At 44.9% G+C, this 52917-nt stretch overlaps 2 protein-coding genes, 1 long non-coding RNA gene and 1 pseudogene across 16 annotated transcripts; 2 read left to right on the forward strand and 2 right to left on the reverse strand.

Annotated features, from left to right (window-relative positions):
* Positions 1-2336: 2336 nt before the first annotated feature.
* LOC100830037 (putative DNA helicase ino80) lies at positions 2337-5165 on the reverse strand. 2 transcript variants are annotated; one of them, XM_003573893.4, is made up of 4 exons: positions 4848-5165; positions 4672-4763; positions 2795-4360; positions 2337-2721 (listed from the first exon to the last, which is right to left on the reverse strand). In XM_003573893.4, the coding sequence occupies exon 3, from the start codon at positions 4267-4269 to the stop codon at positions 3709-3711; it is 561 nt and encodes a 186-aa protein (XP_003573941.1). In that variant the 5' UTR covers positions 4270-4360; positions 4672-4763; positions 4848-5165; the 3' UTR covers positions 2337-2721; positions 2795-3708. The 2 variants fall into 2 exon arrangements, with proteins under 2 accessions (XP_003573941.1, XP_010234743.1); XM_010236441.3 differs by having other exon boundaries at positions 4672-5165.
* A 4532-nt stretch (positions 5166-9697) lies between these two features.
* LOC104583650 lies at positions 9698-13088 on the reverse strand. 2 transcript variants are annotated; one of them, XR_731524.3, is made up of 3 exons: positions 12748-13088; positions 10096-10179; positions 9698-9922 (listed from the first exon to the last, which is right to left on the reverse strand). It is a non-coding gene; the product is annotated as an uncharacterized LOC104583650 (long non-coding RNA). The 2 variants fall into 2 exon arrangements; XR_002964346.1 differs by lacking the exon at positions 10096-10179 and having other exon boundaries at positions 12748-13087.
* Positions 13089-22356: 9268 nt separating this feature from the next.
* On the forward strand, positions 22357-28926 carry LOC106866454 (annotated as a pseudogene).
* A 2013-nt stretch (positions 28927-30939) lies between these two features.
* On the forward strand, positions 30940-37177 carry LOC100830648 (BTB/POZ and MATH domain-containing protein 2). Of its 12 annotated transcripts, none has more exons than XM_024462202.1 (7): positions 30940-33854; positions 33960-35526; positions 35616-35708; positions 35813-35979; positions 36079-36125; positions 36348-36427; positions 36508-37177. In XM_024462202.1, the coding sequence occupies exon 1, from the start codon at positions 31315-31317 to the stop codon at positions 32389-32391; it is 1077 nt and encodes a 358-aa protein (XP_024317970.1). In that variant the 5' UTR covers positions 30940-31314; the 3' UTR covers positions 32392-33854; positions 33960-35526; positions 35616-35708; positions 35813-35979; positions 36079-36125; positions 36348-36427; positions 36508-37177. The 12 variants fall into 12 exon arrangements, with proteins under 12 accessions (XP_024317970.1, XP_024317972.1, XP_024317968.1 ...); XM_024462204.1 differs by having other exon boundaries at positions 36833-37177; XM_024462200.1 differs by having other exon boundaries at positions 35813-36427; positions 36508-36591; positions 36833-37177.
* The last annotated feature ends 15740 nt before the right edge of the window (positions 37178-52917 follow it).

A 52917-nucleotide genomic window follows, 5' to 3' on the forward strand; every position in this document is an offset into this window, starting at 1 on the left:
TTATGAGTAACTTATTTTGGACATATAGGTTCTTCGATGAGTCCCAATTTCCAAATGCACACAAAAACGCAACATGAACAGTGTAAAACCTTAATAAGTCACTATATGGCTTATCAACATAGTGTGGCAAATTGGTACAGCTGACTAAATGAGTTTCTTTCACTGAAGGACTACTCAAACAATGATGATTGTCCAAGTGTATACACCAAGAAGTTTGGTGATACATAAAATCACCTAAAGACGGAATTCAAAATGAAAGATTTGGGTAAACCAAGTTCTACTTGGATTTACAACTTGAGCACCTTCCCTCGGGAATATTGGTTCACCAAACTACATATATCCAGAAAATCTTGGATAAATTTAACATGGACAAATCCTATCCATGCAAAACTCCTATGGTAGTTCGATCTCTAGATATAGAGAAAAATCCATTCAAACCAAAAGGTGATGGAGAGGAAATTTTGAGACGTGAGTTCCCATATCTTAGTGCTATTGGAGCATCAATGTACCTAGCAAAATTGCACCCGGCCGGATATTGCATTTGCGGTAAATTTACTAGCAAGACACAGCGCAGCTCCAACAAAACGCCATTTGGTGAGAGTCAAGCAAGTATTTCGCTACCTACAAGGCACTAGAGATCTAGGTCTATATTTCCAAAAAGAAAACCAAGACTCTGAATTAATCGGATACACTGATGCTGGCTATTTATCTGGTCCCCACAATGCCAAATCCCAGACCGGTTTCGTGTTCCTACACTGCGGGACAGCCATATCGTGGAAGTCTTCTAATCAGACACTAGTGGCTACATCCACAAATCATTCTGAAATAATAGCTCTATACGAAGCATCTCGTGAAAGTGTATGGCTACGCAGAATGATTAATCACATAAAACAATCATGTGGTATTGATTCAATTGAATCACCAACAATTATTTATGAGGATAATTCTGTTTGTGTTGCACAGATGCAAACAGGTTATATAAAAAGCAATATAACTAAACATATTGCACCTAAACTATTCTATCCTCGTGAATTACAACAAAATGGGAAGATAAATATCTTGCAAACCAAATCATGTGATGACCTCGCAAATTTGTTCATTAAGTTTTTATCCAACTTCACATTTCAAAAATGTGTCTATAGGATTTGTATGCACCGAATTAAAATTTTGTAAGCATCAAGGGAAGTATTCACCTGAAATTAACCTGTTCATAACATCATATTGCACTTTTTTTCCTGTTATGAATTTTACTCGCTAGTTTCTCATAAAAGGTTTTTAATGAGACAATATTAACATAAGATTATATGTCATATTTTCTATTTTCCCCATCGAGGTTTTTATGGATAATATACAAGGCATACTTATTGTTCACATAATTCTATACGAATTATCAAGAAACAATATCCAATAGATGTTGTACCATTTTCTCCTTATTTTTCCCATTGGGTTTTTAGGAAGGAGTTTCCACAACATATCAATATCAGTATTACTTGGAGGAAATTACAAGCTTACAAGATTACAAGATTCCATGAGATGTTTCAAGTATATACATATCAACGGAGCAAATTGATCAAGAAGAGTGTTAAGATTAATTAGTATATGATCGATTAGGATTAATTATTAGTTAATTAATAGTTAATATGGCAGTTAACATGTAACCGCTCGTGTCCCAAAATTCCCAAAACTAGGACGCGAATACCAAATATTTGGGACACCAATGCATGTATTGATGTCTCTTCCCCTTGTATATATATAAATACAATCAATGGAAAACACACATATTAATTCTCATTCATTCACAACAGCAGGGAGCCTACAGATATACTCTGGCAAGGTTGTTTGTCTAAATTGGTTGATGCTAGCAGATTCTTTCAGTACAAAGCAAGATTAAAAAAAGGCTTCGAATGCTGCATTGATTCTTAAATTGGAGCAAATTTACAATTGATTCTGTGAAAGTGTTGATATATCTATAGTTTTAGCCAGTTAAATCCGACATCACACATCCCTTAAATATATATAACATATTTTAATTAGTTTAATGCCACAACTATTTTTTAATAAATTATAGAAACTCTCAATTAATTACAAATCAATTCAACCAATTTAAAATTACAGCCATTTAGACAATTTAGTCAGTTTTATCCTGATGTTACTCATTGAGAAATCTCAGGAGCCAGGAGCCCCGACAGCTTATGTAGTTTAAAAGATGGTGTAAACTGTCCTCTTATGCAGTTTAAATGATGGTGTAAACTGCCCTAAAATCGAGGAACAAAAGGGTAGAGCCCCTGTGATATGAACTGTTATTTTAGAGCAACTGCACTAACCCTTTTCTGACAATACCTTGCTCATTTGACATCCACATTTCAAAATACTGGTTATATACACAACATGGTCTAGGCTACAGGGAATCTTGTGATGGTAGACCAAACATCAACAGCATTACAATAAACAGTGAAATATACCAACTTGATCGGTCAAAAGCACTTTAGCTTAAATATAACAGAAGACGGCGTTCGCGTTCTGATACTAACCATAGTAACATTACCAGATAACATGAGCATGTAACATAGTAGGATCTGCTGATAACACTCTAATATAAACAGAAGCAATTATCCAAGCTCGACACTAATGACTGAACTTGTAACTCTAGCATATCAGTCTTGATTGCTAGATAACGACACGTAACAATATAGCAGGTACCTCGCAGCAGGGTAAAACGATCTGCATAACACAAGTTAAATGCATCAGCAAAGGGAACAATAGGAACAAGCATATGACTAAAAATAACATGTACCTTATTTGGGTATGCATGATCCACAGGTCTCCTGAGTCTGACTTCCTTTCTCAAGATCACTTGGTGCGTGAAGAAAACCAAAACTCTCTAAGTGGTTCATGAAATTGTTGCGGGCACGAACAAGGATGTGATTGACTGAAGGATTGGTGATAAATGCAACTTGCAGAATGACATGAGATGAACCTAAAAGAATGGTGGTGGAGAGACTATGACATGGTAAAGAAAAGATGTGAGACTGAAAGAGTAGAAAGTTAGTACTGGCATAGAAGTGAGAAAGACTTCTTCCATCTTCAACCCAGCTTCTTCCTTTCAAAAAACAGAAGAGCCAGTGAGGAGAGATTCCAGTGCTTCGGAAAGCACCAGCGAAGTCCGGATGATTAGAAGTGGAAGTCAGTTGAATGGAGAATGCAAGGAAAATATGCATGCAAGGATATGCAAGACTGATGACATTTAGGAATCCTACAGAAATTTAAAATCTGGTCAAGGATTGGGATGCACGCTATAGACAACTGACACTGAACCTAATGCATAAGGAAATGAAGCTTCTTCTCTAACAGAGTACCACTGTCTGTTCAGCAAGGGTACGATGGATGCAATACTAAGATAGGAAAATTCCTAACTATACCTAGGATTAGCACAAGGACTACAGGAAATATGTAGGTGAATACAGCTACAAAGGTGTCATCAACTGCCGCCCCACACCAGGATTACCCCATGCCCTTCACGACATCCCATGGCAGTTTCTGCTAGGAGATGCTTCGCCTACAGAACTTCCTAGAGCATGATATTGCCCAAAGGTTATGACTCCAAAGTTATTTTTCCCATGACCCTGTACACTACTATGCATGTGAAAACACTGAAGTCAGTGGAAGAGAACCTATATACACAAGAACTCTGTTCCATCCTCCTACAATTCAATGATCTGTGATATCCAACTGGAGAATCCTCCTCAGATTCTCCGTGGCAATAGCAGTATCCTTATCATTGAAGAAGCCAAACCCTGATCCACCAACCGGTGAGGATGGAGCCGATTTAGCATGTGGTCTCACCTCCACATCATCACACCGCTCAACTGGAGGCAGCTCAAGCGATACACTGCGCTTTTCCCAGAGAGAGAACTTAGGGATCGGCAGTGAGCTTGGGGGAGGCGAGTTGGAAAATGCAGGGCCTGCCCACAGCTCCGGCCGCGAAGGAGGGGACATGGAGGGGCTTATGGAGATGGGCCTGCTGCGCTTGCCACTGTGCCGCACATGCTGCTGCTTCGGTGTCTTTGGCTCTGGGGATGAGTATGTACGGGCAGGTGGTGGAGGTGGTGATGGGAGGAGGCCAGCACAGACAGCGGAGTGGGATGACCTGCAGTTCATGCCACGAAAACCACGGGATGAAGGTGGTGACGAGAAGTTTGGGCCAGTTGATTTCCTTTGGCCACTAGAACGGTGGTTGCGCTGCTCCGACATAACCACAAGAGCCTCCATCGCTGCAGACGGTGGTGATAGTGCTGGGCGTGCAGGTTGTTCACTTTCTGATGCAACTGAGGCAGCTTGGGGCAGCTAATCACACACGGCCCTATTGCAAGACAAACAAAAGACACGGGAAGATCAAAAGGCAGCAGTTTTAATCCCATAACCAGCAGAAACAAGTAAAAATCAACACATCAGCAAAAAAGACTAACAAAGTAGTAAGAGGGCTCCATTTCTACACAACACATCAGAAATCACTCAGCCCCTCCTATGACTCGAGAATCAGTACATCCTAGCAACAACCGCGGGAGAAATTGCATTTTTTATGAGTAAATCGCAGGGAAAAAAGCACTGCGAATACAAAGTTGGCGACTTTAATGAATCTAAAAGTTAGAGAAGGGTTTCCACGATTGATACCTTCCAGATCTATACCACGATAGAAGATCGAAACAACGACAGAGAAAGCCGTTTTCCTCCGCCGCTCTGCAGCAGATCCACGCACGAAAACACTGCAGCGACACGCTCGTCAATCACCAAAACACCCCCACGAAACTCACCAAAACGATCCTACCAATCACCACCCCGCAACCCACCAGTTCGTCGCAGCCGGGTGACAGTTGCGATCCGGCAAATCCCGGGGCTTGCAGGTGGCAGACAGACAAATCTCGAGGAAAATAACCCGCGGGTTCCAAACGGCACGGTGAGCCGATCTAGGAGAAGTACGGGCCTGATCTGAGAAGAGAACCTTCTACCGGGAGATTAACTTGGTGCGAAAATGGGAGAAGATTTTTTTTGGGTTTGGTGAGAGCTAGGGGAGAGGAAGAGGGGCGGATGGGGCAGGGGAAGCGGAGACTGGAGTGTAGAGACGAAGCGACGGACCTCGAACGGGTTCCCCGCAGCGGCAGTTGATAAAAATCTGCGCGTCCGGTTTGTGGGGATTGTGGAGGCGTCCGTGTGTGGGACTGGGGCAGGGATTATTAGGTGGGAAGGGTTGTGCCGTTGGATCCGAGGACCCATAGGAATGGACGGTGATTGTGAGGGAACAGGTGTGCGTTTTGCATTCGCCGAACCTAGGCTGCTACCGGCTAGTCACAGCTCCCTTGTGAGGGAACAGGTGTGCGCTTTGCATTCGCCGAACCTAGGAGGGTACCGGCTAGGAACAGGTGTGCTGCTGGAATAAACTTCTCTCCCACAAGACTCGAACCAGGGTTCTCCTCTTCATTCCTTCGCTCTATAACAACTAGGCCACGCTCACATGTATGATTAGTTCATAGCCCAAGCACATTTTGACTGTTTTTTGTGGCTGCCATGAGATAAAAAGGCCTTCGGCCCAGGTTCTTTCTTTCAGGCCCGCCGGGCTTACTGGGCCGGGCAGGCCCGAGCCGTGCCTGGGCCTACGGGATTCCTTAACTTGCCGGCCCGGCCCCTTTATAGTCGGGCTTGGGGGGGGCCGTGCCCGTTTATTTGGTGCCGGGCCGGGCCGGCCCGATAGGGCAAGACCGCTTCAGGCTAAAAGAATAACTCCGTTCCATGCGCGAATAAAAGAGAGAATTACGTATTTTCTTTGTCTCTCAATTTGTCCTATTCGGATCCTTAAAATTTCATGCTTTTTTGTCTTTTTAGGGTGTCTAGCATTTTTTTTCAGTCCAGCCCAAAGACACAAAAGAACACCGATGGGTTATTTGGCACGCCGGTTTCTTTGTCGGGCAGGGAAAAAACACGTCAGGCAGGGAAAAAAACAAGAACCAAGTAGGACTCGCGTTTCTTTATCCTTGTGTTGCACGCCTCTTCGCGTGTATGCGGCTGCGCCGTCGCCCGCCTCTGCGCCACTACCCGCCTCTGACACCACCGGCCATGTGCGCCTGCCTCCCCGCCATCTTCGCTTACCTCAGGCCGCCCGCGACCTCCATGCGCCCGATTGATTCGGACAGCAAGCATGTTGCGCTCTTTGGTTTCGAGGCAGGTTAGCTTGTTCTTAGCGTGCTCCTTTGGTTGGCTGATTGGATTGTCATTCGCGCGAGGAAATTTAGTAGATTTCGATCTATCCCACCCCCAAATTCCTGCTATTTTTTGTTGATTAAGTTACTGGATGATAAGAACTGCAGGTAGTTGGTGGTGTTGACTTGATCTCGACTTGTTTCTTCAGCCCGTGTAAAGATGGGTGTAAACATTAGCAGATCCAATTCTTTTTTTTAGAGGGGATCCAATCCAATTCTACTTTGCCTTGATGTTGAATTTCATCACAAATTGGTTGTGTTTTTGATGTGGTGTTTGTTTAATCTGAAGTCTATGAACTTGCTTTGTCTGAGCTAGCTTTGTAGCCTTGCCTCGCTGCATGTTTGGATTGCTAGCTAGCCATTTGCTTGGATCGAGACACACATGAGGACCGGAGGAAGAGGAATTGGGGTGGGCTGAGGATTGTTTCCGTTTAAAACAGTCTTGCCGTCGAAGGAGAGCCAATCTGGCTCGCCCTCGCGAGCAAGCTTTTTCTCGCCCGTTCAGGCTAGCTGGCCCGCAAAAGCTAGATTTACTTTTGGGTTCCAAATGACAAGCCTAGCCCAGCAAGGCTAAAACGGTTCTAGTCTAGAATCCAAACGTACCCTCAATGACGATGTTCTTGTTTTTGAACCAAAGCATCCATGTGATGAGCTACCAGAGACTTCCCACGGACTGCTCCACAAATGTTCAATACAAGAAGAAAGAACAAGGTGAGGTGGATGCCACGTGGACCCTTTAAGTACAAACAAGGACACATCATCGATAAAATGTGTCCAATCCGAGAAGATGATGGACAAAAAAAGCAAGGAAATTTTTAAAGGGGCCAAAAGCAAACTCGCGACAGGTTGAATGACAAAAATAATTTTCTCATAGTACAAATGTTACAAAAGATGGATCTAACGATACCAATTTAATGTGACACTACATGGTTGTCATTCGCGGTTTCTACATAGTCAAAACACCATCTCACTGGCTTTTTCACTCCCCATTGAATTTTGTAACTATATTTAAAAAATGTAAATAAAATTAATACGGCTTTCAACTAAGGCAAGATATCGAGTGTACTCGGGTTCTCCATGTATCCATGCATTCGGCCAGTCTCGTCCCTCTGATTCGAAATGCACGCATAGCATCGTGACCGTGGCTACCTTGCACACGCCTGCCCGCCTAGATTCGTAAGTTAATGTTTTTCAACAACCCACCTAGGAACAGTCCCACTTCATCCATGATAGAATATCGATCCTATAAAAGACATTGTTTGCCGAAGACGCTTGAACCAGCTTGGTGCCCCCAAGCAAATTGCAAATGCAATGGCCTTCCCAAACGATCCACGTTTGATGCATCTCCAATTTCGGCCGGTGATGAATTAAATGATGGAGCGGAAGAACAAAGTTGATATAGTGTCCAACAAGTTTACAAATCTATAGGGCCTTCAGCTAACTTATGAACTTTCAACTAAATCCAAACAGATTTCAATTAGATCATTTAAGAACTTTTGACTAAAATAAATGGTTTATACTAAATATCGTACAAATAATGAAGTTTCCTATGATATTTTGGGAGAAGATAGCCTTAGATTTGGCCATGGCCGCTCGCACGAGAGGCTTCTGCCACGGTCTCTGATGCTCGATTAGCAGCCTTTTCACCATAGTAGATCGTTGCAGCGGTTAGACATATGATAGTCTGTTGGTGTCATATGTAGTGTTGGTTAACTTGAATTTGTGTGTAGTCAAAAAATGGGCAGAACATTTGCATTGGAGGAGGCATATTGGATCAGCAAGTACAGGATATACTAGATAAAATATGATCATAATAAGTAACAATGTTATACACGGTTTTGCTATTCTTAAGTTGATGCTAACAAGCATCTAATTCGTTCACATGCAAATACTGGATATGATTGTTGATTGAGAAATCACTGTCTTTAAGTCGAATGAGAAATAAACACACCCTATTATACAGGCCAAAATGCACAAAAAAAAACAATGCCACGTCGACAGCATCCTGAGCCCAACAGGCGGTGGCCGGTGGAATTGATTGCTAGTTGGATACAATCATACAAGCACATCCGTGCTAAGAGCAAGTGCAATATAGTGATATGAGCATGTTGTAATATTGTAATTATACTCTGTAGTATTTATGCTGAGCTGGAGACAAAATAAGAGAAGTGGGCTATTAGTTAACAGCAGGCTGCAGCACGTGCTCCTAAGCCCCCGTGAGAGTGATATGTGGGCCAAGCATTAATAAAGTATGCACCTTTGTAATTTACTGTTGTACATGTTGGTTATTGTACTAGCTATGAGTGACATGACATGATTTAATAACCAACAACAGACTATGTTATTATCCTTGATCAAGAGAAAACATGGATTGAAAAGAGAGTTGAGGTGAGAGAAGGAGCCGCCGCCGGTATCTTGATCCTTTTGGATGGCTTGTTCGAATTTCGATGTTTTCCTCCGAATATTTCTAGTGTCCTCCCCCCGTTGGTCTTGACTGGGCCAAGCTGCCAAGCCCGCGACATCGGCCCCATGCGGACAAGGTCCGACCCTAACACGACCTATGGGCAGCTCCAATGCGGCCTCCCAAACCGGACACAAAAAGTGTTTGTTTGGAACCGTTTGGTTGGCGACTCGGACATCCCAGAGGACCTTGTCCGGCCTGAATCCGTTTGGGTCCACTGCTGCCTGCCACCATCCATTTGGTCCATTTTATTATTTAGTTTGGTCCGTTCAGATTCAAACCTGACCTAGAATTGGGCTGGAAATCGTTCGAGTCGGACAGAAAAACGCATGTCGCCGTGTTGGTGCGTGCATTCATCCGTCCTAAACGGGTGGCCGCCGTGGAGTCGCCCTAACACGATCGTCGACGGGTTCTGGCACTGGTACGCAGGAGCTCGTCGTGGTGCAGCCGCCTGATTGGCCGCACCACTTCTATGCTCTCCTGTCGAGCGGGCGCGGACGTGAGGTTCCTGGAATCCTGTTTTTTTTTTATCAAAGACTTCCATCCAGTTCCATTAATGGAACCATATATAGTTTACAAGGACCGGTTTTAAACAGGAATTTAAGCAAACAAAACCAGTTCTCCGACTGCACTCAGACACGGCTGAACACACAAGTTAAGGGCTCGTTTGGTAGTAAGGGAATATAAACCCAGGCTTTAAAATCGCCAACAAGGATTTTAAGGAGCACCAGGGATCCCCCTTTTCCCAGGGGGCAGGATCCTCTGGCGGGCACGCCCCGCAGCTTTTTACACAAACCGTGTGCTGAATCAAGAAACCACGGCAGGACCCCCCATGAGTGCTAAATCAAGAAAATTCTCAAATAATTCTGAGAACATAAATCTCAGATAATTCATACATTTGATACAAAGTGCAACTTTTTCCTGAAAATAATTTCAAACAAATAATAACCACTTGTAGCATCAATCAACCCTAGTATATCAACTCTTTGCAATCATAATGACACATAATAATTATATTTTCTTGATGCGTATCAATTTTGCATTCTGGCGCAAAAGTACTACAGTATCTTGGTTTATCACTCCAATTCAATCGCAAATAATTCATTACATAATATATTAAAAATACAATACTCCATCGAAATATCACAAATTAGTGACGGTTTCACTATCTCTCATGCCCTTCCTTATGATCTCTCAAGTTCCCAAGGTACTGCAAAATAAGAAAAACAGTTATAGTCACCAAGCAAGATGATACATAAATGTCAACTTATGATGGAATCTTCATGATCCCTAAAAAAGGACTCCATGTCAACAAAAGAGAGGCAAGACCAGTGGCAGCTAAGACAAAATTAGAGAACTCTCTAACCCCCCGTATTTGTTTACCTTCAAGTTCAATCTTTCATTTAACTTCTACCATGGCACCATTTTTAATCTAAAAGTCAGACAACCAACTTGTGACTTGTGTGCCTACAAGCATCGAAGCAGCAAAAAAATTAGAGTACTCTCTAATCCCCCATATTTGTTTACCTTCTTACTCGTGGCAGTATACAGTAGCAACATATTATTTTCTACATTCTAATACTTCACACGGACATAAACTCTTGCAGGCTGTCAAGTTCATCGGTTAAAATGCAGATTATGTGCATAAAAGTACGGCATCTGGTAATTCTTCTGGATAAGAGCATCTGGTAATTCTTGATACTATTTAGACTAAATCCACAAAGTGCATATATCACCGAATTTCAGACCAGTAGAACAATACCTGCAGCAGCATACAACCGAGACTAAACCTGAACTTGAACTGGCCAACACTAGGAAGATACTACATATGCTAAACTACAGTATATCTAAATAAGCTTGAGACTATTATCACTGCAATGGTTGCACACATCAAAATTCCACACTTCATATGGGCTACCCTGAACTGACCTCATGTAGGCGAAAAACAAGTCCTAATATTACTACCTAAGAATCATGACCATTGAGTGACAATTTAAGCTAGAACAAGTGAATATACATGCAGCAGTCCCTCAACACTATATCACCCAGGTAAACAAACTTAATCCAGTTCATTACCTAACTAAATTTTACACTGATTCAGTTAAATACTTCTGTAAAATGATGTCTATCGATCAACAGTTCAGAAAAGAACATATGCTTTAATTCTGAAAATAACTTTTATAATAAGTCGGTAGAGATCGACAAGTAACTGTTTAGCTTATCTATGTTAAACACATATCCTGTATCTGAATTTTTATGAGGCAACCGAGAAATATTTCGAAAGTGAAATTATGAACTCTGAAGGGGCATATGTGAATTTTAAAAGAACCTTCCTCTTATCAGGTAAGAACAACTACCTTAATCTAGCTTCTTAAAATTGAGAAGACGACAACTAAACTTGATGTCCCTAGCAATTAATTAAAACAAGGCTCTAATATTTAACAGAAGCAAGTGCTGCATCGGTCTGTAGCGGAATCTTCAAGCCTTCAACCTACTTCGCTAATCAGGGCACTTAACGATGCAAAACTGAGAATAAGAACCAACATTAAAGAGGTAAATGCACCGCTGGTCTATTAACTTGGCGGGCATGTGCAGATTAGTCATTGTACTTGCAAAATGCTAAATTCAGATGTTACAACTTGGCACGGTTGAGCATCGGTGGTCAAAAATACGATTTGGTGTTGCTGACGATCCAACGTGGACAAAATGGCTTGTGCCACGTCATTTTGGCCCCAGGAACGAGTTGAATTTTACATATGGACCCCTGAATTGATCTGGTAGGGGCTACATTGCAAAATAAAAATAAAAGTATTCCTTTTTCTTCCTCGATCTGGGAATGGCTCGGCGTGAGGCTGGAGGCGAGCTCTCCGGCAGAGCCTGCATCTGCTTCTTCTACTCTGCTCCTGCTTCTTCACTCGGCTTGGAGCTGGAGGCAAGCTTCTCCACGGCGGTGCAGATGGCGGTGGCGAAGGTGGCGAGGAAGCGGTCGAAGTCGATGCAGGTGTTGTTCTGGTCCTTGTTGACGGCGGGGAGGTAGAAGAAGGGCGGGTCAACGGCAATGGAGACGAAGTGCAGCGGCCGCCGCCGTTCAAGAACACCGCGCTAGTACTTCACACGGACGTACACGCGCGGACTAGCCAAGTTATGCTAAAGCGGCGAGTTCTAGGCGCAGGTTGCAACGCTTGGCGACTTGCCTTCCGCCATCCCACTCAACTCATCATCCATCGGGTAAGATCTTGATTGACTATTTTTAATCAATTGCTTGCTTCTTCTTAATCCTTGGTCGCCATTGATTTTTGGTTCGAGCTCCACGTAGCCGTTTATTTCGTTCGGGTGATTGACTGATTAGTTTGGTCAGGATACACACGCCCAGGAGCTGCTGGCTGACCAGCCGATCTCGAACGATGTCGCGGAGCCGCAGGATCCTGGCGGCGGTGGCCTCGTACAGCTTTTCGCCTCCAAATGCGTATGTGCGCGGATTTGTGGGATCCGTTTTAGTTACCTTAGCGCGGCAGGAGTTCTTCTATTTTGCTCGAGTTCTATCGGGTTGAGATTAGGGGATATTGGGGGTCAATGATGAAAGCTGAAAAAAAACGAGATGCCTATTTGCTTAATTGAATGGCCGGTACGACCCAATTAGTCCACGTCACCGTCTGAATCTAAGAATTCGTATTTTTGACCACCGATGCTCAACTGTGCCAAGTTGTAAACGCTGAATTTAGCATTTTGCAAGTACAATGACTAACATGCACATGTACGCCAAGTTAATAGACTAGTGTTGCATTTACCTCAACATTAAATCCAAAGAGCTTAATTTCTAAGGATATAACAAGAAAAAGTTTCAACTGGATAGGTTCCACACAAATCAGCAACATTGGATCACGATTTTTTTGTGACTCTACCGTGCATCAGAGAATGGACTCGTCCATTACGAACAAAAGCACTAATCAAGAACAGTGGAAAATAAGTTACCAAGAATAAGAACTAATCAATAACTTGTTTGGATCTAGTGGATAGGAGGGGATTTGTGCTCACGGAGGAGGGTGAGGATGATATGGGTTCTCCACATCCTGCTGCGTCGGAGGGGAGAGGAGCCTCGAGATCGCCGGAGGGAGGTATCAGGGTAGCTCTCTGTCGCCGGAGGCGTCGCGGTCGTTCGCAGTCACTGCAGGGAGGCGTCGGGGTCGGTCACGGTTGCCGAGGGATGCGTCGGGGTCGGGGTCGGTCGCGGTCGCCAAGGTCGACAGAGTGAGGCGGCAGCAGCGGCATCGGCGGCGTCGCTCCGGGTCGTGGCGGTTGCGTCGCTCCAATGCGTCGCGAGAGTGAGCCGGGTATTTCTTCCCGATTTCGTCGGTCGTGGAAATTTCCCCCGTGGGAGGGTCCTAGAAAAGGCAGGGATACCTCCCCCGTCATGGGCCGCCAAACGCGCCCGTGGGCTGCCCCGGGTCAAATTTGGCCGCGGATTTCTCACCCAGGAAATGGCCCGGGATCTCGACGGGGAACTGGGCTACCAAACGAGCCCTAAGAGAAAAGACAGCTGCCCAAATTCGGACTACAGCGACAAGGGAGAGCAAGGTCCCCCCACTGAAGACAGCATTCAGACACGCGCATCCAAAATCAGAAGCTTCAACCCTGGATTCGCCTGCACAGCGGCGCCCAGCCTTTGGAGCGATTGAGAATCTCCCCGGCCACCTGCTTCAGGTCCCTAATTCCTTGCTGAAGCACCTTTTCCACCATCGGTTTCTGCAAAGCACACCAAAATTTAATCCAACTACATATATGGAAAACTACCCCAATGGGATCAGAAGGCATGATGTGATCAAAGCATGCCCTGTTTCTTGTTTTCCACGTAGTCCAGGAAAAATAAACCAAACGACAGCCAGAGAACTGAATCCAGGGACCAATTTGTTCCATGGCCACAGGTGTTGATTCAGTATCAAAGGCAAACTGAAAAATGCCCCATAAGAAACGAGCCAGTGGGCACATGAAAAAGAGGCGATCCATTGTTTCATCCCCAGCACAAAACATGCGGTGACTATCCCCAAACCAACCTCTTTTACACAGGTTATCTTTAGTTAGGATTCTACCCCACAACACCAACCGCAAGAATTTTTTTATCTTAGATGGTAGTTTGAGCTTCCAAACCAGCTTGTAAACTTTCCTAGGTCGTCTGGTTTGTAAAGAGTTATACATGCTCTTAACAGTGAAACCCTTTTCAGCTTTTAGCCATTTCACCTTGTCTTGCCCAGCAGACAGAGTGTGTGAGATGATATCTAGCAGATTTTGCCAATCTACTAAATCACCCCACAAACACCTCCTAAAGCACAAACAACTACCACCTGACATAATCACTTTATTTACAGTGACTAGGAGTCTAGGAATCCTGGTTGGTGGGGAGATTTCGCCGCGCACTGGTGCATGCTCGTGGCGTGGTCGGCGGTTTTCAACCTGTTTGGCGCCATGCATGATGTAGTCTCAAGTACCCTCCCACGCTCAAGGCTGTCAAGGCCACCGATGGCTTCGGTCATCTGGCAAAAAGCTGCCCCTCTCTGTTACCGAAGTTGATATTGAGGCTTACTATGGGGGAGTGGGACTAGCATTTTATTAAGTTGGCATGCATGAACGGGGGTTAAACCTGCAACATCCATGATTTATATATCTTGTGAATGTAATCCCTCAGTTTCATAATTCTTGTCGAAATCTTACATGTTTCTAGACACTTTTTAAGAATAGATACATCTATTTTTGAGAAAATCCGAGACAAAAATTATGGAACGGAGGGAGTATATTGGAAATTTTGCAGTGCTACTGCCAGCAGGGATGGAACCAAATAAGATAAAATATTTGTGTGGTGACTTATAGGCGAATCGATTAATCACCACATTAGCACAAATGCTTATTTAATCAGATTTAACAAGTATTGTCATTGCTCACCATTTTCTCAAATGTGCAGGTATTTTTAACTATGACATCTGCATCTACTTAAGGTGCCATCCAGGAAAAGCTAATTACAGGATATCTTGGATAAGAAAAATACACTAATAGAATGACTAATGTTGATTCCGATTTCGTGGTCTTCTCCATTTGTTCCATTTCACTCTGCTTGATATATGCTCAAGTAGTGTCAAAAAATAACTAGCAAATAGATGATTAGATTCTTGACAGTCATGAACCTGAATAACATTGAACTGCTATACAGTAGTAATTAGCTAGGAAAAAAATTAGCTAGGAAAAAGACAAAGTTTTTGATCAATCAAATACCACTGACCTGACCAGAATATCAGCACATATATGAGCACTAAATTTCGAAATCTTATCGATCCTGCCATATAATATACAGACCAAATAGTATGCTATTGCCACTGAAACTTCATAATTTAGTGATAATGAAATTTTGAGCGTTTGGCATTTGATTTTCATTTGTATTGGCATTTATACTGACCGAATAGTATGGCTTTGCCACCGAAACTTCATGAAAATCTTCCGATTATGGAACTTTATGTGTTTGACACATGATTTTCTTTCGAATTGGCGTTCAGTCTTAAGATGCAACTGAATCTGCCGTGGAGCACAGGGCGATAACCCCCGCCACCACCCCAAGCACCCTTTCTCCGCCCTTCTCTCCCTGCAGCCGCCGCCGCCGGCTTCCGGCCGCTGCCCTTCCATCTCCTCCTCTCACCCCGTCGTCCTCTTCCCTCCCTCTCCTCTCGCGCGCGGCGGCAGATGTCCGGCGACGAAGGCCAAACACATGGCGGCCGATTCCAGCAGCGGAGATCCGGCTTGCGGCGGTGCTAACACGCGGTGCCTCACGCGGTGGCCCGTTTCCGGCAGCAGTGGCAGGCCCGCGGTGATTCGCGCGGCTGCAGGCGCAATTCCAGCGGCAGTGACCCGCGGAGGCGCAGGCACGCGGTGCTGCTGCTGCTTGTGCTGCGCCGGTTGGGCCTGCAGCCTGCTCGCTACTGCTACTCGGTCCTGCAAGCGCCGCTGCTGTTGGTGGCTGTTGCTGCGCTGTTGGTTGGACAGCGCGCCCAGCGCGGCAGGGTGTTGTTGCTGCGGCTCTCTGACAGGTCGGCGGCGCTGGTGTGGTAGCTGCGGTTGGTGCTATGTTGTCCTTGGTAGCTGGGCGGCAGGCCGCGCTTGCGGGGGTGCAGTTGGAGGTTCCGGGTGGTTCGGGAGATGGCTCAGGAGGCGTGCTTGGTGCGTGTTGGCCGGCTTTCGCTGACCACACATGGTTCGCCGGTGCCCGAAGGGAGGCGGGCGTTGCTGCATGGCCTGATGTGGTCGTCGCCGGTGTCGCGTCGTAGGTTGTGCGACGTGCGCCTTTGCGCCCATCCGGCAGTACCTCGGGGCTTGCAGCAAGCGCTTCGCTAGGCTTTAGCTCGGGGTGTTGTCGTGTGCACTGCCTGCTAACTATAGATTCGCTGAGGGTCTAGGTTAGTGTGTGTTGGAGACATGCCCTAGAGGCAATCATGTGATGATGTTATTTCCTATGTATTCATGAGTTATTGTTATTGTTCTTAAACATCATCACTGATATGTATCAATAAATACGTGATTTGTTTGTGAGACTATATTCTATGATGTTGTTCTCATGGTCCCTGGTCATTGAGGTTATGCGGACACATAACCTAAACTAGGAATGTGAATTAGTATGATGACTATGTTTCACAAGTCATAGGGCAAGGTGTTGCCGACTGATAGCATGGACTCGACAATGAGATTGTTGAGTCGGACAGACCCGCACTGAGACACAACAAGATGATTGTCATTTGTTAGTCTCAAGTACGATGTATATGCCAGTCCTAGACCTGAGGTTGGGATGTGAATCGGCCTACTTAGGGGTTGCCAAACACTACTCCGTAACTGGGTGGTTATAAAGGTAGCTTTCGGGTTTGCTGAGAAGCATGCTGCGAGTCATCGTTGATCAAGATGGGATTTGCCCCTCCTATTCGGAGAGATATCTCTGGGTCCTCTCGAGTGATCAGATTCGGAAAGCATGGCCATACGACTTGGGTTAAGTGTTAACCCGTTCGGGAATCTGTATCACATGAACGAGAAGAGAATCGAGCTATCCACAAGGATGACAAGCCCTCGCCTTGAGCTCGACACACATATCGTGAGGCAAAAGGAATGTTGTATATGACACATTGTATGGTTCGTCAATATACCTTGTGGTCACTCGGGAGTTGGCACGTGCTGCTAGGCGCCGCTACCAACTATCGACTTGAGTCGGTGCCAGTGGACGAGTAAGGTGTTACTCGGGACCGCAGTCCGAGCTCGTAGTCGTGTCCGACTGACCGCGAACTTGAAGGGTCACACGCTAAAGGGGTGGGGATCGAGTTGGATCGGATCCAACTCGTATCGGGCTTATACTCCTAACGGGCCTCAAGTGTTGAGCCTACTAGGGACGTCTATATAAGTGGAGGAGACCAACCCGGCTAGGGTTACACTAGTCCAGTGATACGGGTGCGGGTGGCCCGATCTTTCGATGAGATTGATAACTCTCGATTTGGGTAGGAGGTGACGTTGACGATCCGACTACGGCCTAGCAGGCAGTGCCTTAGCAATCGATACACCAACTCCAGAGGGTTATTGATCACGCGGGGGCACGATCAACCTGACCACGAAGGTCTTTGTTCCTGCAAGCAATCGAAGAACAAGCAAGAACAAGATAAATAGCGGATGCAATCTAAAATTGCGAATATACTATATCAAACCAATGTCTCAACGAGACGATAAGTTGGGGTTCCGAAAGCGGTAAAACAGGTGGTCTAACCGACACACGCGATTATACGAAGTAGTAGCGATGGCTAACTTTTAACTAAACAAAACCCAAGGCTCCATAGGGGGGCTCATGGGGTATAAATAGGAGGAGGGAGAGATATTTTCGTCCACCTTGAGTAAGGAGGCCGAAATCCAACTCTATCTCTAACTTCCCTAACAAACTACAACTCTTTAGGAAACAGAAAAACAGATCCGTCAGCTTGTTTTGTCCACCACGGTCAGCACGAGTGAAATCTCTTGATGGGGCCAGATCCGTTGGAAAGGTCTTGTAATTACCTTTCCAACAAGTACTTGTTTGCTTGATTTAGACTCCAGATGCGGCCTGGGTGATTAAAACAAATTCGGGTCTCCTGACAGCTCGGACCCAAATCGGATTCAACTTTAATTCGTGATATCTTTCTCTAGCAAGCTCCGAATCATGTGCCGTTTGATTTGTTGGAAAGTACACTTGATAGGCTTCACTTTGAATCTCCCTTTGCAGGCTATAACACTTCATCTTCACTTTGGACTTGTAAAGTTCAATAAGATGCCTACATAATAAGATTACACAAGATAGTAGCTCCGCCTCTTTGCAAGTAACATATTGAAAACATTTTGTAATTGAATTCACCTGATTATAATTATTAGAGACACCAACAATTAGGGTTCTAATGGTCGTATCCATGGTTAGCATGTCCATATCATCCAGACGCGAGTTAGACTCGGCCGTCACACCTCCACGCCCAAAACCTTGTGATCGGATCTAGCAGTCCGCCGCACGGAGTTCCTCCCTGTACGTGTGGATACCTCGGAGACGCTGCACCTGCGACGCTTCGACAAACTGCTCGTGCGATCGGCGAGGAGGAGCAGGCCGAACAACTACTCGACATCGACACGCATCATCGATTCTACTTCCGCTACGGGTCTGTGCGTCTAGTGGTAATCTCGTGATCCATTATCTACAGCATTGATCCGGGCGGAATCGGTAGATTTTTTGTTTTGTGCTAGCGTAGCCTACTGCGTTCCCCAACAGTCTGTGCACAGGCCGTTTAGGCCATGTGCCAACGCCTTCCGGGGTTGGTATTATGGCCGGTGCGTGTGCCAAGTTGCGCGGCGTGTGGTGGCCTCTGAAGACGGGACGGTGGGCCATCCAGGTTCTTGCACTAGTGCAGTTTGTCAGCGTTGCTTAGACTTTGCCGTTGTTCCTTTGCGTCGCTTTGGTTACATTTGTTTTGCTCGTGGTGCTCCGGGTGAAAGCCTTGCCTGACCTCTGTCGGTGCCGATGACGGTGACGTTCTGGAGCGTCGTTCCCTCCTTGGTGGCGTCGTCGAGGAGCCCCGGCTAACTTCCATGCCCTGTGGTCTAATCCTTTGGGTGAAAACCCAGATTTTGCTTGCCAGATCGGACGACGGCAACGTTGGTGACGTTGCTTCCTTGTTGGAGGCGTTGTTCTTGGAGGATAACCCTAGGCTGGAGTGTGTTTCGATGGCACACGCCTTGGCTTTAGCGAGCAGCTTTTGGGCACACCGACATCGTGCAAGTGCGCCACCTTGGATGACAAGGATAGTGGTTAGCTGAGGATCCCGTGTTGCTGCATCTTGGTCGCATCGGTGCAGTCGACGGATGTCGACCGACGAAGCTGGGTGTTTGTTGTGACCAACAGGGAATCGGTGCGATATGGTGGAGCAATGTTCGGGACGAACGCGGTGATCGGCGGCCCGAGGCTTCTGCAGTTGACGAGACGCCTCACGGGCTTGTCTTCGAGTTCTGCGAGACCGGCGGGCCGCGGTGCCTTTTGCTGCTATCTTGTATTTTTGTGTATTTGGCGTTTAGGCCTGAGGTTGTTTGGTGGCGTTGGTTGTAATTATGAGATCAAGATAGGCAATCAGAGAGGGGGTGAATGATTGCGCGGAAGTAAATTAAAACTTTTCCCGAAAGTTCAAACCCTAAATCACCTTTCTGTCCGTGATAGTAAAACAGCTGTAACTTTTGATTGGATAAACAAAAAATACGTATGAGTATGCAAAAGAAAGGTATTGAAATTATCTAACCAACGCAACAAGAATCAGCTCAATTGGACGTACCAATCAAAAGATATGATCAAAGCAGTAACAACTGACAGAAAGTTACGAGAATTAATCTACAATCGATTTCGAGAAATAACAAGAAAGATGAATTAATCGCGATTTTTCCTTAATCTCGTGGTAAACCTGCAGCAAAGTATTATGAACGCGTGATAAACCTTCAACAAAGTGTTAGAAATATCTAGCACGAAGAATCCACGAAGATCCGAGAAGAACAGAGATGACACCACAACGAATCTCTTTATTGCAACGATGTCGACCGATTACAAAAGATGCAACCATGCATTAAAAAACTTTCCAAGAATTGATCTAGATCTAAATCTCTGATTTACCTCATGTTCTTGCTAAAACCCTAGCCTAGACGCACTCTATTTATAAGGGAAAATTCACGACCCTGAACCGAGTCCGAATCCAACACGAACTCTTCTCTTCCGGTCGGTATTCTGCCTGTGGGGCCCGCATACGACCTCGGATTGAGATGACTCCGAAAGCAAAGTTGTTCGTCTCGACGACGTGCACAACTTTCGTGTGGACTACTTTTCCATAAGATGTCATATTCATGACCATACTGTTTAATCTTTAAACAGCTCTCATTCTGCCACGGCTGGATCTACATGTCTTCACGTTGATGCCACTCCATGCCATCGACTCTTCTTGTGATGTCTTCAAAACTCAACCATCACGTGTCGAATATTTCCAATACCGTACATCTCCGATATAAACAACATACGACAAACCGGTGCCCTCCTGGATCATCGTTGCCTTCATTTCCATTGTTCCTTCGCACGAACGTCCCGCATGACTTTGATCCCTCGACCTCAGTTTCTCCCAAGTTTCGTCCCTCGATCCTGTCATCGACCACGTTCTTCTAGTTCCGGCAACACCTGAAAGCGAACACATAAATAACCAGTATGGGCACAAGTCCACGACTTAACTCAGGATAAGTTCCACACAACTCACGCCATGTTTTTCACATAAGAAACTAATGGATCAACACACCACTAGTAAAGCATTAAGTCCAAACAAGATACATGTAATCACATAAATATCCATTTTATCCATCCACATCAATGTTTCATCTAAAACACTTGCCAATGTTACACATCACCTATGATTTCACAGTAATGTTAGTCTAGCGGTCGTTGGTCGTGTTCTTATTTTGAGTTCTCGGTTGTGTCGGCCTGTTTTTGGGTTTGTAAATATATTCTTTCTATCAATGCATCGAGACGCAAGCTTTGCGTTTTTTGAAAAAAAAAAATCTGCCGTGGGGCATGGTATAGGTTGCAGTTTTGGTCAGATGGTGGAGGATGGCTTTGATTTAAGAAGCTGCCCTTTTGTTTGAAAGAGCTTAGGTTGAAGATTTCTGCTGGTGGCAAAAGTCAAATCAAGGACATGAGATTGTGTCCAGTAGCAGCATTTGAGCTGCCCAAGAAAGTTAGACTACTAAGTAGTATGCAGTTTATTGTCTGTTCAGTAAAATGTATCATGCAGGTTCAGAATTCAGATAAGGGCAGCACTGGACTGCCATGAAACAATTAGGTGGATAAAGTATAATGATATATAAATCGGGGCAGATACTCTGCATAGCAACTTTCAGTAAGTCAGTACCAAATTGCGGTCAGCTCAATGCAATCATCACTCGTAGATTCAGGCACCAAACCTAAAGCTGCATATTACAGTCAGCCGTCAGAGAGTAAACATACAAATAAGAAAACGAAATTCAGTTTACTGACTTTAATTGATTAGTCCAATCCATAACCTATTCGCACACATATTTGACACACAAATTGAAAAGAGACAAAGATCATCCAAAGAAGCACTGCAGGTACTGCAGTTCACAAACAACGAAGCGGAGACTGAGAGCGTACAACACTTAACTGCAGGTACTGCACGTCAGGCCCCGGGCGGATGGGAGTGCGACCTGTGCCGTGAAACCCCAAAATTGGACGGCCCCCAAAATTTCATGGTATGCAGCGTGAGGGAGTATGTGCTTTGGCAGCCCATTAGGTCTTAATCGTCCTGCTTATCAGCAAGCCTACTGGTCGAGCCGCGAGCGGCGAGTCTTTTCCCAGCCCTTGCGTGACTCCAGCACTAGCAGCCAGCACTTTGCCTACTCGTCTATTCGTCGTTTGGTCCCGGAAGTTCAGAGTCTCAGAGATTCCGGGAACCAGTAAATCAGGACCCGAACGGATGAACCAGATGCTTCTTCCATTGCGCAGGACTCGATCGCCCTCGCCCAATCCCAATCGCCGACGCCCGTTTTCTCGTGAACTCGTCTCGCCAGAGTCTTGGAGCTGTAGCGCACCAGCAGCAGCAATTCGACTAGGACACAGCCACACAGGTTAATGCCGCCATCCTCTTAATTTTTCGCCTAATCAAGAATCAATCAATAAATTGTTGATCTGGATTCCTCTAATTTTGTTTTATTGATCTTTTGTATCTAGTGTCTCAAGTTTTGATTCCGGCTAGTTATGCATAGAAAGCATAAATTTGGTGCCCAAAAATGAAAATAAATAAATAAAGAGAACACGGTTTTCTAGTGAAAGAGGCCCCATTTTACGGTTTCGCACGGGCCTCCGATTTTGCCGGCCCTGCCATACGCAGCTGAGCCCATGGCCACAAGTTTTTATGGCCTTCAACGTCGGCTATTAGCTTTTCCAGTGCGGGAAAGAATATAGCACTAACTGTTAGGCTAGCTGGGCACCAAGTATGTAGTAGCACTCTTGTTTTGAGTGGAAAGAAGCAGCATAAAGTCGATCTAATCAACGCGTCTCACTCCCTTTTAACTTGGTGAAGCATTTTTCTACCCTACTGGATACGGCAAAAGGATTTGACCGAAGGAAGTAAGAAGACTCTGCACCAGAAACACTACTTTCCTACGGCGACATTCAAAGAGGAAAAGCCTATAATTAAGTGTGCACTGAATGGAATGGACATTAGTCTATCTTCTTTCCTCCTAGAACCAACCTCAAAGGAGCATTGCTCTGCAACTGCAATACACGAGTTCTGCTTGTGCTTGCCAGCAACTGAAAGATGCATATATGCCTTCTGTACCGTCAATTGATTGATCAAACGGTCTGAACATGTCCAGCCGCAGCGCAGGAGGCAATAATCCTTCTGCAACAGCCCCCTTCATATTTCTGGTGCTCCTCATCTGCCTGTGTTCATCATCCTGCACCGGCTCTCTCCAATCCGGTCCCACCAAATGCCCCGGTAGCTCCGTGGCCATCCCGTACCCCTTCAACATCCCCAGCAACTCAAGCAAATTGATTTCTCCAGGCTTCGCCATATCATGCGAATCTACCGGGCCGATGCTATTGCTTGGCAACAAGAGTTACACGGTCCTGAACATCGCACTGGACCAGGGCTATGTGCGTGTAACCGGCGACACTGTTTATTCCCAGTGCCATAACAACGGTACGGTGAGCGCAAAGTTCATCGACCTTAAGGGGACACCTTTCACCTTCTCCAAGACTCCAACACACAGAACAAGTTCACCGTTGTTGGCTGTGACTCCATGGCAACTCTAAGAAGCCCTGCCCGCGGCTACATCGGGGGCTGCGTTTCGTTCTGCGCTTCCATGGATAGTAGCATCATCAGCGGTGCATGCTCCGGGGTGGGGTGCTGTCAAGCCTCCGTGCCCGAGAAGCTGACGGCGTTGGACATAGAGCTCACCAGCATACGGAACCAACTCCCGCCGTTCTCCGGGTCGGATCCGGATCCTCTGACGTGAAGAAGAGAAGTCAGAAGGTGACTTTCCTTCAGCAAACGGACGTTTTCATTCCAAAAAATAAAATAAAAGAAGAATGAAATCAGCAACTAACACGCGCCGGCACCGCGAGTTGATCCGCCGCCTGCACCTGCACGCCGCCCGCCATCCGGAGAGAAGAAAATGGAATCGGCGGATGTTTGGCCAAAACGACGATGGCTCGTCAGCGTCCTCCGCGTGTGGCGGCGGCACTGTACTTCGACGGCGAGGACGTGCTGCCGGCGACGCATGCGGAGCACCCGAAGTCGGAGGAGGCGGCACCAGCACCAGCGCCGCCGAACCCCGCGTTGCCGGTACTCGGCCCGACGCCAGTCGTCGCCACTGCAATTTGTGTCGACGCCGTCGCAATTCACGCCACCACCGACGCCGCGATGTCCCCTGCAGCCTCCCGGACCTGGCAGTGGCGCGAGCAGACCACGCGAGCAGGCGGCGGGCATGCGACGAAAAGAACAAGGGAACGCGGCGGCGTGCGTTTATAATGGAAACATATGTTTGCTGAAGGGAAGTCACCTCTGACTTCTCTTCTTCACGTTAGAGGATCCGGGTCCCTCCGGGTCCCCATCTGCCGCCCCCACCCTCCCCCATCAAGCACTGCCGTGCAGCAAGGCGTTCATCGTGGACCAAAGTTCCTACGTGTTTTCCAGGCACGACTTGGAAAGAAACCTGACGAACATGCCCATGGTGCTTGACTGGTCTATAAAGGGTGCCAGCTGCGAGGAGGCACGCCGCGCTCCGCGGACATTCAAGTGCAGGGACAACACTGAATGTTATGACGTGACAAATAAAACTGGGTACCGCTGCAAATGTTCCAAAGGCTTCGCTGGAAACCCTTATTTGCAAGGGCTTGATGGATGCCAAGGTGAGGAATTCATGTCCCTCCCCCCCCGTCCCCACCCCTTTTCGAAAAAGAAAAAAATCCTACCATATAGATATAAGATATAGCAATGTCTGATATGATTCAGGGTCTGGTTTGTAATTCATCCGTAAGATACTGATGAGTGCAAAGACGAGAACAATTACCCATGCACGCACAAGTGCGTCAACACGGATGGGGATTTCTACTGTAAATGCCCGATGGGCATGACGGGGGATGGCAAGAAGGGCAGCGGGTGCAAAAGAGATTCGATGCTAGTGATTGCAGTGGCAAGTGTCAAATGATCTTTTGTTCCATTTTGGCATGAATATACAAGCAAATGTTCATCTAATAATGTTAATGCCGTCTATTCTCAGGTGGTGGCCTACCTTTGCTGCCTTTTCTCCTCATGCTTGGGTTCTGGACCCACTGGCTTGTTAAGAAGAGAAAGCTAGCCAAGATAAGACAAAGATATCTTTTGCAAAATGGTGGCATGCTCCTGAAGCAGCAAATGTTTTCACAGATTGCACCTTTGAGGATATTCACCTCGGCTGAGCTTGAGAAAGCAACCAACAACTTTATGATGATAACATTGCTGGTAGAGGTGGATTCGGGACGGTCTACAGAGGCATATTATCCGATCAAATGGTTGTCGCAATCAAGAAGTCACAACGAGTTGATCAGAGCCAGGTGGAACAATTCGTCAATGAGCTGGTCATTCTCTCACAAGTGAACCACAGGCATGTGGTGCAACTAGTAGGATGTTGTCTCGAGTCAGAAGTCCCTTTGTTGGTTTATGAATTCATCACAAACGGACCCCTCTTTCATCACCTCCACAATACATCAATGCCGATGCCATGGGAAGACCGCTTGAGGATTTCTTTGGAAATAGCAACAGCACTTGCATACTTGCACTTAGCTCCAAAGATGCCAATTATTCATAGAGATGTCAAGTCATCCAACATACTCCTTGACAAAAGCTTCACCGCAAAGGTGTCTGATTTTGGCGCCTCAAGGCCAATGTCTTATAATCAGACCCATGTGACGACGTAACATCCCAAATTTTTTGTTCGCACCTTTTCATTTCTTATGCATATCACCTTGATCATATCTCAAAATTTTGGTGTTCATTATGATACATTATTGAAAGTGTTTGAAATTGTGTTTTGGAATGTGTTAGGTCGATAGAATTTGATTTGAGAATTTTCTACAATTTAAAAATGCATTCTAGGATATTTTTTTTTGGATTTATTTAAAGATTAAAAACATTAAAACTATTTTTATTATTTTATTTTTGAGTGGGAATAATTTTCCTGGGCTCTAAATGAAATATTTTATTTTACAGAATTTTTGGGAGTTTTTCTGAAGTCATTTGATATTTTAAATGATTTAAATGGATTTTCGGGTGAATTATAGATCCTGAAAAGTATTTTATATTCTTTTTCTTTTATTCTTTTCTTTTTCCTCTGAAAGTACGCTTTCTCCGTGGGAAAGCGTATTCTCAGAGAAATACGCTTTCACTTAAAACCTCGAAGGGATATCTTCTAATCTCGTCCGTTCATCTCGGATCCAACGGTCACTTTCAATATTTCTCTTCTCTCTCTCTCTCACCGACAGGTGGGGCCCACCTGTCATCCCCCACCTCCAGCCAATCCGGCAACCGCTGGCGCCCGCGATTTCCGGCCACGCCGCCGCACCGACCCCGCTCGCCCCCACGCTCTTGCCCACGCGCCTGCCCGCGCTGCCGCACCCGCGACCGCCGCACCCTGACCACCTCGCCCACACACCCCTGCCCTATAAAAGCGCCCGCACCCCCTCTCTCGCGCGCCCTCACCTGCACCCGCTCGCCCGCCCGCGTTCTCCCTCGCCCTGCGGCCCCCAATTTCCGGCCAAACCGCCGCCGCCGCCGCCCAAACTCCGGCGAGCAATTGCCGGAGCCGCGCTGCCCCGTTCGCCGAGCCGCCACCGCCTTCGTGATCCCCGCGACGCCGTGAACCTCCCCCAACCCTTCTTCTTCCTTCCCAAGCTTCGATTTGTCAATCCGTTCATCTCCGGAGAGATTTGGGTATGAAATTGGTTCATCTCCATTCTCTTCGATTAGCCCTGTTCTTGCGTCGATTGCTAGCAGACTGCCGATCATTATGTGCTCTAGTTTTCACCATGGTGTAGAGTGTATGTTCCTCTACTATTGCTCTATAGACAGTATCCATATATGGTTCACCTTGTGCACTGCATCGTCGTCGCAAAACGGTATTCGTAGCAGCTTTTCTGCCGTATCTCTGCCGCGGCAGGAAGTTGTAGCACCATTCTTATCGAGTAGCCACATTCATCTGTTTATAGCTACAGCCTCATATCTCCATAGTTCGTGAAACTAGTGCCATTTGGAAGAGTAGATCATATTCTTGGATTCCTATGTTTAGTTGTCTGTCATTGGAATAGTTTTGCACCAGTAGCTTTTCAGTCGAAGTTAGTACCCTTTATCTGTCAGAATCTGATTAGCCATCTTTGCAAGCCAGTAACTTTTGATCTGTTCATCCAACTGACCTGAAACCTGTTGCGTTAGTTAGTACAACCTTAGAACTGTACTGTAGCATACGTTTCATGCCATGTACTGTACTTTAGCACCTTTTACCCGTCAACCCTATTTGCAATCTGTTAACAGTAGCAGATTACTGAATCTTCAGACTTAGCCACACTAGCCTTAACCTTAGACTTTAGAACCTTGTTTGTTGAAACTATAGTATTGTTTGCATGAAGTCGAGGTTCTGTTCTTAAATGTTTGCAATACATTCCTTTATTCGAAGTTTATTTGGAGTTATATTTGGATATATATTTGTAACTATGCATTTATTTTGTTTCGTTCTTCGCGCTAGATTATTCAGATTGCGATTGCGACGAGTGCGAGGGAGCTGACGACCGCAACAACTTTTCTGATCCAGGCAAGTTACACTTATTGATCATGTAGTACCTATATTTTTGCTTACGCTATGTTGTTTACAATGTTATAGGGATGCATGTTGATTTTTTTATATATGAAGTATTTATCAAATGCGTTTTCAACATGTTTAGTTATTCCTAGTAGATTGCTTATAGGATCCATTGCCATGCCACCAAATACCATAGGTTATGTATTTATATTTTTCCAAAGCATGCTATACTATTATAACGGGACGGGACCCAAACTATATTGAAAAGTATTAAGTGCTCTTCATGAGCGAGTATGTTTTTGGAAAAATGTTTTCGAAATAAAACCAAAATGTTTTATCTGGATGGAGTGGTATGATGGAGGCCAGTTGGCTGTCGGCAAGTGTTGTAACCCCGTAACGGGTACACACTCAGGAGAAGGTGGGGACCGCCGTCCAGAAATCCAAGAGTTCAAACCTTCTCATGTACCCAAAGGCTTACTGTGCAACCACTTGCTATTATGGGCTCTAGTTTGGTCGACTAACTAGCGGGAAACCCTTACCTGGGTATCGCCATCCGGAGAGGAGCCAATGTGCTCATATGGGGCGGGCGGTGCCAGAATTAGGTATCAGGGGGCTTCTAGTGAAAGACTTCGTCACAATCTTTATCCGTTGTGCACGCTTGTCGTCAGGCAACACTTTGGACTGATTGTGTCAAGTGGGTAAAGTGTACAAACCTCTCGAGAGTGTCAATCTAATCAATTAGCCATGCCCCTGGTTACAGGCGACTTTGAGTCATTAAGTCAGGAGAAGTGGAGATCTTCAAGTTTTGTTTTCAAAACCCCAAAACTGTTTTGACTCGATGGAAGGTTCCACAGAATGAGTCAGGGAAAAAGGGATGCTATGTGAGTGTCAGTTGACCCAGAGTGCATAGCTAGGTCGTGGAGTGAACATCCACAGAATGACCATACTATTATTCAAACCCTGTTTTATTCAAACTCCAGGTTTAGAGATTTTCAAAGGAAAGTACTATGAGTAATTCAAAACCCCAAAAGCAGCATTTTGCAAAAACAACCCTAGTAGCCAAACTAGGAAATCCTTCATCATTTCCATGCATTCCTCCTAACCACACAGGTGTGACTTGCAAGTACATTCAATGTACTGACCTGCACCTATCATGTATAGAGAGTGACGCTTAAGAAGAAGACGCAGGGTCGCGAGTCTACACTCAACTTGCCTATGGCGTTGATGGGACTCCCTCTTTATCAGTTTGCTTTATTTTGAACTTCCGCTTGGTTTGTATTAAGTACTCTGGATTTGTAATTCGAACCGATGTAATAGACATGTGTATGGTACTTCATCAATGGAACTGTGTGTGCTAGCATTTGATCCAGGGACTAGCACAAATTACACAGAGGTTCGGATCCTTACGGGTCTGGGTCGCCACAGACGACCTTGGTGGAGGGGACACTAGGGTACATGGACCCCGAGTACTTTCAGACAAACCAACTAACTGACAAAAGTGATGTTTACAGCTTTGGCGTAGTTCTCATTGAGCTTTTGACAAGGTAGAAACTCGTATTTGGTGGTAAGATGGATGAGGTGAGAAGCCTAGTGTTACATTTTAGTACATTATTCCACCAGAACCGGTGGTTAGAAATTGTGGATCGTCAAGTAGCCAATGAAGCTGGAGTGAGACATGTTAAAACAGTTGTCCAGTTGGCTTTACGATGCTTAAGGTGTAAAGGTGAAGATAGGCCAAGGATGATAGAGGTTGCGGTTGAACTTGAAGCGCTAAGTAGATTGATGAAACAACACTCGGTGATATCTCTTGAAGAGTAAACAAGGATGTTGCCTGGTAGATGTGCTATATTTTACCTTCCAATAGAAATATTAATATGTCAAGAGCACACATATGAGGAATGGTGGTGTACAACTGTAATTGGTTTTGGAGGATGGTGCACAAGAATCAGAATCGATGGGTAAAGTACTAGGGAGAATACAGTCTTCTTGTTTTTCCTCGTTGCAAGACATCATGTAACTAAAGTTATCTACGAGCGATGATTTTGCACATATCTTAAAGCAAGACATGTACACATTTATTTAGGGAAAAACATATATCTATTTTTTCAGTGGAAAATCAGTCGAGTTCTTCTTTGTCAATAATTTTCGTTTTAACTTAGCCTCCGCCAAATCAAGCAGCCCATGACTTGGCGGTGATGGCGGAGTATAAGCCAGCCTATTTCTGGTTCCACTCCCCCTCTTCTAGCATTTTACCTCTCCTCATTAAGGATGTAACTATTGTTTCCAATCAATAAAGATATATTTTGCTGTTTTTTTAGGGGAAGATATTTTGCTGTTAAAAAAAAAACTTAGCCTACGGCTTCGAGCCAGCGGGAACCGTTGGATCTTCTTTGGACGTCCTGGCTCTATTTCGCTTTCTATACGACATAACCGTTCCATCTCAGTTCGTCTCCCCCATAACGCCAAACACGACGAAAACCTCGCCGCTGCATTTCCCTCTTGCTCATGGGCGAAGGACAAAAAATTATTTAGGTAGGACGATTCGTAGAACATACATATAACATTTAATATTTATATTTTATAATTGCAAACTGTATTTTAATGTTTGTTGTTTGTATTTTTATTAATTCTTATAACATTTTGTTTTTAATATTCAATATTTCACTAGATTTCATGCAAAAAAATGTCACATCGTATACAGGTATAAACTATCAACTATGTAATAATCTTAATGCGTATTTTTCTAATAATCCAATGTTTCAAGTAAGCATAAATACATGGAGATGAATTATGAAGTTAGGTCTTTACAAGAGTAAATATATAGTTATATTTTTATCCAGAAACATCTACGTACTTATATACTTAACAAAATAGATATTCGGGTTTGTTATACCCAAGTTGAATGATTTTTAGTTAGAGATAAGTTGATTGTTCAGCCGTTGGATCTAGATTGTGTTTTAAAATTCGCAACAAAAGGGAAATGAGTGACTTTGATGCTATCGACCAAGAATTAAATCTTTTACTTAAAAATCAGGCACCTCAGATATGAACACACCCATAGATATTTGGCAAAATAAACAGGGTAAATTTCAAGAAACCACGGTTTTTGGGGCCCGTCTCACTAGCTCCACTTTTTGCTAATTTGCCAACAGAATCACATATTTTTTGTCAGACTGTATCAACAGGTCACAAACTTTTTACATCACATGAATTATTAAACTACTTTTTCTCAGTTAGTCCTAGGGTGGGAGCTCTTAGCTCATTTATCTCTCAAGTTTTTTTTAGAACAACGATCTGACTTTGTTTATTCAACGAACAAAATAAAACTGATCGAAAAATTAAGACAACAACAAAGATTTCGGATAAACCGAAAATTATAAAAAAAATCTCTCGTGACAGAACAGTAGAAGACCAAATCTCCATAAGTTGTACTAACGTTGTAGGTTTTATTGAGCCGACCATCCCAGCGGGTGAGAACTTAAGATAGTTGAACACGCGCGGTGGCCTGGGCACACCCCTCGCAAGACAGGTTGTCGAACCATTGAATCATAGCAGAACCGATGAGGAAAATAATCAAAATCACGAAATTACGAGCCATGAGATTCACAAACTCTATGGAGTAGCCCATGATAGCCATGCCGGAACCGGGATGGAGCCGAGAGACCATTAATCCAAGCGTCGTTGCATCCATCGTCAGGCGCTGCCGTCAAGAACACACAAACCCTTACAAAAAAGGTACTAAAACGATGCAGATGTTGATCCGTGGTTCTTCTCAGCTCATGATGGCGAATGGGATTTTTTTTTCGCAGAAGGCCAGGGTTTCACACCGAGGAAAGAGGGCACTGTAATTTTTCCTTGCTTTGCTTGGCAACCTTCCCTGCCCTGGCCCATCTCGCTGCCGAGCGCCCCGACGGTCTTCCTCCTCGAGCAAGCGCCGCCACCGCTGCCGAGCGCCCCAGCCCCCTCGCTGCGTCGCTCGTCTTCCTCCTCGTGCGAGCGCCTCCACCGCAGATATCTATCTTCCCTGCAATTCTCTCGTTCCCGACCGTTTCTCCTCCCATCACCCCACGAACAGATCCCGCCCTTTAGCTTCCCGTTGCATCTCCTTAATCTTCCCCAATTCGTAACTGAGGCAAAAATCAAGGTAGGGCGGCCGCCCTACCTTGCCCTACCGGGTCCTCCGCCCTTGCTCTTGCCACCGCCGCCATGTCGGCGGCCGAAGCCCCTATCTCCAGGGTATACCGTTCGCGTTCGCGCTCGGCCTCGGCCATCGTCGCGGGCACGGTCACCGGGCACCACCTGCTCAACATCGAAGGCTACTCGCATACCAAGGAGCTCCCCACCGGCCAATATATCAAGTCTCGCCCTTTTATGGTGGGGGGTCGTCTCTGGCGCATCAAATACTACCCAAACGGCGACCGCCCCGCCAAGGCTGACTACGTGTCAATCTACCTCATCCCCGGCGAGTCTTTCGCGCAACCCGTCAAGGCTCGTGTCAGGTTCGGCCTTGTCGATCTGGCTAGGAAGCCGGTGCCGTCCCAAACCCTGACAACGGAGTTGCACAGCTTCACCGCGAACGGCTTCGGCTTTGCAGACTTTATGGAGAGGAAAGAGCTGGATATGTCGGAGCATCTCGTGAACGACTGCTTCACTATCAGGTGCGACGTCATCATTTACAAGGAGGTCCGTACGGAGGACAGGAGTTCTCCGCTGGTCATGGTGCCGCCGTCTGACCTGCACGTGCATTTTGGTGACCTCCTCGCCACCAAAGATGGCGCAGATGTCACCTTCCAAGTCGCCGGTGAGATGATCACAGCACATAGATGTGTCCTTGCAGCTCGGTCTCCTGTCTTTAAGGCACAATTTTTTGGCTCGATGAAAGAGGGGGCCAAATCACACTGCATACAGATTGAGGATATGATGCCTGAGGTGTTCAAGAACTTGATGCATTTCATATACACCGACTCGTTGCCAGAGATGAAGGAGCAGGAAGAGGCTGTAATGGTTCAGCATATGCTGGAAGCAGCGGACAGGTATGACATGCAGAGGCTCAAGCTGATTTGCGAAGACAAGTTGTGCACGCTCATAAACGTTAGCACAGCTGCTACTACACTGGCTTTGGCTGAGCAGCACAGCTGCGATGTGCTTAAGCAAGCCTGTATGGACTTCCTTAAGTGTCCTGTGGCATTGGATGCCGTTATGGAAACTGATGGCTTTGACCATCTGTCCAAAATCTGCCCTGCTGTATTGAAGGAGTTAATGTCCAAAATTGTTGCTCGTTGATACTGGAGAAGCAAAATAGTAAATGAATATGGTGTTTGATTGCAACCATAGGAAGACAAATTAATGGTCCTGCTATGAGATACCTGTAATAGTCGTTATATACTTGAAAGATGCTATATACTGCTGTTTTCTTGTTGTCGTATCGTTTGCGGATAACTTTTAATTATGATGCAAGAAACATGTGTCTTGAGAAGTTTGTTCCTTTAATCCCCTTATGGGCTCCACACTGACCTGAAAATTACAGTCATTTATTCTTTCTTTTGTTGCCTGCAGGCATTACACTCTTGCAGCGGTAAATTGACATGAATTTTACTGTTAGCTATGTGAACGTGTCTTAGTTCAGTTTCCATCAGATCTATAGTTGTCATAAGTCAAAACAAATAAGTTATTGAATTTGAAAGATTTTGCTTTGTTTAGTAATTGCCGAATATGTCCATAGCAGATTGAGAATCTCATTGGTGCATGCATTTGGAAGTGATGATTATCTACGTGGATTTGCTCTGGAATTTTTGCACCTGTTTATGTCAATTTATGATTGTCCTCTGGCTAACTATTGCCTAGCAGTTCACTTTATGAGTTCTTCAACAGTTTGTTACTTGTTCTTGTTATTTTCTACTCCCTCCGATCCATAATAAGTGTCGCAGATTTAGTGCAGCTTTGTACTAAGTCAGTGAGTATGAGTTATGGATCGGAGGGAGTATGAGTTAAGGTTGTTTCACATGGAAAGATTGAATATGTCAACTAGGCTTGTACCAGCTTGGGAGATTCATAACAGTCATTCAGGCAATTTTGTCAGACTGTGATAGAATTCTGAGTTTCAAATTGATTTCCTTGCCTTATTGCTTGATAGTACAAATACTAACTGCGCGTTTTTTTAGTAATATGGTGTTGCTTCAAAAAGCAGTTGAGTACATTTGTTTTTCTAACTATGTTAAAATGCGAGGCAGATGTTTATTCTACCTAAAATTTTGTCGTCATGATCTCATAAGATGAAACTGTTTACATTGCTCTCTCATTTACAGGAGGTGATAGTTTTTTTTTAATGATGGTTGGTTGGATTGAAATATATGGAATGTGGGGGGTTAATTGGGTATTTTCAAATGGGATGTGGGGGTTAATTGGGTATACTCAGCCCGCAGCAGACGACAAAAATGCAAGAAAACAGAACGGGTGAGGCGAGGAGCGGGGCCAGGGCCAGCATGGCATGAGGCTTCCCTCGGCCTCCGACGATGAGTACGACGGCGCAGGGTGTAGCATGCACAAGGTCTTGGCAGCATGGTGGTAGCGGCATGGGGCCACGACCCATGGGGGCGCAGCTTCACTGTATTTCTTTGCCACGTCAGCAGGATACGTTCGCACATTTGGCTTGCTTCAGCTGCCCAGGGACAATCAGGCAACCATGGCGACAGCGTGGTGAAGATCGGGCAGGGCTCAAGACAATTGAAGTCTCCACGAACCTGAAGGTGAATTATCTTCTTTGAAGTGCTTCCGTTTCCCCCCATATCTCTGCTGTTGTTCTGACTTCTGACAAAAACTAATGAATTCTTAATCTCTGATGATTCTATCAGCAAATGGATGCACAACATTGTCAATTCTGTTCTAGTGATGACGTGAAAGCTGCAGATCACTTCCGTCCAGCTCCAGGTTTGGGATGTCACCTAGATAATCTGTTCTTCTCAATCTTGGTTTGAACAGATTTAGCAATTGCTAGTTTCATCAGCCGAACAAATTTTTGACTGAAAAATCAATCAATTTATGACTACCTTGCTGATGAAGCTACATGCTCATCTACAGTTGGCTGGCATGCAGTTTGGTTGATGGTGCTCATGATATTTATTTTCTCTAATGGAGGCATAGCAAGTAGCCCCATGCTAGTTGGATGAAGCTACTTGTGTATGTCAACTGCTTGGTGCTCGTGGCTCGCAAATCAAAGCTCATGGCGCTTTGATTTGGGAGAGCTTTTCCTCTGTGAGCTTTGATTTGTGAGCAGCAAGGTACCATATTGGCAAGTTGACATTAAGCAGAGGAGCACTACTGTCATGCGCTTAAAAAGGCATGCTTGGTGTTCCTTAGTTCGTCAAAGACTCTGATCACCATCATTAGAACGGATGGCTTTGAGCATTTACCAGGGAGCTTTCCAAGCGTTGTCAAGGAACTCATGTTCAAAAGCTATTCCTAGTTGACCTGGGGGCTGGGTTATATGAGTTTTCAGGCATAGGTTTTAATTGGACACAAAGTTGATTTTTTTTGTATCCAGAAAATTACTGAAGATTATTCTATGTGAAAACAAGAGACGTGTGCAAATTTGATGAACAAGTGGTTCATACACTTATAAGTTATAATTAAGCCTTCCATCTTCCTCCATAGAGTTGTGAATAATACAGGGGATTATTGTGTTGTTTGTCTGAAGATGCATCTTCTGAAGATGACTGGACCATATTTAGTTGAGTGAAAAGTATGCCAGTCTGTCTGAAGATCATCCTGTGATGGCAGCTGGCCAATTAATGAGAAAGATCTGTTTTTTTTCCTTGGGTACAAATCAAGATGCAAGGTCAATCTTCTGTGGCACCTACATTTGCTCTTCATCATTCTGCAAATTGTGTTTGCCTGGTCCTGCATTGCAGCTGCTGGTGGCTTGCCTCCTTATAAGATACAAAACTTACAGCCGGCTTATTTATTCGCCTCCTCGTTGCACCACGGAGGCGAAGGGGCCAATTTTCATTTTTTTTTTGGGGTCGTCCATTAGCGCAGCGGTGGGCTTCCGTCATTAGTTCTGGGCCAACGTCAGCGCTCTGACGCGTGTTACGCAGATCGATGCGCTGGCTCTTTGGATGGTTCGAGAGTCCGAGCGTTCGCATATTGGAGACGAGAACCGCCGTTCTGGTGGCTTCTCATGGCATCTATATATAGGGGCAGCTGCCGGCTTGGGTACTGCTCTCTCGGTTCGTGGTTGGTTGGCGCTGCAGATGTTGATCTGGCGAGATCGGCAGCAGCGGAGCGTCGCCCGTCGTCTCTCTTCCTCCACCACGGCAGGCCCGTCGCCCCTCTTCCCTGACCATGCTCCATCCCCTCTTCCCCGACCTCGGCGTCCTCTGGCCATTGGTTTGTGGCGCCCCATGGGTTGTGGCCACTGAGGTACTGTACTTCTTGCCGATACTCATGGCGGTCGGAGCAGGTATTTTGGCTAGGGTTCCATCTGTTCTTACGGCTATTCGTGGTTGTAGGTGGTGATTCTGGCTACGGTTCTTGGTGGCAGCTGCCTCTTTCGGTGGTGATGCTTCATGCTTAGTTCTGTGGCCGCCGAGTAGGTACTGCAGGTATGTGCTTTATCCTCCTTGATTGTTTTTGTTTGGGGGATTTGCTTTGGTTTGTGAAATTCGATTTGCTAGTGACGGTGCTTCTTGCCTTGTTGTTTCATCAGTGATCCTGTGCAGTCAATGGATTAGGTGGTGCGTGCGCATGGCAAAGAAGGCATGGATTAATTGGGTGGTGCGTAGGGCAGAGACCATGGAATAGCTAGGTGACATGTACATCAAGTTCCCCAAGGATGAGCCTACCAAGCTGCTCCGCTACATGATTCTTGACAAGGTCAGGTCGCTGTTTGCAGCAACTTGCGTGGTTTAGCCTCTTTTTATGTTTGAGATTTAAGTTTTTTCTAGTGGCATTTGATTTTTGCTGGTTTTGCAGCACAACTTGACGGTTCCCATGAACCAATTTGTCCTCATGGACGACAGGTATGACTTGATGTTTCTATTAACTTGTATGAATTGTATGGATGCGACAATCGGGAGATTAACTTGGTCTTATGAGTTCAATCTACGTACGCTTACTGAACAAAGGAATTGGTGGTCGCTATATTTTTGTTTATACGGGTTGTGATATTTCTGTCGGTTCAATCTGTCTATGAACAATGAATATTTTTTTTTCTTTTAATGCCTTATAATTCTGTTATGCAGGTGAGCTACTAAAGATGATATGAGGTTTTCCTTGCTATTGTGTGCTTGTTTTCCGGTGCTCTTGAATTTGGCCTATTATAGTATGTTTTTTCTGTCTCTACCATATCTAAAATTCTTGCACCAGTTTTGCTATGTTTAACTCCTTTCTTTTTATTGACAGCATGTTAACTCCTTCTGCACCAATGTTATTTCTAGCACCAGCAAACTACCCACTTAGCAGTTTTGCTATATAAATGAAAATAAGGTCCAATCTTATATTTTAACATCGATCTGCAATTCTGATATATTTATAGCCTTGTTAATTTCCACTTTATTTCTACAAAATATCGTGCTTTTTCCATTGTGATGAATACATAAGAAAGCGCATGGTCCTTCTATTAGAAACATAATTTTGTTTGAAACATACTCTTTCTACAAATCTAGAGCCAATCGGGCAGGTTTCTTTAAGCTATCTATAACTATAATTAAGTCCTCTTTATGCTCAGATTTAATGCCTCCTGGATGGTAAGCCATGCTGTCCTACAAGCCACAACTGGGTTTTCCACCAGGTCACTGCCGGGTTCAGATCCTCTAAAGTTGCGGTGATACTGCACTCATGCTGTAGCTTTTGAAATCTGCCATCCGCTTCCAATCCAAGGGTTCTCCTCCTTCCTCCATCATACACTTCTGTTTTTCTTTAATTTAATTTGTACTAGCATTCAGTACGAAACTTTTTTGGATGTCCAAGGTTTTCTTTAACATAGTTCACAAGAGTTGTATTTCATTTTATTTTGGAGAGATACATCATATGTATTTGTTAATCTGTTTAGTCGTTAAAGCAAAGAGATCAACTTCTGCATTTAGTTCATCTGTTTTAAACCTGCACCCATGCTCTTTTGTCACTACATCTACCTCTCCATATTTTTGTATTGTTGGCGCCAAAGTCTACATCTATAGTGGATGTTTACTCCATATTATTAGGTGTTTGTTTCCATTTGATAACAAAATTATAAAGGAGTAAGGAGAGCCTTTGGATTGAGAGTAGAAGGGAGATTGTAATAGCTACAGCATGCTTACATTAACACTGCTACTGTAGAGGATCTGAACCCATATGCCCATCACTGCCACATGGTGCCTCTAACCGGAATCACCCGGGGACCGGTCTCTGCTCCTTACTAACGTCGAAGTATGCGCTTTTTTTTTTAGGAAAATCAATTAAGTAGAGAAAGAGTACATGGGAATGGGGGCAAAGCTAGAAAGAAACCCCTCAGAAACAACTGACTACTCGTGAGCACCCACAACTGAAGGCCTAGTGGCCATCTTGAAAACCCGAAACTTCTCATGACAAGAGAAAGCGACCCATCCTCATTCTTGTCTTGATGCTGAAAGATGTGGCGGTTCCTCTCTTTTCAAACGCTCCAAATAATATATACGAAAAGACCGTCGAAGTCCCGCTTCCTGTCTCCATTGAGCCTAACTCTATCCAATTCCCACCACTCATCAATGGAGGAGGCAGTTTCGATCATGGAATGGGACGCGCCAACCAAAACCTCACCGAATCCCACACCTTCCTAGTGAAAGGACAAGCTCTGCAAAGGTGGTCGATGGTTTCGGAACCTGGTTGCAGAGCACACATAACTCTTCATGGTCCCATCCTCTCACCGTAAGATTATCTGCCGTGAGGATTTTTCCATGAAGCATAGACCACGTGAAGAATTTGCACTTTGGCTCCGCATGCGCCTTCCAGATTTTGGAGGTGTCGAAACCAGGATCTGAACCCGCGAACCACGCCTGGTATGCCGGTATCCACTTTTTTAGTTATTGCGGGCGGTATATAATATTTATAAAGTTGCTTGTTAGTATAACCATCAATTAACTGTTGCTTCGTCCTTTTTTAATGGTGTATATATGATTTAAATGGGTTTTTCATCAATATTGCACTGTAGTAGCCCTTTTGTTTTCACTCTTCTGCTTAGAGCCACCTCTAGGCTTATGCTCCATTCCCTTTTTCATGATAATTTATTGCATCTAATCATTTTTGTTATATCCGCACCTTAAATTTCTGGCTCCCATCAAGTGAGGAAATGGCAAGATGTTTTGTTGTTGCTAAAAAAAGCTTAAAGTTGTAGTGCGTAACTGCAGATACCAAATGCTTTTGTGTTTCGTTCTACTACCTCCGATCCATATTAGTTGTCGAAATATTACATGTATCTAGACGCTTTTTAGACATAGATACATCCATATTTTGGCAAATTTGGACAATTAATATGGATCGGAGGGAGTATTAATTTTGGTAACATGACAAAGAAGGAATTGCTTGTTCCATAATTGGATGGTGTGATGCCATTTCAATTTTTCAATCAATAAGAACAGGATCAGCCATTCGTTTTCTTATCCTGGTACTGTTGTGTTTACTTTGGGTGTCAGGGTTCTTTCCCAGGACCTTCACTTGAATCTCACTGCATTGGAAGAAATGCTACTTTCAGACTGAAGTTCTTATAGTAACGTTGAGGTTCTAAATAGAATTGTGTGCATTTCGCATATATAATGATCTTTTCTTGCAGCTTGTCTTTGCTTAACTCTGGTTCACATTGTCAATGGGTTTGTAATAGACGAGGTCTGGAGCAAAAACAAGAGAAGGGAATCTTTTTTGTCAGTGTGATGTGTGTGCAGCTTAGCTTAGCCTAGCCTTTGATCTAAATACTGCTGTTGTTTTAAACTTCTCGCCTGTCTGACCCTGTATTTCATGATGCCATGCTACAACATATCTGAAACTATACATTGTCTAAAGCCACAAACTCGTATCCTTAAATGACGATCCTAAATACATAACTGAATCCGATAGGATTCTTCAAGACCTTCTCTGAAATATGTATAAACAACTGAGTTTTCCCGTAACATGCACTGTCCTAGAGTTTTATTGATATGCTTCATTTCAGAGTTTCAAATCATTTAACCAGTATTATAATCATATAACCAATTTTTGGGCAATATCAGTATGTTGCCGTTCTAAACTGGCTGGCTGGCAATGGAAGCCAGGACAGGACACTCTCTGAAGTGATAGCTGATTGATGTTACATCTCCCTTTGGGATTGATTTTTTTCCGCAGAAGTGCTCATTCTGCAACTATGTATACTGTCACCTCAATGTCACCAAGCTTTTATTTCAAAAACTGAATTGTTAGGGGGAGTGAATAAATACTTTTGCCATTTAATTCATGTTAGGGTAATCTAACATGAAGAAGAAAGCAGTGAGCTAATTCGTATTGGTTCATATCCATGCTATTTTTTAAAAATAATATGATTTTTTTAATCATTTTTAAAAACAATACGCGTTTTTCAAAAATATCAAAAATAATACGGTCTCGGCCTGGGCGAGGCCGAATAGGCCCAGTCGGCCTGGCCCAAGCCGATTAGGCCCAGTCGGCTTCACCCAGGCCGACTGCAGGCCGCCTGCTCAGCCCGCGGAGCCCCCACGAGGCAGTCGGCCTGGCCCAGGCCGATTGAAACCCAGTCGGCTTAGCCCAGGCCAATTGGCCAGTCGGCCTCGCCATGGCCGAAAGTGGTCTGGTGGGTTTCGGGCCGGAATCTTTTTCCTTTTTCCTTTTTCACTTTCCCTTCCCATCTCTCCCGTGCGTGCCGAGTAGCCCATCCAGTTTCTTCCTCCTCTGCTCGTTCTCTCAGCCAACTTCTTCTTTTCTGTGTTCTTCATTTTCTCCTCAAATGCCCCCATTTTCTAGCCCAAATTAGTGCACTTTGATCCCATTTAACCCACAAAATTGCATCCCCTACCTAGTTGGCACCCAAAGACACCTCGATCTACTGTTTTCATTGGCCATGTAGAGCTAATTTTCTGGTGCAAAGTTGGAGCAATGGTGGTGGTTTGGAGGAGTTTCGAGGTAGTGGTGCTCATCCGGTGACTGTGAGGCTGCTCGAGGTTGGGTTCACACGCTTCAAGGGTAAATCCTAATCTCTCACGTATTTATCCTATAATGTATATGTTTATGAGGATATGTGTGTACTGCTTAGACACATGATGTTTATGAGGATACATGTGTACTGCTTCAATGTATATGTTTTGATTGGAGCAATGGTGGTGATGCCAGACGAGAAGTATGTTTAATATGTTTTGATAGACAAGATTTTTTTTATGCCGTACTGTTTAGTATTTGACACCTATTAATATTTTAAATCTGTCGTGCTGCTTAGTATTTGACGCGTCCAAATAGTATGGCCGGTAGTAATATGTTTTGATTAGGCTAGATTTTATTTATGCTGTACTGTTTAGTATTTGACGCGTCATAATATTTTTTATATGCCGTACTGCTTAGTATTTGACGCGTCTAAACAATTTTTTAGGCATCAGAGATGTCCGGTGTAGTGAAGTTTGTTTTTTACTACGGTTCCGGTACTGTCTTAACAACCGAGCACGGAGCTGATCTGAGTCAGTTTAAGTATGTGGAGTTGGATCTAACGGCCCCTCAAACATGGACGTTTAGTCAGTTGCAGGAATGGTTCGTAGGATGTTTAGCGGTCAATCCTGAAACATACACCGTCCGTGTGCAAGCATTGTGGACCAAGTCAAGTTCAAATATTTTCTGGGTTTTGAGGCCGATAGACCGGACATCAAAGTGGGTGCGCTGGTTAGAAAGTTGCGAGAAAAGGGGAACTACACCTGTCGCCTTAATCCAGGTTGTCGCTCATGAGACCAATCCAGCTGAAGGTGAGGGTGAATCAAGTTATGACTTGTCCAATGCAAACTCTGTGTCGAATGCTGGAGGTGGTGGTTAGGAATCAGGCCAGAGCTCCGAGGCAGTAGGAGAGGATGAGTACACTGGCGAGGCAGATGCGGACGAAGAAGATGGTCACTTGCAGAACCAGATGGAGGATGAAAATACAGATGGTCGTAGTTCTTATGATGAGTCTCATGAGTCGGACGAAGAGGAGGTGCCGATTCCTGCATCATGAAATCAGCACTTCTCTTCAGCTATGACCGTGAACGATGGGCACGACTCTGCATGGCAATATCATCAGAACAACAGTGCGAAGGGTGCCAGATTTCTTGACAAGAAACATCTGCAGGATGCGATAATTGCTTGGGCAATGTCCACGCAAAGGGTTTTCAAAACAACAGTCTCTTCACAAAAATATCTTACAATGGAGTGCGAACAAATCGATTGTCCCGAGAGGGTGCATGGCTATGTTCCTAAGTATGACACAGATTGGGTTGTGAGTGACTTGGTGTTGCACACATGTGTGATTCCCAGTATCCCTCAAGACCATCGTAACCTCTCGTCGACGCTTCTTGCTCGGTTGCTTTACACGGAGATAGTGGAGAGCAAAGCAATGGAAGTGAAGGCCATCATGCATAAGGTCAGGGTAAGGTTTTAGTACAACATTTCGTATGGCAAGGCTTGGAGGGCTAAGCAGAGGGCTCTTGAGGAAAGATTTGGTTCGTTTTTCGACTCGTACGACTCTGTTGTCCGCCTCCTCCATACACTGCAAGCCCGTAATCCAGGCACCTATGTCGACATCCAACACTTCCTACACCCAGAGTATCCAACTGTGAGGGTGCTGCAACGACTGTTCTTCACTTTCGGTGTATGCGTCCAAGCTTTCCATCATTGTCGACCGGTGTTATGCGTAGATGGCACTTTTCTCACTGGAAAATATAGGGGGCAGATCTTGACCGCCATTGGTCAAGACGGCAACAATCAAATCGTTCCGCTCGCATTTGCTTTCGTGGAGGGTGAGAACACTGAAAGTTGGTTATGGTTTTTCAGGCAGCTCAAGAGAGCAGTTGTGCATGATAAGCCGAATGTGTGCATCCTTCATGACAGACATGCAGGCATACTCAGTGCGATAAGGACACTGACAAACCTTGGGCCTGATGAACAGACTCCATGGCAGGACATGCAGAGTCGTTGGTGCATGCGGCATTTGGGGGCCAACTTCTTCTCGCAGTTCAGGAACAAGTCACTTATGAATCTATTCAAGAAACTCTGCAAACAGAACCAACAATGGAAGTACACTAGGATACGTGGTTATCTTGATGAGTTCACGAAGAAACATGTTAGGGAGAGGACAGCGGCACGGAACGCAGCGGTAGCAGCAGTGGCTGCACAGACAGCAGTTGGAACAGGACCATCTGAGGAAGAACCTATTGGGCTTTGTGACTTGCCAGGGTTTGACCCACCCGGCACTAGGAGAAGGGTTGGGAGGCAGATTAAAAACTTTTAGCAGTGGATAGAGCACGAGCCTCTGGAGCGGTGGTCTTTGCTGCACGACACACATGGCGCTAGGTATGGCGTCATGACTACTAACCTGGCAGAAACATACAACTTTGTCCTGAGGGGAAATAGGGATTTACCACTTACAGCCATCATCGAGGGTATTTTCCATGGCATGGTGAAGTATTTCAGAGATAGACGCCAGAGAGCTGAAATGCATATCATGAACAACCCAAATACACCGTACTGTGAAAAGATTATGAAGTACATGGATGAGAAGATGGAAAAAGTTAGGTCTCATACTGTCGTCGTCATCAGTAATCAAGAACATAGATTTGAGGTGCGCTTGCCAACTGACAAGTTCGGCGTTGGAAATGAATTGAGGACACAGGAGGTGAAGATTGGAAATGAAGCGTGGCCAACGTGTGAGTGCACCCGCAACAAACCAAAGTTGCTTCACCTTCCTTGCTCACATGTACTTGCTGCTTGCGGGCAGCTAGGGATGGACGCAATCTCATTTGTGTCTTCCTATTACCTGAAAGAGTCCGTGCTTAGCACATGGACGGGTGAGATGCTAGGGTTTCGTGCAATGGGCAATTTCAACAAGGTAACCCTTGGTGAAAGGCGGTACATCCCTGACCCCGGGCTATTGCGGACAGGCACAGGCAGACGCCCGTCCAGGCGCATCCGAAATGATATGGATAAATCTGAAGCCGGAGGACCGTCACGATAATGTTTTCTATGCAACCATTTTGGCCACAGGGACACTTATTGTCCAACTTTCGGTACTGGTGGAGCTACTGCCCGTGGAAGAGGGAGACGTGGACGAGGGAGAGGAAGAAACTAGGCTTATCATGCATATGTGAAACTATGTGTTAATTTGTACTCTATGTTTTAATTTATACTATATGTGAAACTATGTGTTAATTTGTGCTCTATGTTTTAATTTGTACTCTATGTGGAACTAAGTTTTATTTTGTACTCTGTGAAACAAAGTGTTAATTTGTGCCTTATGTTTTAATTTGTACTCTGTGTGGAACTGTGTGTTAATTTGTACGCTTTGTTCAACTATGTTTTAATATGTACTCTCGGTTTAACTATACTTAACTTTAATTTGTATGTCTAACTATGTTTATAAATGTTCCAGGTACAAAATGGAGAGAGTATCATTGCTATCTCCGGAGATTGAGAGTAAGCATCGGGCTGCTCGATTGGTGGCGCATCCTGGGAGTGTCACGCGCACTCCTAAGGAAAATTGGATGATACACCCTGCCTGGATTCAGCGGTATTTATTCAATCATCCCTTGCATGTCCATTTTATTTATTCATCCCTTCCATGTACATTTTATTCGATCATCCCCTGCATTTACATTTTATTTATTCATTCCTTGCATGTAAATTTTATTTATTCATCTCTTGCGTGTTCATTTTATTTATGCAGTTTGAAGTGGACTGGCCTTTTACCTTTCGCATGACTTGTTGAGGCAACTTGTGCGGAAATGGTAGAGGGTGCAACTCTACACGGCTACAAATTGACCACTCGCTGCTGAGCTGCTTAGTGGACAGATGGAGGCCCGAGACACACACATTTCACTTTCGCTGGGGAGAGATGGCTCCTACTCTCCAGGATGTGTCGATGCTGCTGGGACTACCATTGGTGGGTGATCCCATAGGACTGTTGCAGGCACCAGCTGATTGGCAGGAGGGTATGGCACTACGCTTTCAAGGTATGTGTTAATTTGTGTCCTGTGTTTTAATTTGTACTCTATGTGGAACTATGTGTTAATTTGTGCCCTACGTTTTCAAGGTATTTTTGTCGGAGCTGGGCCACTCACCTCGGAGGCTCATGGACCTAAGCTAGATTGGTTGCTCAATTACCAGGTTAGATCGATGTGTTTTAAGGTAATATATCTAAGAGCATACCTCATATACTTGCATGGGTTTACTAACACTTGGTTTTTGTTGCATGCAGATTCAGAAGTTTGGGTATCTAGAGACCCAAATGACTGAGCCTCAGATCACTCGGAGCCTTGAGGCATATATAATGTGGCTTCTCGGGAAGGTGATGTTCACCGAGAACCACGTCACCACCATTAGCGCACGCTACATCCCTATTGCAGTGGAGATCGCGAATGCAACTTGTGGTGACGACATCACACAAAGGAGTTGGGGTTCGGCCGTCTTAGCGGCTACGTATCGAGGTATGTGCAACGCTTGCCAGCTTGCCTCGCCCAAGTCACTGCTTGGATGTCCTTTATTGTTGCAGCTCTGGTCGTGGGAGAGGTTTTCTATCGGCCGACCAGACGTTACGGGTGATCACCATAACCCTGAGCAGGAGTTGTTTGACTTAGAACACATCGACCTGCCTACTTTCGCGACAATTTGGACACGTAGCAAGGTATGTCGAATGTGAAATTCATACATTAGTTTACATAAACCATGAATGAAGCTAACTTCTTTTTTTTACAGAGACGCTTTGCACACGATCAGGTCAGGAATTGCTACCCATCATTCAACGAGCAGTTCGACGTGTTGCACTCTGAGGCGGTTGTCTAGGAGCCGTACACATAGGACGCCATCGATGATAGATACCCTGGCGGGATGTCCACGGTCTGCACGAGAGATTACGCTTACTGGATGACAAAATCAAAGATCATTTTCGACGTCTGCGTGGAGGAGATGGCCCAGCAGAGGGTCATGAGGCAGTTTGGGGCATGCCAGTTGGTCGTTCCTCCACCGACGAAGGATCCACTTCCACAGATCGTCCACAGGTATGTGCAGTTCTGCAATTTATGATTGTCGTCCAGAATTATCCATAATTTAATTGTTCAACTTTCTATTGCGATCTCAGGTTTACCAGGAAGGGAAGTACCAGGACCCAGACTCAGTGGCTGCAGAGGGTTCAGTCGTACGTCACAGAGTGGGAGACTGCGACGACACGGGTTTGGCCATTGGAGGCCTTTGATCTCGATCTATTCATCGGATATTTGCAGAGGTACATGACAGCGACCCGATTGAGCATCATTCAGCACTCTCACCCCCAGGAGATAGCCGAGCCGAGTTTGCAAGATATGTACCCTAGCTAGTCTACTTCAGGCTCTTGACAGCACGCGGTAAGTATCTTCTCTTAACATAATGCATGTGTTTGTTATGTACTTTGCCATATATATGTAATACTCTTCGTGCCAATTGCAGGCTCAGTTGACACAGGATTTACAGGCCGAGTTCGCTGCGTATGGACGTTCGCTTTCGACCGGTCCACTTCTACTACCACGGGAGCCGCACCAGTCTTGGCTTAGACGAATGGAGGAGAAGCTACGCTCTGTATACACGGCTATCACGTGCACCCGCACTTCGGACGTCGTTCACCACCAGGCGTCCGTACGGCCACCTCGTCACTCCACGCACCAGCAACGGCCACGTCAGCAGGAAGCACCGCACCCCCGACACCACCCGCGTCCACGTCTACCAGAGCAGTCGACGCCCAGGCCACCACCTCCTGAGCAGGCTAGAGGTTCGTCGTGGCACCAGCCGCAGTCTTCTTTCGACTATTGGCACCAGCAACAACCCTCTTTTGAGGCTGGAGGTTCGGCGTGGCAGCAGCAGCCCCCTTCTTTTTAGGCTAGAGGTTCGGCGTGGTAGCACCAGCAGAGTCCCAGGATGAACTTCGAGTTTCGTCCACAGACCCAGCCACAAGGTATGTATATTTCTATCTGTTGTGTTCATTACCATGACTGCTACACAATTCTAATGCTAAGTACTTTCCCACATGCATGAGCCTATGGGCATCAGTCGTCGTTGTCTGAACCCTCGTGGGGTAGTGAGCAGGATCACGCTCAAGGAGAGGACTATTCTGTCCAACACAGCTGGATGTTCAGTACTCCGCCACCAGACCCCACACAGGAGGATACACAGTATCATGAGGATGGATCCGTGATTCCTCCGCGCAATGTTGTGCCACCTCATAGGTATGGCTGGACCACGCCACAGGCACCCCCGGAACACCGTCCCAGACGCCGTGCCTGATATTTGCATGTAGGTCCTATGTATGAGACATATTTCTACCTATATATGAGACATATTTCTATCTATGTATGAGACATATTTCTACCCATGTATGAGAGAGACATGTTACTATTTTTCGCATTCTTATTCAAGTTACATTTGCATAGACTGAAGTTAAAACCGACAACTTAAAATAAGATAACCTAACTCTAGCCCTACGAAGATGAAGTGCTCTTGCCCTTAGACGATGATGTGCTCTTCCCCTTCGACGGTGCAGTACTCTTCCCCTTGGACGATGAAGAACTCTTACCCGTTTTGCTTGGCATGAAGATATCTTCATCGGATTCCTCCTCTTCAACCCATAACAATGGATGTTTTCTAGCCCATTGTAGGTATGTAACATCCCAATTTTCAAAACTCTTCATATGCATTGCATATCATAAGCATCATGTCACATTTGCATTTGATCACTTTCAAAACCCTAAAATTTGCCCAGAAAACCCTTCTGCAGAAACGCCTTTATTTCTTTTTGGTCATTGATCTTGCTTTTGAGTATTTGCATTTTAACCCATGAGGGTATTGTGATAAAAATGGATTTAATTCATATATAGAGCTATCCCATAAATTGGCTTTTGAAATTATTTTGAAAAATAATTTGTTTTGATAGCCTAAGGGCCCTAAAAACCATTTTATAGACAACTGTATTTTTAAATGTTTTATTTTGAGGAAATTCTTGTTCCAAAAGTTAGATCATATGAAAATATGATTTTACAAATTTTGTTGCATTTTATTTGAAGTGATTTGGAGCTTCGAATCAATTTTGAGGTTCAAAAACAAAAAATAGATAAAAGAAAAGGAAAAACCGGTCAGACCGGACCGAACCGGACCGGCTCAGCCCCGCCCGAGCCGCCCGCTCTCACTGACCTGTGGGACCCGCGCGTCATCTTCAACCTCCGTCTGAGAATTCTGGCCACACACGTCCGCGAAACTGCCCAAGACTCCACCTCCGTTTTCTTCGCGCACGAACCACCAAATCCGAAACCCCGCGCGTCATATCGAAAGCTCTCGAACTCCTCTACCACTTCCCCCAAACCCCACGATCAATTTAGTTTCGGTTTGAGATTAATTTCTGGCCGGAGTTACTCTCTGCCACCGCCGTTCATCACGTTTGGTCGCCGCTCCGGTGAGCTTCTCCCATCCCCGGCCACCTTCCCGTTCTCCCCTCTCCCTAGCACATCCGGTGACGCGCTCGCTTTTGAGTTTGGCCGCCGCCGCCCGAGCCCACGCTCCGTCCGTCCGGCCGCCCGCGCGACCCGCCGCCCGCGTGCTCCCGCGCCGCCTCTGCCCGCGCCGCTCCGGCCGCTCCGCCCCCGCCCCGCGCGCCGCCCGCCGTGCCCGCGCTCCGCCCCGCGCCTGTGCGCCGCCGCGCGACCCGCTGCCCCGCGCCGCCCGCAGCCGCCCCGCGCGACCCGCCACCCGCCGCCGCCGCCGTCCGGCGAGCTAACCCCGCCGGCTGGAACCCTAGATCCCGGCCTATCCCACGCTGCCACGTGGCAAAACTTTTGTTTTATTTTAATTCAGCCGAATTGGATAATGCAATTTTGCAGAAAAGCCCCTACAACTTCAAGACCTTATATCCTTTAAACCTTTTGTCCAAAAATTGTGTTCCGCACCTTTATGGAATCGTCACAATGTGTAGAATATTTTGGCAATGTTTAATTTCAGTTTTGAATAACTTAGACAGTAGCTATTTACAGAATGGTGGTTTATGGTTTAAGTTTCAAATGAATTGTTTCGAAATAGTTTTGAGCATATTATCTTGCTGTAAAATTATTTAAACTTGTTCTCTGTCCATTAGGACCAGAAAAGAAATTGTTTTGTGAATAAAAATGGCTTACAAGTTTAAATCTTACTCTATGTTGCAAAAGCCGCACAATTTTTTGTTTTAAACCCTATCCATGTATCATGCATATTAATTACCACTTGATGTTGTATAATCTGTCCAAATCATTTGAAAAACTTTTCAAAACAGAAACAAAACTTGTATTTTAGAAGTAACCTTTGTGTGCATCATCATGGCATATGCATCATGGATGGCTTTTGTATTGAGTGTTGTGTTTATTGTGTGTATGTTTCTTTTATTTTAGATTGTGTGGAGTGTAATTCGTTGTTGTTGCGAAGAGTGCGAGAACTATCACAACCTTGGACAAGGCAAGTTCACTTTGATTATATCCCATTATTAGTGTTGTTTTAAAATACTTATGCATTAGTGTTGTCAGTAGAGATGCATTGATAGGACTATTACTCGTACCTCTATGCAAGCTATAAATCCCAGGTAGTATAGTTTACCCTTGCCACCAAATTGCCATCGTTTGTAGTTGAATGCTACGCTATGGTAGTATCGTGGGGGAAATAACTACATTATGATATTGTTATGCCTTTGGCTATATGAAATGTTTTTGTTAGATGTAAGGCAAAACAACTAATTCAATGAACCATCCTGGGTGGGCTGCTTTGAGGATTTTGAGGATTAGCGGCGTCAGGTCCATTTCTATGGGTCCCTCTGAGTCGAGTTCCTGTGGATTCAGCAATGGATCGTCCATGGATGTCTCTCCCGTGGATTCGGGGAGCGCCTACGTTGCAAATGTGGAATGCCACCTGGGGTAACAGAGACTGGACTAGTTTCCTGTTTAGTAACTTCCAGTACAACCACATGGTAATATGGGCTCTGCCAGGATGGATGTAAGACATAGGATCCTGGATCCGAGGGATTGTGCAGATGTAGCCGTGTAGGTGGGAACGTAGGTCCCTCAGGTGGTCTGAGTGATTATGGTCTGAAAATTCCTGTAATCGATGCCGTTGCTACTCTACCCTGAGGACAGCAAGGGATTAACATGTCGATTTCTTGTCTACCTTTAAATCACCTGCTAACCACAATAGCTCTCGAGACATACCTGACCAAAATCTACGATCATCTGGGAAGCCGAACGACATCTTCCCAGACGAAATGGTGAGACTACACTTCAATACCATGGACGGTCTTTTATAGTTACAGAAGATACAAATAGACGGGAAACGCTGGCGGGAAAACGAGGCGGGAAACGGTGGCCGGAAAAGGAGGCGGGAAACGGTGGCGGGAGAATGAGTTTGAGAGCCTATAAATACCTTATCTCCGGAAGTCATCCAAGCATCCTTCCCACTACTGTTTTTTCCAACATTCTAGTGTCCCCCAATGAGTTTGCCTTGCTCGGACCAGGGCGAGAGGCCGAGGAGGATGAAAGATGCAATGTTGCCTCAGGGGGTGGAACATCTCAGATGTTGGTGCGGCAATCTATGCAAGGTGAAGGAGGTGACAGATTTTCATGTGCGCGAACTATGAGTATGAACCACCTGTCCTGGTTTTGCCGTACGACAAGCCTCCGGTAAGCACATTTTAAGTGTTCTAAAACATGTTTTCTGTGTCATATCAGATTTGTAACGGTAGGGTTTTTGTAGTCTCCTCCACCCCTATGCATGTGGTATCGTTGGATTGACATGGAGATGCCGGATTGGGCGGTGGAAGAAATCAAAACAAGGTCCCGAAATGCATGACAACGTTTCCATGCGGAGGAGCGTGCGGAAAAAGCTGCAGCCCAGGAGAAAGAGGAGCAAGAGAGAGAAATGAAAGAGCATAGGAAGGAACAACGTCGTTGGATTGATGAAGCACTAAGGAAAAACAGGAAGAAAACGCTTGAGATGCAAGAGGAGGAACGAAGGCGCAAGGATGCTCGTGAGGCAGAAAGGGAGAGGCAAAGAGAAAGGGCCGTCGTGGCAAAGACTGCAGAAGAACGTGGCGATACGAGCGGAAAATGGCCTAAGTGGACTCAGTAGTGCTTGTGTTTCAAATGTATTTGCTATCTTTAATTATGTCCAATTGCGGTATTACCAATGTATGTTAATTTAGTTGTGCTTTGGTTCCGTAACCAGCACATTATCGATGTATGTTAATTTATCCAAATTTATCCAAATGTCAAGTCTTTCAGTTCAAACAAACCGCAAAGAATCGACACAAAAATTGTCCAGCAAATTATCGATGTATGTTACTCTTTATCCAAGTTGTCAAGTCTTTTAGTTCAAAAAACCGCAAGGATTCGACACAAAAAATGGGCCTCGGCCGTGTATGCGTTGATCATGCAACGAACTAGCGGCGAAGCCTAATTACTTCCAATCGGATTCGGCGTGTTACTTTTATCCAAGTTGTCGAGTACTTTAGTTCAAAAGACCGCAAGGATCCAAAACAAAAAATGAAATTACTTCTAATCGGCCTGGCCCAAACCGACTGAATCCAGTCGGCCTGGGCCAAACCGACTGGGCCTCATGGGGGCCCCGCGGGCTGAGCAGGCGGCCTGGGCGAGGCCGACTGGGCCTAATCGGCGTGGGCCAGGCCGACTGGGCCCATTCGGCCTCGCCTAGGCCGAGGCCGTATTATTTTTGATATTTTTGAAAAACGCGTATTATTTTTGAAAATGATTAAAAAAATCGTATTACTTAAATTTTTTTAGCGATATCCATTGACCTGAGAGTTTATAAGTTGTCTTGCTGTTTGTTACTTCTTCCTTGATTAGCGCCGGATGCTATGTTAATTTTGAGATGCGGATGATGCACATGCACCTGATGATCTAAGACTGCTAAGAGATGTAGCAACACGTGAGGAATTGAGAATTCCTGGTGCTTTCCAGTATGTCTACAGGAAAGTGGTTTTGTCTGCTATTGTTATAAAGTGTTACTATTATTTCCAGGCAAAATAATATATACTATTATTGGACTTCTTTTCTTTTCGTATCCACTATATTAATATTTCAGTGATATATACCTCCATATTTCTGGGTCTTGCTTTGGCAGTTTGCATGGGATAAAGAAATTTGCTCAGCACTTGTAAGATTTTCAGGGAATATATGCTTGATTAGAGAATGTTTCATAATTTGACTGTGCCGACACTGGGCTATAGCAAAAGAATTCCTGGGCAAACAAGCAGTCAACAACTAATGCACGCAGAGAGATATCCTTTAGTCTGGTCCCCTTATATAAATTATTTGAAACTTATGGCATTCACTAAGAGTGTTTCTGGACAGGTCAACAAGGCAGTCTGGTAGTTCTTGCATTGTTTATTTATTTCTGAATCACCTTAGCAAATAGTAACTCATTCAGTTTGCTCTACTTCCTTCCAAAAAAAAAGTTTGCTCTACTGTTGCAAAATTAATATATCTCTTGCCACTCTATTCTAATGGATGCAGCGAAGCACTTCGAAAGGTTTCTTGTGCTCTTCTTTGCCTAATACTAATATGGCACCCATTTTATTCCTTCTAACGTGCGAAGATTGTTCTATGTTATACTCTCTCCGATACATAATTCTTGTTGAAATATTACATGTATCTAGACGTTTTTTAGGAATAGGTACATCCATTTTTGGACAAATTTGAGACAAGAATTATGAAACGGAGAGAATAAGTAATTAAAGAGTGCTTGTGGTATGACATACCTATCCGTTTTTTATAAGCTCCTCAGTAAGGGAACTTCATCAACGTAAACTGCCATTTGCTTTTGATTAGCTTTCTCTGAAGTTTCTTCTCAAATCGTGCCTAAGGAAACAATTATTGTTTTATCGCTAAACCCCAGTTCTGAATATGTAAAGGTTGTAGCTATCTAAAATGAATGAACTAAAAGATGCAGGGCTGGGCTCAGTGCAGGTTTTCCTTTTTAGTAGATGCAAATCATTTTAACATGAGTGTTATATAGCTAAAGAACTTCACGACATTGCTTAGAACTGTAGACTGATACGCCTGCAAAACGGATGTTTGTACTCTGGTACGATTGTTTTATTGAACTGATAAGGAACATAACATCAGGTTGTAGGCACGTTATCTATTCAAGCACTTGGAAATTGCTTGAATGCTAATATGTAATTGTACCAATACATTCTAAAACACTGGAACTATTAACCTTTTCCATCTGAAGGTTGGCCTCATCTCGAGTATTGTATCTGTCTCTTTATGCCCCCAGACGTTGTTATGAATTCATCTGTTCTTCTGTTGAACTCTTGAGTATTTGTTTGCAGGGCTCAGTGTGTTATATCTTTCCCATTACTTCCCTCATGTCCATATGTCTATGCGCGCTGGTAGACATTCAATGAATCTGTAGCCAGAATTAGTGGCACAAATGTTGTAATATTCTCCTTTTGACTTGCTCTTACAGTTAAGCAATCTAGATGAGTTAGTTTTCTTGCATCATCTAGATGTGTTAGTTTTGTAGTTCCTATTGAATAAACTATAAACCATTGTAGTATTGTAGTATATATGATTAGCATTAAGACCTGTCTAC

The sequence above is a fragment of the Brachypodium distachyon genome, chromosome 3 (genome assembly GCF_000005505.3).
Source record: "Brachypodium distachyon strain Bd21 chromosome 3, Brachypodium_distachyon_v3.0, whole genome shotgun sequence".
Lineage (NCBI taxonomy): Eukaryota > Viridiplantae > Streptophyta > Magnoliopsida > Poales > Poaceae > Brachypodium > Brachypodium distachyon.

Coding starts and splice junctions, on each gene's coding strand:
- LOC100830037 (XM_003573893.4), bottom strand. CDS start 4,269: ATGGAGGCTCTTGTGGTTATGTCGGAGCAGCGCAACCACCGTTCTAGT.
- LOC100830648 (XM_010236442.3), top strand. CDS start 31,315: ATGTCGGCGGCCGAAGCCCCTATCTCCAGGGTATACCGTTCGCGTTCG.